General features: G+C 55.5%; 1 protein-coding gene, 1 non-coding gene and 3 gene segments (V, D, J or C); 1 reads left to right on the top strand and 4 right to left on the bottom strand.

Annotated features, from left to right (window-relative positions):
* Positions 1–6,284: 6,284 nt before the first annotated feature.
* On the bottom strand, positions 6,285–7,238 carry LOC142821107 (olfactory receptor 1E16-like). The gene has a single exon (XM_075911912.1). It carries the CDS (start codon positions 7,236–7,238, stop codon positions 6,285–6,287), a length of 954 nt encoding a protein of 317 aa, XP_075768027.1.
* A 10,116-nt stretch (positions 7,239–17,354) lies between these two features.
* Positions 17,355–17,495, top strand: LOC142821410 (U4 spliceosomal RNA). The gene has a single exon (XR_012898184.1). It is a non-coding gene; the product is annotated as a U4 spliceosomal RNA (small nuclear RNA).
* Positions 17,496–21,014: 3,519 nt separating this feature from the next.
* On the bottom strand, positions 21,015–21,583 carry LOC142821108 (immunoglobulin heavy variable 4-38-2-like). The segment is given in 2 exon segments: positions 21,015–21,448; positions 21,538–21,583. Coding segments are annotated over 2 exon segments (480 nt in total).
* Positions 21,584–34,792: 13,209 nt separating this feature from the next.
* LOC142821179 (immunoglobulin heavy variable 4-59-like) lies at positions 34,793–35,713 on the bottom strand. The segment is given in 2 exon segments: positions 34,793–35,405; positions 35,520–35,713. Coding segments are annotated over 2 exon segments (471 nt in total).
* A 28,984-nt stretch (positions 35,714–64,697) lies between these two features.
* On the bottom strand, positions 64,698–65,448 carry LOC142821109 (Ig heavy chain V region 3-like). The segment is given in 2 exon segments: positions 64,698–65,239; positions 65,333–65,448. Coding segments are annotated over 2 exon segments (588 nt in total).
* Positions 65,449–69,714: the final 4,266 nt, after the last annotated feature.

The raw sequence follows: 69,714 nt of genomic DNA on the forward strand, positions 1-69,714 counted from the left end.
GAAAAACTTGCCAGCTGTCTACACTGGCCGCTTGAATTTCCGGAAAAGCACTGACGATCTCATGTAAAATCATCAGTGCTTTTCTGGAAAAACTATGCTGCTCCCGTTCGGGCAAAAGTCTTTTTCCGGAAAACTGTTCTGCAAAAGGGCCAGTGTAGATAGCACAGTACTGTTTTCCACAAAAAAGCCCCGATCACAAAAATGACGATTGGGGCTTTTTTGCAGAAAAGCGCGTCTAGATTGGCCACAGACAAAAAGTGCTTTTGCGTAAAAGCATCCTGCCAATCTAGACGCACTTTTCCAAAAATGCTTTTAACGGAAAACTTTTCCGTTAAAAGCATTTCCGGAAAATCATGCCAGTGTAGACGTAGCCACAGGTTTAAACAGAAGTCACAGATATTTGTTCTTATGGCAAAGGTTTCAGAGTCTGAAGTCTCTTCCTTTCTTTTCCTCTCCGCATTTCATGGCATATCCGACCTTCTGTTCTCTTCACCCCCTGACTTATGATGTGCCCATTAAAAATTTTATCTGCCCTGAGAGTAGCAGTGGGACACTGAACTCAGTGAAACATAAAGGTAAGAAAGAAAAAGCCAGAAAACACACACATGCAGAGAAGAGGGGCTGCTTATTTGTTTCAAACATTGTACAAGGAATAAAACTCACATGGTGAAACATAACGTGCGTACACAAGGAGCCAATAAACTCAGTAAATACATGGAGCACAGGACCACCAATCGATAATGGCCAAAATGGGCAGGAATGGTGTCCCTGCCTCTGTTTGTCGAAGTTGGGAATGGGGGACAGGAGATGGATCACTTGATGATTCCTTGGCACTGGCCGCTGTCGCAAGGCACGACAGTGACCTAGCTGGACCTCTGGTCCAATATGGCCCTTATTAAGTTCTTACATTCTACATCAGAGAGCCCTTCATTGCCCTGCCGTAAGCATATTTCGCTCTAACCCATCTACTTTTATTTACTCTCCCTGTCCATTGAACGAGCAATTCTACCCATTCTAACATGGCGGATGACAAGGCAGGTCTTTTTCTGTTCTACGTCAGAGTCTTTCATTTTAACTCTGCTGCTTTACCTTTCCCTGGAATCATCTATTAACAGCTACACCCTGACACTCCCTGGGTGAGAAGATGCATTAGAATCTTTGCATCACGTTTTGCATTCTCTTCTACGACTGACAAGGTTCCGTTATCTCAGGGAACTGAGCTTCGGGTTCCTACCTCGGGGTCTCGATCCTGCGGAGCTGGGTGCTACATCTGCCTGATGTTGCCTTTCACGGCGATGAATGTCCCTCACGACTGGCAATTTCTTGATCGAATTTCCCTGGGTATTTCTGCCGGTGGGAATTTCTGGTTATTACACAGAGAGTAAAGATCAATAATAGTAAAGAAAAACAACAGTGCTATGATGAATCTCAAAGGCAAAGTCATGGAAAATAATGGATTGCAAAGGGGGTGAGAAATGAGCAATGTACAAGCTTCATTTCCATCATGTTGGTTTCAATGAAGGAGAGAGGCCGGAAGGAGGCTCGGGGGAGCAGAGGCAGGGGTGGGTGCCTCAGGGCAGGGAGAGGAAGAGGTCTCATGGAGAAGAAGGGGGCTGCAAAGTCAAGGCAGGTGGGAGGGGCAGGACAAGGGGCTGGGTGTGGGGGGCTCACTGGGGCAGTTGTGGCTGCGAGGACGGCGCTGCTACTGCAGTGGTGCCTCCTGAGGGGCCAGGGCTGTGCTTCCCGGGAGGGGGGCTCTGGATCTGTGTGCTTCTTGGGTGGGAGCTGGGTCTCTGGGGGCTGGCTGCCCGCCCCCACCCTGCAGCCTGTCTGGGGGGTAGCCCCTGGTCTGATGATGCCACCCCGGCCTACAGCAGCTCCAGGTGGGGCTTGTTCGGGTCAGTGCCTCCCTCCTTCCTGCTGCCTGTTGGGTGGCAGCACTCTGCAGGCTGGCCCTGACCTCCAGTTGCCCCTCACCCTGCAGCTGATCTGGGGGATGGCACTTCAGGGACTACCTCAGCCTCCGGCGGCCCATCCCACCATAGAGTGTGTTTGGTGGGGCAGTCCGGGGGTGGGATGTCCAGGCTCTGTGGTCTGCTCCTTGCTTTAGGGCCCCCCCCCCCCACATCCTTCAGGGTGTTGAGGGGAAGGATGCAACCTTTCTTCTGTGCCCCCTGCAGGCTGGGGGGGGGGAAGCTCTGAAGATGGCTGCCCTCTCCAGATCCCCACCAGCACCTGCAGGCTGTCTGTAGGGCCCAGGCTCCAGGGGTGCCCCCTCCTGCAGTGGCCTGCAGGCTCTCCATATGGAGAGGGGGCGGGTTCCAGGTGTGGGGCAGGGAAGCTACTCCCCCAGTCTGGGGGCAGGCCGGACGGAGGCCGGTATTGCTGGAGTGCCCCAGTGCAGAGGCTGTGATACCAATATCCCGATGGTAGGTTGTTACTGATCAGGGGCAATAGAGGACGCCAGCGTGAGGCACAGGCCGATTTCTTTCCTTGATACACCCGGTGCTCCCTGCAACACAGAACCCTGGTATTGACCCCCGAGGAACCAGGAGAGCAAAGTGCTCTCAGGGAATCAATGGGAATGAAAATGGTCCCTCCGGCAACGTCTGTGGGACAACTCTGTTCTGTGTTGTGCTTGGGGGGGCGGGGAGCAATGGTGCATCTCCAGTCTTGTCTGGAAAAATAGAGTATTTTTTTCTCCCAACTGTTCTCCTCTCAGCCAGGCCCAAATCACGGGTGGACTATTTCTCCTGACATGCCTGGTTGTGCACGTGTCAAACACTGGTGAGACCATCCCTAGAATTGTGTGCCTCATCGGCATGAACAAGCAAGTGGAGTCACTAGAACAGTGTCAGGGAAAGGCCGGAAGTTCGAGTCGTGGTCTGGAGAACGATCTCCGGGCTGGCACTGAAGGAGTTAGGTGTGTTTTGCTGAGTGAGCAATGATTGGATCACAGACTGGAACTACGGCACCGTATTCAACAGAGAGAGAAACCAACGCTCCAGTAACTGGCATCACACTGGGCCCAGGCCTCGAGCAGCAGCCACAACTTTGACGTGTGTCCACTAGGAAACGGGCCAAAGGTTCCAAACTGTCAGCAGGTTTCACCAATATTTGGCCAGCAAAAAAATCATCTGGACTCACCTAAGTGAAAAGCCCGGCACACTATCCCAGACTCCTGGGGCACAGCTGTTTGCAACCCCTGGGGAATTTGGGATTTAAATAACTGATGTATAAACACATCACATGAATTGCCCAATGATTCTAACCTGTATCTTCTCTAATGTATCCCACCGGGGATGAAGGGTTTGTAATGAAGACCTTTGGGAATTAATTAACAGCACCCTGATGGTGTCATATCCCTCTGAAATACTGCTAGTAAGTTGCAGGGAGTTTTCATTCACATGGTCCAATTGTTCACTGGTGTAACCACTTGCCTTCTGTTATGTTTACATCAGGCTCCTCACTCATACGTGCCTAAATCCCAGAATCTTACCCCAGTGAGATTCTCTAAACCTCGGCTCAGCTGCCCCCAAACTCTGTAGGCACCAGTTGTTGTTCTGACACTTTCATTTCAATCTCATTCGATTGGAGACGTCTATGGCAGCTAGTTTGCCATCGGCTGTTAACATTCCTCCTCCCTCCCCATTTTGTGTAAAAATCTTGTTATTTTTCAGACACCATTCAGCTAATCCTAAAGTGAAATTTTCAAAACGCCAAGGGGTTTAGGAGCCCAGCTCCCAAGGAAGGTCATTGCGATTTGAAGCCCTATTTCCTGCATCCTTAGAGAAACTCTAACCACTAATTCCAAGCACAAGGGCGGATTCCATAGGCTAGTGACCCCCCATCAGGCAGGATGATCTTAAATGTGGGTTTTCCACCCAACGTCCCACAAGACTGCTCAGAGCACCAGGTTAAATATTACAACAGGGGTAGGTCACTGCTCAGCATCGAAGTCTTGAAAGAGTTGGATAGATTTTTGCTGACAATGTTCAGGTCATTTGAGATAAATTCGTGACTATCAACTGTTCTCCAAAAACACCTGATGCACGAGGCCACAAAATTAATGCAGCTCACACGACCCATAATCAGGGGACAGTAGGATGGTGGGAAGAGGAGTAATGGGCCCCTAATAAGTTAAAAACAGAGCCAGGGAATATGGATATTTGCAGCCTTCAGCTACATGAAGGGGGGGGTCCAAAAAGTGTGGGTAGAGGCTATTCTCAGTAGTGACAGATGGCGGAACAAGGAGCAATGGTCTCAAGTTGCAGTGGGGTAGGTCTAGGTTGGATATTAGGAAAAACTATTTCCCTAGGAGGATTATGAACCACTAGAATGGGTTCCCTAGGGAGGGGGTGGAATCTCCATCCCTAGAGGTTTGTAAGCCCCAGCTTGACAAAGCCCTGGCTGGGATGATTGAGTTGGGTTGGTCCTGCTTTAGGCAGGGGGCTGGACTCGATGACTCCTGAGGTCTCTCAGCCCCAGGATTTATGATTCTATTATTCTATTTTTGACAAGACAGAAAAAGAAAAGAGAACAGAAAATTTGGAAGAAGATCACAAATACGAGGAGACTCAGACTTTATTCCTTAATTATTGTTCAATATTGTGATTTCTACAGCACATTTCTATCTGGAGCAACAAAGACTGGTGCAGCAAGATCTAGGCTGAGATTTTCAAAGCTGCTTCCTGCTTTCCTATTCATTTTAATTCATTCGTTTATTTTTATTTGAGCAAGTGAGGGAAATGAGGTCTTCCGAGCTCTGAAAATGTTGACCGTACATATTCTCCTTCAATATTATAGACCTGCATCAATATCTAGATTGATAGCAACATCAACAGAGATATTTTAATGTTGTGTTCACCTGAAAAATGTCTGAATAGGCGTAAACACCCAGAAGCAGATTTGAACCTGGGATCTCTGGAGTTTAGCGTAAGAGATACAACAGCCTGAACTATATAGTAAGCTGTTTCTCAATTTAGGCTGTAGAGCTCACTTGTTCTTATCTTTTTCTGTAAGTGGTCTAAGTGCTACTATATGCGACACTGAACCACAGTAGAGGTGCATCTAGACTACAAAGGTTTTTTTGGAAAAACGGCCTTATGTCCATACTGCTATTGTATTCTTTCAAAAGCCAATCGAAAGAACACAAGGGTTTTTCCAACACTGGTAAACCTCATTCTATGAGAAAGAATGCCTTTTCTGAAAGAGCTCTTTCGGAAAACGGCGTGTGTGGATGCAGAAAAGAGAGCTTTTTCGAAAGAAGAGGCCTCCAGGAAAAAGCACAGGTGCCCTGGTGGCCACTGTGTCCATAGTAATCGCAGGTGACATGTGAGAGAGTGTCCAATGAGTGTGGATGCTCTTTCAAAAAAGCAGATGGTTTTTTCGGTGCACTTTTGAAGTGTGGACGCTCTCTTTCAAAAGACTTTTTTTGAAAGATCTCTTCCAAAAAAGCTTCTTTCCAAAGAAGCTTGCAGTCTAGACGGACCCTTGGTGTGTGGGTTACATAGGCAGGAGATCTCCCATGGCAGGACACTGAGGCTACGTCTAGACTGGCATGATTTTCTGCAAATGCTTTTAACGGAAAAGTTTTCTGTTAAAAGCATTTGCAGAAAAGTGTCTGTGCGAATCTAGACGTGTTTTTGCGCAAAAAATCCGCAATCATCATTTTCGCGATCGGGGCTTTTTTGCGCAAAACAAATCTGAGCTGTCTACCCTGGCCCTTTTGAGCGAAAGAAAGAAAGAAAGAAAGAAAGAAAGAAAGAAAGAAAGAAAGAAAGAAAGAAAGAAAGAAAGAAAGAAAGAAAGAAAGAAAGAAAGAAAGAAAGAAAGAAAGAAAGAAAGAAAGAAAGAAAGAACTCTTTTCTTAGGCTGTGTCCAGACTCAGGGGTTTTTTCGGGAAAAGTAGCCTTTTTCCGAAAAAACTTCCCCTGCGTCCAGACTCAAGCCGCGTTCTTTCGAAATTAAATCGAAAGAACGCGGCTTTTCTTTCGATGGCGGTAAACCTCATTTCACGAGGAAGAACGCCTTCTTTCGAAAGTTCCTCTTTCGAAAGAAGGCGTTCTTCAATGTAAATAGGGCTTCTTCGAAAGAGAGCATCCAGACTCACTGGATGCTTTCTTTCGAAAAAGCAAGCCGCTTTTTCGAAAGTTCAATGTGCAGTCTAGACGCTCTCTTTCGAAAGAGGCTTGCAGTCTAGACATAGCCTTATAGACTCAATTGGGCCATGTTTAAGGAACTGTACCTCGTGTTCTGCATTGTACTACAGAGAATGTGACTTTTCAGGTTCTCTGCCTGTGTCTGACAGCAACCTGTTTCTGAAGCGTTTTTCTCAAGGACTCTTTGACGTCCTTGTTTCGCAGGCAGTAGATGATGGGGTTGATCATGTGTGTTAGGACCGTGCAGAAGAAGGAGATGACTTTTTTTGGTACCTCAGCACTGTTGATGATGGGAACCAAGTAGACAGTGATCTGAGTCCCATAGAAAAGTGTCACCACAATGAGGTGGGAGGAGCAGGTGGAAAAGGTCTTTTGCCTCCCGGTGTGGGAGGGGATTCTCAGGATGGTGCTGATGATACAAATGTAGGACGCCAGAGTGAGCAGAAGGGGTACAAGTGTCCAGAGAGCAGCGACAATAAACGCCACCAGTTGCAGAATCTGGGTGTCATCACAGGCCAGCTTGAGCATGGGGGTGAAGTCACAGAAGAAATGGTCGATTTCATTGGAATTGCAGAACGTTAATGTCCACAAGAAAATATTGACTGTGGCAGAGCCCAGAAAGCTACTGAGCCAGGACCCTGCCACTATCTGGCAGCACACCCGGCCGTTCATCAGAGCTGCGTAGCGGAGGGGGTGGCAGATCGCCAAGTACCGGTCATAGCACATGGCTGTGAGCAGCAGGTTTTCTTCACATGACAGGACAGCAAAGACATACAACTGGACAATGCAACCCTTCACGGGAACGGTCCTGTGCCTGGTAAGGAGACTGGCCAGCAGCCGGGGCAGGATGGTAGAAGAGAAGCAAGTCTCCAAGCAGGCCAGGTTCCCCAGGAAGAAGTACATAGGGGTGTGAAGGTGCGGGTCAGTCACAACCAGCACAATGATGAGGAGGTTCCCAGCCAGCGTGACAAGGTAGATCATTAGGAAGGTGAAGAAGAAAAGGGGCTGCAGTTCAGGGTCATCTCCAAATCCCAAGAGGACAAATTCCACGATGGGCGTTTTATTTAGTTTTTCCATGGCACATTTCTAGAAAGAGAAATGACAGACACAGAGACACACACAGAGGCTACGTCAACACTGGCATGATTTTCCGGAAATGCTTTTAACGGAAAAGTTTTCCGTTAAAAGCATTTTTGAAAAAGCACATTTAGGTTGGCAGGATGCTTTTCCTTGGCCAATCTAGACGCTGTTTTCTGCAAAAAAGCCCTGATCACCATTTTTGCGATCGGGGCTTTTTTGTGGAAAACACTACTGTGCTATCTACACTGGTCCTTTTGCACAAAAGTCTTTCGGAAAAAGACTTTTGCCCAAACGGGAGCAGCATAGTATTTCCACAAGAACACTAATGATCTTACAGGAGATCGTCAGTGTTCTTGCGGAAATTCAAGCGGCCAGTATAGACAGCTGGCAAGTTTTTCCACAAAATCATATGATTTTGCGGAAAAACTTGCCAGTCTAGACACAACCAGAGAGAACAGAGGGAACATTGCTTTGTTCTGAAAATGGCATGAGCCACAACAGTCACATGAAGGGAAATAAAACACACACACAGCACAGTCAATAAACGAGACACTTTGATGAGGGACAGGTCCATCAATGGCTGTTAGCCAAGGTGGGCAGAGAGGGAATGGCTTCCTTGGTTTGTCAGAGAATGGGAAGGGGTACTTTGACTGTAGATAATGGGAAATCAACTTCGCACCTGGGTTCTCCAAGCAATGTGAAATTTACATCCTTTGGCCTGTTCTATACTGAAGGGGAAAGTTGATTTCAGATATGCAGCTCTGGCTGCAATAATTACGTAGCTGGAGTCAAATATCTGAATTCATGTTTTGGCAACATCCATGCAGCGGGAGGTTGACTGGAACACATGCACCTGTCAACTTCCCTTACTCCTCATGAGGAGTTTGGTTACCAACACCAACGGGGATGCCCATTCACTTCAAATGAGCAGTTCTACAATAGACCCGCTCATTTGAACCCCGGAATATCGACTGTGTCAATGTCGATCTTCTCTGTGGTGTAGACAAGCCCTTACACACAGGCGCTGTGTCTAGACTGGCCAGTTTTTCCGGAAAATCAGCCGCTTTTCCCGAAAAACTTGCCAGCTGTCTACACTGGCTGCTTGATTTTCCGCAAAAGCACTGACGATCTACTGTCCGAAATCAGTGCTTTTTACGGAAAAGCTTTGACGCTCCAGTTTGGGCAAAAGTCCCTTTTGCGCAAAACTTTTGTGCAAAAGGCCCAGTGTAGACAGCTCAGATTTGATTTCAGCAAAAAAGCCCCGATCGCGAAAATGGCGGAAAAAGCACATCTAGATTTTTTGCGGAAAAGCGCATCTAGATTGGCACGGACGCTTTACCGCAAAAAGTGCTTTTGTGGAAAAGTGTCAGTGCCAATCTAGACACTCTGTTCCGAAAATGCTTTTAACGGAAAACTTTTCCGTTAAAAGCATTTCCGGAAAATCATGCCAGTCTAGACGTAGCCAGGCTGACACTGATGTTTTTTCTTTGCTAAAGCAGATTTCATTTTAACTGGGATGCTTCTCCTGTCACACTGATCATATCCAACCAGCTGCACCCTGATCCTCACCCTCCCTCCGGGTGATCTGAGGTAAGATTAGTCTTTGCGGTACATTTTCCAGTCTCTTCTACAATGGCAAGTTTTTCAATTATCTCAGTAAAGGGAACTTTGAGTTCCTGCCAGGAAGCGTGGATTCTACAGGGCTTCTTGGTGTATTGACTATTCTTCCCATTCACAGAAAAGAATTTATTTCCTGGCTGGAAATTTCTCCTTCTCCTGAGATGACGCAAACCCCCTTGATGTTCCTGCTGGCGGGAATTTGAAATTATAGTATGAGTGAGTGTTACTGTGTGTTTGTAGAAAGGAAAAACAGCTGAATAAGGTCAGTCTCATGGCGAACTTCAAGGGGGAAATCATGGAAAACAATGAATTCCAAAGGGAAAATAGTGGAACATGCAGAACGGTTGGCCCAAAAGACAAGCAAAATTTAAGAAAAAGAATGTCTGACTACAAAGGAAAATAATGGAGACAGAACATCTGATCTCAATGCATATTGGGGTGCATTAGGAGGACCATTGACAGCAGACCTAGAGAAGTGATTATTCCCCTTTATTCGGCACTGGGGAGGCCACATCTGGAGAATTGTTTCTAATTCTGGGGCCCCCATTACAGAAAGGATGTGGACTCATTGGAGAGGGTCCAGTGGAGGGCAACCAAAATTATTAGGGGGTTGTAGCACATGACCTACAAAGAGGGGCTGATGGATTCTGGCTTGTTTAGTCTACAGAAGACAAGAGTGAGGGGAAATTTGATAGCAGCCTTCAACTAACTGAAGGGGGGTTCCAAAGAGTATGGAGCGAGGCTGTTCTCTGTGGTGGTAGATGGCAGAATGAGGAACAATGGTCTCAGGTGGCAGTGTGGGGGGTCTGGTCAACCTGTGGAACTCCTTGCTAGAGGAAGGCTAGCACTTTAGCAGGGTTCAAAAAAGAGCTAGATAGATTCATGGAGGTTAGGTCAATCAATGGCTTAATAGGGTTGGATGTTGGCCAGGATGGGTAGGAATGGTGTCCCTAGCCTCTGTTTCTCTGGAGGTGGGTGACAGGGGAGGGATCACATGAAGATTACCTGTTGCGATTCCTCCCTCTGGGGCATCTGGTATTGGCCACTGTCTGCAGACAGGATACTGCACTAGATGGACCTTTGGTCTGACCTAGTCTGTCCGTTCTTATGTTCTTACATTCTAGGTTGCATATGAGGAAAAACGATTTCCCTAGAAGGGTGGGGAAGCACTAGAATGGGTTACCTGGGGAGGTGGTGGAAGTTCCATCCTTAGAGGTTTTGACATCCCAGCTTGACAAAGCCCTAGCTGGGATGATTAACTTGGAGTTGGTCCTGCTTTGGGTAGGGGGCTGGATGTGATGACCTGAGGTCTCTTCCAGCCCTAGGATTCATGAAAAGGAACGTCTCATTTTAAAGGAAAATAATGGAGACAGCACTTCTGCTCTCAATGCAAATCTTTGTTTTTCTGATATATTATGTGGTAGCAGAATGGCAAAATGGAACCAGCGTCAATTCTGTTTTCTAGTAACTAAGATCCCAAGTGAAGGAACTCTTGGCTAACACCCCCGGGTCAGTTGGAGAAGGACCAGAGAAGAGCAACACGAATGATGAAAGGTCTAGAGAACATAACTTATGAAGGAAGACTGAAAGAACTGGGTGGCTACGTCTACACTGGCATGATTTTCCGGAAATGCTTTTAACGGAAAAGTTTTCCGTTAAAAGCATTTTTGGAAAAGCACGTCTAGATTGGCAGGACACTTTTCCAGAAAAGCACTTTTTGCGGAAAAGCGTCCGTGGCCAATCTAGACACTCTTTTCCTCAAAAAAGCCCCGATCACCATTTTCGCGATTGGGGCTTTTTTGCAGAAAACAATACTGTGCTGTCTACACTGGCCCTTTTGTGCAAAAATCTTTCGGAAAAAGACTTTTGCCCAAACGGGAGCAGCATAGTTTTTCTGGAAAAGCACTGATGATTTTACAGTAGATCGTCAGTGCTTTTCCGGAAATTCAAGCGGCCAGTGTAGACAGCTGGCAAGTTTTTCCGGAAAAGCAGCTGATTTTCCAGAAAAACTTGCCAGTCTAGACACAGCCGGCTTGTTTAGTTTGGAAAAGAGAAGATTAAGAGGGGACATGACTGTGGTTTTTAGGTATCTAAAAGGGTGTCACAAGGAGGAGGGAGAAACTTTGTTCTTCCTGGCCTCTGAGGATAGAACAAGAAGCAAAGGGCTTAAACTGCAGCAAGGGAGGTTTAGGTTGGACATCAGGAAAAACTTCCTACCTATCAGGGTGGTTAAGCACTGGAATAAACTGCCTAGGGAGGTTGTGGAATCTCCATCCCTGGAGATATTTCAGAGCAGGTTGGACAGACACCTGTCAGGGATGGTCTAGATGTTACTGGGTCCAGCTGTGAGGGTAGGGAACTGGACTCGATGACCTCTCGAGGTCCCTTCCAGTCCCAGTATTCTATGGTTCTATGATCTCTGAACCTGCAACTCCAAACACCGGCCAAGAAGATTATAAAGCCACCATGTGAATCCCCATGTTGGCACTGGCTGGGATTCTTAAGGAAACTTCTGGGAACGAGATTCCCAACAGCTTTTGAATATCAGCTGCATTTGACAGCCCAGCCTTCGAGCATCCTCCTGCTTGCTGTGCAGAATGGGAGGGCGGGGGCGTTGATGTCAGGGCATCCCCTTGCTTCTCTCCTCCCTGCCCGTCTGTGCCACCTCTGCAGAGCAGGGTGGGGAATGACAAAGCTCAGGAGCTAAAGAGCTCAGCCCCATGGCCTGAGCCTTCTGGTGTGAGTCCCTTCTGAAGAGACAGCGCACAGCGTCTCATAGACTTCCCCAGCAGTAGGTGCACACACAGTCTCTGTCACACACACATCCACGCACACACTCACACATAGTCTGTAACTCCAGCTCCATCTCTGGCTGACACCCATACTGCCCCTTTCACACTCACCTCCCAACACACTGGTGTTGGTGTTGTGGTTACTTCCTGCGCTGTACAGAGACTCTCAATCAGTTTGTTGTTCCCAAGTTCTGCGACTGTAGGTGCCTGGGTGGCTGTCGCATTTCATTTAGGTCATGCTCCAAACAAGCGCCTGACCCACAAAAGGTGGATGGTGCAAACAGCAAACAGAGCAGAGCGGATGAGCAGGAAATGCGCAGACGCACACTGAGCACAGCACGCAGCTTAGACTGACAACACACGGGCAGTGTCTCACCCCGGAACACTGACACCAGCAAACTGGCGGGTTCTCAAGGCACAAGCTGCATTTGCTGCGCCGGTTGGGTTTCTCGGATTTCCAGTCACAGGCTAGAAATCGCTCTAGCCTGGGTCCAGCCCTTCCCCCCGGCTCTGCCTTTGTTCCTCAGGTCTTTGCCGGAGCCCTCGGGTGCGGGGAGTGAAGAAGAACGGCCAAGATCATCCCCAGCCTTTTATAGCTTGGCCACAGGGCTGGCGCCGCTTGTCTCAAGCCTTGGGTCCCAGTCCAGTGTGTGGAAAAAAACAGACACGGCAAGAAGGTGTCTAGGGACACGGGGCCTGGTCGCCTGCCCTCAGAGAGTCACAACAACCATTAGTGACGGGCTCTCTGGAGTGTTCTCGGGAGCCTCACCAGATGGAAGATGTTTTTCTCCAAGGCCTGTATTTCCCCTAATGCTCATTCATTAGCCTGAATAGACCCTTCGCAAACAACTTACCGAATTCCTGGAATGTCCCCCCATCAACAATTATTGCCCACCCCTGCCCCAGCCGTTATCTCCAACTGTTCTGCAACTCCTTGGCTACGTCTAGACTGGCATGATTTTCCGGAAATGCTTTTAACGAAAAAGTTTTCCGTTATAAGTTTTTCCGGAAAAAGCGCATCTAGATTGGCAGGATGCTTTTCCGCAAAAGCACTTTTTGTGGAAAAGCGTCCGTGGCCAATCTAGACGCGCTTTTGCGCAAAAAAGCCCCGATCGCCATTTTCACCATCGGGGCTTTTTGGCGGAAAACAAATCTCTGCTGTCTACACTGGCCCTTTTGTGCAAACGTTTTTCGGAAAAAGACTTTTGCCCAAACGGGAGCAGCATAGTATTTCCGCAAAAGCACTGACAATCTTACATGAGAGCGTCAGTGCTTTTGCGGAAATTCAAGCAGCCAGTGTAGACAGCTGGCAAGTTTTTCCGGAAAAGCAGCTGCTTTTCCGGAAAAAGTGGCCAGTCTAGACACAGCCCTTGTGACTACACTGCTCCCTGCTAATGGTCAAGGCATGTAGAGATCAGGATGCATCTGTACAGAGGTATTATTGCAGGAACCCCCATCCTGACTTTTTTCACTGTCAAGTCTCTTGCCATCCAGATCCTGGCTCCAGTCGCTGACTCACTGAAAGCTTCATTATTGAGATGTAGCCACAGCCACTCCTCCAGCTGCGGCTTCACATGAAAGGACAAAATTCCTTGAGCCTGTCAGGAAACTCTCAGGATCAAGTAGGAAAGGGGGAAGAACAGGAACCCACACTCAGGTGTGTCTTCACATTCTGTGTGTGGAATATGATTGTTTCCTGACAGCCACACTTCTTGTCATTGAAAACTGTTGTGACACAAGTACAGCGATTGTGTTATTTACACCTTGGATAAATTGGTGTTACCTCCTGAGAGGCGGTGTCCCAGGCAGAGAACACGGGTGTTATGTTCAAATCCCGATCACTGGTCTCCCAGGTGACTGAGGACAAGTTCCATCATCTCTCCGTCATACCAGGCAAACTTTCCAACTATCTGGGCAGATAACTCCCACCAATGTTCTGATGCCCAACTCCTGCCTGGGCCTTGGAAACCCCTCTTCCAGTCTCTGCGACAAGGATAGTGTTGGGAAATAATATTTTCTTGAGAAAAATGAAAAAAAAAAACCTAATATAGAAAAAACCCAACAACATCCATAAGAACTTAAGAACAGCCCCACCAGGTCGGACCAAAGGTCCACCCAACTCAGTAGCCTGTCCGCTGACAGAAGCCAATGCCGGGAGCTCCAGAGGGAATGAAACGAACAGATAATGATCACGCGATCTCTCTCCTGCCATCCATCTCCACCCTCTGACAGAGACTAGGGACACCATTTCTTACCCGTCCTGGCTAATAGCCAGGGGTCAACAAATATACTAGCTCGCTCGCCCGTGGCGAGTAGATTTTGCCAGCTGGCGAGAGCAGGGGTGGACTGGCCCGGTGGGCCATTGTGACAGGCTGGCCGAAGCCCGCACTACAGGCGGCACGGCCCCATCCGATCCGCCGGCCGGGTGGAGGAGCAGAGCACTGCTGGGAAGGGGAAAGTGTGGCAATTCTCAGTGCCAGGCTGCCCGCGTGCAGCTGCGGTGTGAGGAGGCGGGGTGCTGGCAGACGATTTTAAAGGGCCACATGTCCCCGGCAGCTGGCTGCAGCCAGCCAGGCCCCGCCCCGCCGAATCCAGTCCTGCCACAGCCCCAGCCCCCTCGCCGGCGAGAGACCGTTCCCGGCTGACCACCCGGCTTGCTACACCCACCCCATGCCCCATCTGGCTCCTGCTGCCCATTCCCCATGCCGCCCCTCCACCCTGGATCCCCTGCTCTTGCACCCCGCACCCTGCACCCCCTGATCCCTGCCCCCCCCCCAGCTCTGTGCTGCCCATTCCCTGCACTGCCCCAGACCCCAATCCCTCTGCCGCTCCCATTCCGCTTGAATTTCAGCAAGAGCACTGACTTTCTAATGTACAAAATCAGTGCTTCTTGCGCAAATACTATGCTGCTTGGCTCTGTCTAGACTGGCAAGTATTTCTGCAAATTCATCTGCTTTTGTGGAAAAAGTTGCCAGCTGTCTACACTGGCCGCTTGAATTTCCGGAAAAGCCCTGACGATCTCATGTAAAATCATCAGTGCTTTTCCGGAAATACTATGCTGCTCCCGTTCGGGCAAAAGTCTTTTTCCGAAAGACTTTTGCGCAAAAGGGCCAGTGTAGACAGCATGGCTACGTCTACACTGGCATGAATTTCCGGAAATGCATTTAACGGAAAAGTTTTCCATTAAAAGCATTTTCGGAAAAGAATGTCTAGCTTGGCAGGATGCTTTTCCGCAAAAGCACTTTTTGTGGAAAAGCATCTGTGGCCAATCTAGACGCGTTTTTCTGCAAAAAAGCCCCGATTGCCATTTTCGCCATCGGGGCTTTTTGGCGGAAAACAATACTATGCTGTCTACACTGGCTTTTTTGTGCAAAAGTCTTTTGGAAAAAGACTTTTGCCCGAACGGGAGCAGCATAGTATTTCCGGAAAAGTACTGACGATCTTACAGGAGATCGTCAGTGCTTTTGCGGAAATTCAAGCGGCCAGTGTAGACAGCTGGCAAGTTTTTCCGCACAATCAGATGATTTTGCGGAAAAACTTGCCAATCTAGACACAGCCTGGGAGTGCCTTCAGGTTATCCTTCTGCCAGGCCAATGTCATCAACCCATTCTTCTGTGAAGTCCCCCTGTTCCTCAAGTTGGCTTGCTCCGAGAACTACGTCTAGACTGGCATGATTTTCCGCAAATGCTTTTAACGGAAAAGTTTTCTGTTAAAATCATTTGCGGAAAAGAGTGTCTAGATTGCGCAAAAAAAGGCTCGATCGTGAAAATTGGGGCTTTTTTGCTCAAAAAAAGGGCCAGTGTAGACAGCAGAGATTTCTTTTCCGCAAAAAAGCCCCCATCGCGAAAACACGATCAGGGCTTTTTCGCGGAAAAGCGCGTCTAGATTGGCCACAGACGCTTTTCCGCAAAAAGTGCTTTTGCAAAAAAGCATCCTGCCAATCTAGACGTGCTTTTCTGAAAATGCTTTTAACAGAAAACTTTTCCATTAAAAGCATTTCCGGAAAATCATGCCAGTGTAGACATAGCCCCAGTGTGCATGGCGGAGTAGAGGAAGCCTGCGCTCAAGGCTCTGGTGGCCAATTGGACACAAGGTCCTTTGTTCGTCACTTGCTCCTGGGAGAGTGGCTGGCAGATCGCGACCTGTCGGTCATAGGCCACGATAGGGAGGAAGAAATGATCCATTGCTCGGAAGATGAAATAAAGGAAGACCCAGGTGACACCCAGGATAGGAAATCACCCGGGGGGGGGGGAGGGCAGGAGGCAGCTGGCCATGGATCTGGGGAGGGTGACGGAGATGGAGCCCAGGTCCATAATGAGCAGATCCACCAGATAGAAGTACATGCCAAGCCAGGAAGTGGCTGATCCTTACTCCGGCCCCCTCCCACTTTCTCCCTAGTCTCCCTACCGGCCACCCCACCTCATGCTGAAGTAGGCTCAGCCCATCCACCTGGGGCAGGCTCTGGCCTGGTGACGTAATCCCACATTTGCATAGTGTCAAGTATCAGAGGGGTAGCCGTGTTAGTCTGAATCTGCAAAAGCGCCGAGGAGTCCTGTGGCACCTTATAGACTAACTGAAGTGTAGGAGCATAAGCTTTCGTGGGCAAAGACCCACTTCGTCAGATGCATGTAGTGGAAATTTCCAGAGGCAGGAATAAATAGTGATCTTCAGCCCATCCTGGACAATGATCCCTCGCTCTCACAGGCCTTGGGAGGTAGGCCGGTCCTTGCCCACAGACAACCCGCCAACCTGAAGCATATTCTCACCAGCAACTACACACCGCACCATAATAACTTGAACTCAGGAACCAATCCTTGCAACAAACCTCGGTGCCAACTCTGCCCACATATATACACCAGCAACACCATCACAGGACCTAACCAGATCAGCCATACTGTCACTGGTACATTCTCCTGCACATCCACCAATGTAATATATGCCATCATGTGCCAACAATGCCCCACTGCTATATACATCGGCCAAACAGGACAGTCCCTACGTAAAAGAATCAATGGACACAAATCTGATATTAGGAATGGCAACATACAAAAACCTGTAGGGGAACACTTCAATCTTCCTGGACACACAATTGCAGATCTAAAGGTAGCCATCCTGCAGCAAAAAAACTTCAGGACCAGACTTCAAAGAGAAACTGCTGAGCTACAGTTCATCTTTAAGTTTGACACAATCAACTCTGGCTTAAACAAAGACTGTGAATGGCTTGCTAACTACAAAAGCAGCTTCTGCTCTCTTGGAATTCACACCTCCAGATCAGCTGCTAGAAGTGGGCCTCATCCTCCTTGATTGGATCCACCTGGTCATCTCCAGCCTGATTCTGGCCTGCATATTTATTCCTGCCTCTGGAAATTTCCACTACATGCATCTGACGAAGTGGGTCTTTGCCCACGAAAGCTTATGCTCCTACACTTCAGTTAGTCTATAAGGTGCCACAGGACTCCTCGTCGCTTTTACATTTGCATAGGGATCCCAGAGGCCTCTGCGGGCAGCTGAGCCCCACAAAAGTGGGGAACCCCGCAAGCCCTCTGGGTCTGGCTGAGCTGCCAGGGGCGCCGGAGGTATCGCTGCTCGGGGCACTTCGCACCCGTCTCCCCCCTCCCCCCCCCCACACACGGTACCGGGCCTCGCCCTGAGCTGGGAGTCGGTGGCCGGGAAGAGGTGACGCGCCGGCGGCTCTTTAGGGATCTTTGCGCAGTGGCAATATCGTAGCCCGTGAGGTTCATCCGAGGCGCGATTATTGCTAGTTGAAAACTTTTCCCAATATCCCGCCATGCCGATTGGAAATCTAGTCGGCACCGGCAATTTTTGGGGGTCTCTACGGGGACCAGCCATTTGTGTTAATATAAGAGCGAGTTTTACGTTTCCGTGTTTGCCTGCAGTTATTGGTTCGGGTCTCAGCTGGGTTCTTCGTGTCCCGTTTTAAATTTTTGCCCGGATTTCGGCTTCCTGCTGATCGCCCGCGGGGCGCTGCGGAGTTCAGGACGGCTCCTGCTACTCTCCCCTTCGGGCCCCGCAGCGGGGAACCCGCCTCGTGTCCGCCGAACAGCGACTAGGAAAGCTCCGTTCCCGCCAGACCGGCTGCGAAAGGAGCGCAGCGCAAGAGGCTTCGCGCCGCATCTCGGCTCCCTCCTGCCCAGCGGAGCTTGGGGAACGGAGGGGCAGGGAGTGGGAGGGGCTTTCCCCGCGGGGGCAGGGGGAGGGAGTGGGAGGGGCTTTCCCCGCGGGGGCAGGGGGAGGGAGTGGGAGGGGCTTTCCCCGCGGGGGCAGGGGGAGGGAGTGGGAGGGGCTTTCCCCGCGGGGGCAGGGGGAGGGAGTGGGAGGGGCTTTCCCCGCCTGGGGGGGGGGCGGGGAGTGTGAAGGGCTTTCCCCGCGGGGGGAGGGGGAGGGAGTGGGAGGGGCTTTCCCCGCCTGGGGGGGGGCGGGGAGTGGGAGGGGCTTTCCCCGCGGGGGCAGGGGGAGGGAGTGGGAGGGGCTTTCCCCGCCTGGGGGGGGGGGGCGGGGAGTGGGAGGGGCTTTCCCCGCCTGGGGGGGGGGGGCGGGGAGTGTGAAGGGCTTTCCCCGCGGGGGCAGGGGGAGGGAGTGGGAGGGGCTTTCCCCGCCTGGGGGGGGGGGGGCGGGGAGTGCGAAGGGCTTTCCCCGCGGGGGGAGGGGCGGGGAGTGTGAGGGCTCTGGGCTCCCGTTGGGTGGGGGCGGTGTCTTATTGCGGGGGAGCCGCGCTCTGTCTCCTCCCGGGGCTGTGACCCCGCTCCCCGCACAACCCGCCTGGCAGCTTCCCGGGGCAGCCAGAGCCCGCGGTTGCATCACGCGGCATCTCTGTGCCGGGTCGGGTCCTCCCCCCTCCCCCCACAGGGGAGCCCCGGGCCGCGTCCCCCTCCCCGCTGCTGGGTCCTGGGGGCTGGGGTCAGAAAGTCCCTTCCCGCCTGTCTCCGGTGCCCGGCCGCGGGCCCCTCGTTACACCCTCTGGGCGCACGGGCCTGGCCAGGGCTGTTTGTCGGGGGAGGCAGAGACCTTCCCGGGGACACGCTGCGGGGACCAGACGCCTCGAGCCAGGGTTTTGTCGCTGTTCCTCCCGCGACTCGTTCCCGGCCCGCTCCGCCCGGCGTGGGAAGCGGGGGAAAGTCCTTCGAGAAACCAGCCAGTGGCGCGGGGTAAATCCTGCCCGAGTTTTAAATCCCCCCCACGGGTCGGTGCGTTTTCACAGCGCGCTCCGTGGGCGCGTGTCTGGTTCCCTGCGGGGCCCCGCGCTCCCTGGGCCCGCAGCCTCCCCGGCTCGTTAGACGCCGCTTCCCCTTTTTGCGCCAGGCCCCCGTTGCTCCGTGTCACTGTGAGTGTGAGGCTGCCGGGCGCAGTAATAGGTGCCGGTGTCCGCAGCTGTCAGCGAGCGGAGCTGCAGCGAGAACTGGTTCCTGGCGGAGTCAGGGGAGATGGCGATGCGGCCTTGGAGAGGCCGGGCGTAGGTTGCGCTCCCGCTATACGGATACACAAACCCCACCCACTCCAGCCCCTTCCCGGGGCGCTGCCGGTGCCACTGCCAGTTGTAATTCGGAGCGGAGATGGAGAACCCGGAGACGGCGCAGCTCAGGGTGAGGGTCTCCCCGGGCATCGCCGCCCCCGGGCCGGACTGGACCAGCCGCACCTGGGAGAGGACACCTGGGAAAAGGGAAAGAAAGCGAGGAAAGATGTAGCCACCGAGTGTGTCTCTGTGTGACCCTGATTCCCCCACGTGCCCCACGGACACTCACAGCCGGGGGCGGCGAGCAGGCCCAGGAAAAGCAGCAGAGGCTCCATTCCCGTTCCCAGGCACTGAGGGAAACTCCCCCGCGGGCCGGGCCGGGCTGTGTCTGGGCGGACTGAGGATCCTAGAATCCTGGGTTTGTATTTACACAGGCAGCCCCGGGGAGGGATTTGCATGCGGGCTCCGCCAGGAGGTTTAAAGGGAGGGAGCCAGGACTGGCCGGCCTCAGAGTCACACACCCGCTGCGTGTCTCAGCCTGTGGCCCAAAGTCACTTCACGGGGGCTGGAGTCCTTCATCGGGAATCGATGTCCCGAGGATCGGGTCCCGGCCCTCGCTGGGTTTTTGAATCCCGCCCGACGCCCTGGGCCCGGCTGGGAAATACAGACGCCAGGAGGCGCTTTCCGGAGCCGCGAGACTCTCCCGGGAGGGTCTGGGGGGGAGGGAGCCGCAGCTGCGGGGAGCCAGAGGCGGGTTCCCGGCACCGGAGAGTGAGAAGCCGCCTCAGTGCAGGGCGAGCACTGGGCAGGGCGCGCGGGGCAGCTTGTGGCGCTGGGAGGACGCAGCCCGGGGCTGCAGGGACACAGGGACCGTCTGGAGCACTGGTTGGGGGAAATGCATCGCCTGGTGCCAGGGGCTTTCCATGGGGAGAGACGCAGAGACACTGGGTGACAAAGCCGGCTGGGCCTGCTGGGGGAGGGGCGCGTGCTCTGGGTACCAAAAAAAATGGGACTTACTCCGTGTGTGTGTGTGAAGGGCCGCTGCCCCCTACTGGGGGGAATGGGACTTGCTTTGTGTGTGTCTGTGAAAGGCCGCTGCCCCCTACTGGGGGGAATGGGACTTGCTCCGCTTGTGTCTGTGAAGGGCCGTTGCCCCCTACTGGGGGGAATGGGACTTGCTCCGTGTGTGTTTGTGAAGGGCCGCTGCCTCCTACTGGGGGGAATGGGACTTGCTCCGCTTGTGTCTGTGAAGGGCCGCTGCCCCCTACTGGGGGGAATGGGACTTGCTCCGTGTGTGTTTGTGAAGGGCCGCTGCCTCCTACTGGGGGGAATGGGACTTGCTCCGCTTGTGTCTGTGAAGGGCTGCTGCCCCCTATTGGAGAGAATGGGACTTGCTCCGTGTGTGTCTGTGAAGGGCTGCTGCCCCCTACTGGGGAGAATGGGACTTGCTCCGTGTGTGTCCGTGAGGGGCCGCTGCCCCCTACTGGGGGGAATGGGACTTGCTCCGTGTGTGTCCGTGAGGGGCCGCTGCCCCCTACTGGGGAGAATGGGACTTGCTCCGTGTGTGTCCGTGAGGGGCCGCTGCCCCCTACTGGGGAGAATGGGACTTGCTCCGTCTGTGTCCGTGCCCTTTACTCCCTTCCGAAGGCAAAGTGACCGTCCTAGTGCACATAACGCCCCTGGGACAGACCCAGGAACAGGCCCCGCGGGATGGTTTTTAGCTCTCAATTCCCGGTCTGCCAGCCACTGAAAAGGCAGGAAATGCCTCTGTTCTCCCAGTGAGCGTGACACCTTTTCTGTGGCAGCTGAAGGGGAGGCCGTGTCCATAAATTCTTCCTGGGATTTTCTTAAAGTCCCGATGTGCGTGCGGGTGTTTTGTTCGAAGTTAATTCAATGCGTCTGTGTCTCTTTCTCTGCAGGGGCCCAGCTATCGCTGGAGCCTCCCAGTGCGAGGTAGAAACTGCTTCCTCTTTTTCTGCCAAGCCCTGCGTTGCTCCGTGTCACTGTGTAGCGGGCGCAGTAATAGGTGCCGGTGTCCACAGCTGTCAGCGAGCGGAGCTGCAGCGAGACCTGGTTCTTGGCCGTATCCCCAGAGACGGTGACTCGGCTTTGGAGAGACGGGGCGTAGGCTGTCTCCCCGCTGTTATATGGGTACACAGACCCAACCCACTCCAGCCCATTCCCAGGGGGCTGCCGGATCCAGCTCCGGCTGTAATGCTGAGTAGAGATGGAGAATCCGGAGACAGCGCAGCTCAGGGTGAGGGTCTCTCCGGGCTTCGCTGTCCCCGGGCCAGACTGGACCAGCTGCACCTGAGCGAGGACACCTGGGGAAAGGAAGCAAATCCAGGAAGGAATTAGCCGCTGAATGTGGGTGCGGCTCCCTAATTCCCCCACGTGCCCCACGGACACTCACAGCTGGGGGCGGTGAGCAGGGCGAGGAAAAGCAGCAGAGGTTCCATTCTCGTTCCCAGGCACTGAGGGAAACTCCCCAGCGGGCAGGGCTGTGTCTGGGCGGAGACTGAGGCTCCTAGACCTGGGGCTGGTATTTAACCCGACAGCCCCTGAGCAGAGATTTGCATGCGGGTTCCCCTGGCCAGGTATAAGGGACGCCAGGGGATGGGCGCTCAGCACGTGGCGATGTCCCCTCGAGGACAGGTGTCCCCATGACACCAGGCAGACCCTGCGCTCAGCTAAGCGCCCGCAACGTGACAGGAGGGGGTTGGGGGAGGGCGGATTGCAGGGTGCAGGGGACCGGGCCCTACACGGTTTGCATGGGGGTGTGGCCCAGCGGAGGTGAACAGCCGGGGGAAGGATCCGCTGCTGGCGGAGCATTGGAGACTCAGACATCTCCCAGGTGCGAGGGTGAAATCCTCCGGAAACCCTTGGCCCGCGGGCTCCTCTAGAATGTGCCGGGGCCTGCACAGGACACAGACAAGGCCGGGAGATGCCCAGAGGGGGAGTCTCTCCCGGGAGGGGCAGATGGAGCAGGAACCGCAGCTGCAGGGGGAGAATCTGGTTTCCGCCCCACAGACTGACGGGGCAGCAGCAGAGCATCGTAGGACTGGAGGGGCCTGGAGGCGCCTTTTAATCCAGTGCCCGGCGCTGCTGGCGGGGCTGAGTTTTATCGAGACTGTTCCGTGTTGTCTGGGCTGCGTCGGAACAAGGGCTGTGGCCGCAGGGACAGATCCCCACAGGGGAACGGACCAGCTTATCTCTCTCTCGGTTAGAGACGGGCCATTCGCAGCAGGGGGCGGGGCTGCAGATGAGGAATCTCTAGGGAAATCACGTCACGTCCCCCCCCCCCCCATAGCCCCATCTCCGCGCTGACACCCCAGTTCTGAGACTCCCCTCACGCCGCGTGGCGATGGGCGCCTGGATTTATGATTCCGCCCCAGATAGCTCCCTGGGGCGGTCTCCCCGGGGAAGCCGGCGGAGGGGTCCGGCAGTTTTGGCTCCATCTTGCCGACTTTCCTCAATCCAAACAGGAGCCGGTTTCCATCTGCTGCCCAAACCCTCCTGCCACGTGTCCTTGCGCTTGTCACTAACCCCGCCCCCTGTCGCTAACCCCGCCCTTAGCTCCACCCCTGTAGCTAACCCCGACCTTAGCCCCACCCCTGTCGTTAACCCCGCTCTTAGCCCCGCCCCTGTCACTAACCCCGCCCCTAGCCCTAATCCTGTCGTTAACCCCGCCCCCTGCAGCTAACCTCGTCCTTAGCCCCACCCGCTGCAGCTAACCCCGCCCTTAGACCCGCCCCCTGCAGCTAACCCCGCCCTTAGCCCCACCCCTGCCGCTAACCCCACTCTTAGCCCCGCCCCTGTCGCTAACCCCGCCCTTAGACCCGCCCCCTGCCACTAACCCCGCCCTTAGCCCCACCAGGAATCCCCTCAGCGGGAAGCGCCTGGACACAAACCCCAGGGAGCAGGGACCAGGCGGCAGAGCGCGGCGCGGGCAGGAGCTGCTGAAGCGGGTCAGTAGATTGTGACTTTCGGGCAGCGCCTCCTTCCCATGCCCAGGCGCATCCCCGAGAGAGCTGCAGCTACTGGCCCCAGCGCCGCGCCGCTCACAGCCGGTCCGGGGCAATGGGCCGACCGGCAGGTCCGCTCTGTCCGGGCCTGGAGTCACTGACACGCGCGGCTCGTTCCTGCCGGACCCGCGCAGAACAGGCCCGTCTGCAGGGCCCGAGTGTGGCCCCTGCTGTACAGACATTTCATGGTGGGTGGCTGCAGATTGTCCAGTCCCATCTCGCAAGCATCGCCCCGCCCTGGGGCACCAGGGTCACGGTCCTGCGTGGGGTCCTAGACTGAGCCAGAGGCTCCGAGCCTCACTCCCTGGGATCCCCGTTAGCTTCTCTGAGAGGAGCCGTGTCCCATCCCGACCGGCCTGCGCTCCCCTGCGCCCCCGGCAGGGCTGTTCGGCGCGTGTCTCTGCTGCCCCCGTGCGGCGGACGCGGGAAGTTCCGCAGCTCTGGTTTGTGAACGAGCAGCCGCAGGGCTCGTGTCGCTGTGTCTCTCGCACAGTAATAGCGGGCGGTGTCCTCGGGCTTCAGGCCGGTCATTTGCAGGTGCAGCAGGTTGTTGGGATTGTCCCTGGAGATGGTGAATCGGCCTCTGACCGCATCAGCGTAGTACGTGCTGCTCCCAGCACCGCTGCTGATACCGGCCACCCACTCCAGCCCCTTCCCGGGAGCCTGCCGGAACCAGTGCATCCAGTGATCGCTGAGGGTGAAGCCGGAGGCTTTAGCTGAGAGGCGCAGAGAGTCTCCGGGCTTCTTCACATCCCCTCCGGACTCCACCAGCTCCTGGGACCGGGCACCTGGGGATAAAGTCAGGTTATAAATACCGTACAGATGCAGCGATCACACAATATCCTTCTAACTCTGTGAATTTTCATAGGAAGAAAATACCTTCCAACGCTGCTAGAGCGAAACTGGCAAGGAGTAAGAATCTCATTCTGCTGGTGCCGGACGAGAAAGTTCTCAGGGGACTGGCTGGTGACTGCACAGACCCGGGGGCTGACGATTGTGTTTCCGGGTGCAGTCTGGGCAGAGGGAGGGACAGATTTGAGCAGGACACTGGCTCCCTCATTTGCATACTTCCCCTTATAAGAGACACACGCTGCTCTTGCCAGGGACCTGACTGACTCGCCCAGGGCTCCGGGTGCAGGAGTCAGACTGCCCGGGGCTGGGTGTCTGTGCAACACCGGGACTCTCCTCACACCTTGGAGGAAGAAGCAGCTCCCTGCAGTGACTGTGTTTCCTACGCAGGGCCTGACGGGCTGGGTGTTGTCAGGAGATATTGGGGGAAGCACTCGGCTCTGAAGTCCCATGCGCAGAGTGGCCACGCACGGTCCTGGCAGCAGGGTCCATACCTGGTTTGGGAGGGGCCCTGTCCCAGGCAGCCGGACTCTTTCGGCATCCTGTACAATAGTGGAACAACTTCAAGAGTGGGTCTATGGAGGTGACTCCCCCCAGAAACCCGGGTACTCGCCTGGGAGGCACAAGATCCCCCTGCGGCCCGTCTCTGCCTGGGGAGAGGCTGAGGCCGGGCGGCGAATTCGGGGTGTAAGTCCCATTGGGAGCCCGGCGTTCCACTAAGCAGTTCACATGGGTGGGAGGTTTGTGTGACATTCACCAGACACAGGTGCCAGGTCTCCTGTCCCAGCCCAGCCCGCACTGAATCAGGATTGTTCCACTCCCTGGGAGATAACTCGTCAGACAGGTTCAGAAGCCCCCTTGCATAATGACTCATCCCCTGCCCTGCTGGGCTGTGCTGCAGCCAGCAGCCAGTGGAGGTCACCCACAACCCACTGCCCAGCATATGTGTGCGCGCGTGCAAGTGCGTGTATGTGTTCGCGTGGGCGCGTGCATGTCCGTGTGCATGTATGTGTGCGGGTGCACATATGCACATCTGTGCGTACGTGTGTGTGCATATGTGTGTGCGTACACGTGTGTGCGCACGTGCATGTGTGCGTGCGCATGTGTGTGCATATGTGCTCGCGTTTGTGCATGTGTATGTGAGTGTGCGTGGAGGGCACTGGGCATGCGCAGCATGTGAGTGGCGTGTGTAGTGTGTGGCTGTAGAAGGGGGCAATTTATGGGGCTGCCTGGGGATTGAATTATAGGGGAGCGGCAGGGGCCTGTGGTCCCTCCCTGGCTGGCGCTCTGGGCGTGTGTCGTGCCGCAGCCGGGAGCAGGTCTCCTGGACCCAGGAAACCAGCCGATCCAGGAGCCTCGTCCCCTCGCTGGTCGCTAAAACCGGCTGCATGAGGCCAGCTGCCAGCAAGGTACCCCCCCCCTCAAGTCACACCCTGCAAGTGTCTTTCTGTCTGCCATGAGGACTTTTTCCTTCAGGCTGCCATGAGATTCTATCCTTAAGTAGAGGAGAGAGGTCTCTTTGAGCCGCTCTTCCAAATTTCACACAAGCCATTCAACTGAAGCCACAGATCTCAAGATTCAAGGCCAACTTCGCCTTGAGCAGTCTGCCTCTCCAGGTATTCACAATCACAACATCCAAACATGTGGAAGACTTTTAGTTGAGAAAGCCACCTTAATCCCAAGTCTCTGCAATGGGAGATGGAATATCGGCAACAAAACGTGGGGTGTTCTATCACTTCTGTAATGCCAGCTCCTTTAGAGTTGAGGCGCTGATTATCCAGCACCAGCTGAGGTACAGTGGGCACTGAGTGTATGTCTGCTATATTATTACAAAAACTCCTGCCTGCCCAACTCACCAAAGGAGAAAGGAAACAGGGAGGCAAACGTAATGGAACAGTATAGAAACTTTTTTATAAGCTTCAGAGGGGTAGCTGAGTGAGTCTGTAACAAGAAAAACTTAAAAAACAACAAAACAGTCTCGTAGTACTTTAAAGACTAACAAAACATGTAGATGAAAGGTAGGCAAAAGGGTGTCCATGGGTCGGATCTAGTCTGGGAGGCCCTGCTTCTCCCCCGCCCCCAGGCCAATTAGGGCTTGGGGTGGGAGAGCATGTGAAGCTTTCTCTGCTCTGCCCCCACCCAGCAAGTAGCACAGGGCACTTTCAAGCACCAGGCACTCCTTGCAAGGCAGGAGGAGGCTTCCTGCACTCCCCTGCACTCAAGCCTTGATTGGCCTGGGGGTGGGGGAGCACACGAAGCCTCCTCCTGCCCTACCAGAGACATGGATGCCTAGTGGGACGGAGGAGACAAAGGTCTGGGTAGCCTCACCTGTTCCTGTTTAGTCCCCGCCCCTTCCGTCCAGCTCAGGCTGGGGATCAGTGAGAGATGCGAGTGTTGAGTATCTAGGAATCGGACCCAGTGTTCAAAGCCTGAGCTACCCCAACCCCTCCCCCATGCTCCGGTGACTCCCTGGGGGCACATTTCAGGGCACAGCCCAAGGAAGTGGAGGGTTGGGAATTCCTTGCTGGAGGGGCCGAGAGGAGGGGAGATACAGGGGAGAACCAGAGGTGGCAACTCCCTTTACATCCCAGGGCACAGACCGAGAGCTGGAGCTGTTTGGCTGTTTAGAAACCCGCTTCCCCTGTTTTGTGCCAGGCCCTGCATTGCTCCGTGTCGCCGTGGCTCTGGCGCAGTAATAGGTGGCGGTGTCTGCAGCAGACAGTGCGCGGAGCTGCAGCGAGAACTGGTTCCTGGCGGTGTCCGCAAAGATGGTGATTCGGCCCTGGAGAGACGGAGCGTAGACTGTGAGCCCAGCACCAGCCGGATACACGTACCCCATCCACTCCAGCCCTTTCCCGGGGGGCTGCCGAAGCCAATCACAGCTGTAAGTGCTAGCGATGGAATAACCCGACACAGCGCAGCTCAGGGCGAGGGTCTCTCCGGGCTTCACCGCCCCTGGGCCGGACTCGACCAGCTGCACCTGAGCGAGGACACCTGGGAGCAGGGAAACAGCCAGGAATTAATTAATCACTAAATGAACACAGGGGTCAGTCCATGATTCCCCCACATGCCCCACAGACACTCACAGCGGGGGGCGGCGAGCAGGGCGAGGAAAAGCAGCAGCGGTTCCATTCTCGGTCCCAGGCACTGAGGGAAACTCCCCAGCGGGCAGGTCTGTGTCTGGCAAAGACTGAGGCTCCTAGAGCCAGGCTCTGGTATTTAACCCGGCAGCCCCGAGCAGGGATTTGCATTCGGGTTCCCTAGCGGATGTAAAGTGCCTCTTGGACACGGAGCGCTCCAGGGAGACTGGCAGCTGTCACTCACCGAGCGCCATGTCACCTGGCTAGGGGGACCCCCTGTGAGAATCTGACCTGAACCTCTCTGCAGCTGAACCCCAGACTCGGTCCTGTTTCAGCCAGAACAGCCCTTCAGAAAACCACCAAGCCTGGATTTTCTCACTGCCCGTGACGCCGAACCCAGCCCCTGGACCCAGGGCGCGTCGGGCCTGGTTATTGGAATTAGATGTCTCTCCTCCCGGCTTCAAATCCCAGCCACGGGGAGCCGCTGTAAGTAGAATAAGGGCCCTACCATCAATCAAATGTTAGCCCCGCCCCTGACCCCGGAAGTCCCGCCCCTGGCACCGGAAGTCCCATCTCCCCTGTCACCGGAAGTCCAGCCCCTGGAGGGTAGTACATCCGGGTCAATAGGGGCAGGTGACCGGAAGTAAGGGGTGTCATGTGACCCCTCTAAGGACTCGCCCCGCCTCCCTCCACCTATAAGGAAGGGTTTTTCCCCTGTAGGACTGCCCCACAACCCGCTTTGACCAATCGTGGGCAGTTCCAGGACCAGATGACCCGCCCAGAAGTGGGTCATGTGACCCCTCTAAGAACTCGTCCCACCTCTCTCTACCAATCAGGAAGGGTTTTTCCCCTGTAGGACCGCCCCGCGAACCGCTTTGAGCTATCGGGGGGCAGTTCTGGGACCGGATGACCCGCCCGGAAGCGGGTCGTGTGACCCCTCTAAGAGCTTCCCATGACACCCTCTGCCAATCAGAGCATAGCACTTCCCCATAAGTTCTAGCACCACACAAAAGAGGCCATCTTGTTCCAAGAGCGCGTGTTTCCAAGAGCGTGCAAACGCTGAGTGGAAACATGGCTTCTTTCACCAACTTTGTTTTGGTGCTGAGAAGAAAGCACTACATCAGCAACAGTTCCAAGGAGGAAGGAGAAGTTGAAGGGAACCCTTTGGCCCAGCCACTGATGGATACACCAGTATCTGACGCCGAAACCCAACCGCTCACGAGGCAGCCTGATGAGCTAGATGGCCTGGAGGAGGAAGGTGCCCACGGCTCCCAGGAGTCGGACAAGACACATGGAAAAGAAGCCAAACAGGTAAGTGAAAGATCGAAGTTGGGGCATCATGGGGTTAGGAAACCGGGATTTTGTAAACTTAAAAAAAAATGACCAGAGCGTCTTACATTATTTCTTTCTGGCAATCTTTTGACAGCTTGACGATGCCTTTCTAGCTGACCCTCAGACCCAGAACAGCATTGCATCGGACAAGGCAGACGAACCGGGCCCACCTTGTTTTTGCTCAACACCGATACAAAGCATTGAAGAGAACGCCAAGGATGACGGCCATGAAGAATTCAGGCGGTGGCTTGGCATTGACCTAGTTGAGCCAGTGCCACATCATAAGTGTAAAAAAGTCGTGTGCTCCATTGTACGCATTGGTGTTTATACCGTCCTTAGTCACTGTCTTAGGGAAAAGCTTTTTGAGGACTGTGAGGGTTGCGTCTTAGATGCGCCAGCCCAGCGGCACCATGACTGTGTGATTTGGACTCTGGAGGATATAAACTGCAAGCTCTGGGGCCTATGTGCTGAACTGTGCTTGGAAAGCTTATTAAATACTGTTATTGCCGTCGGTTATGCTATGCAAAGTCTGTGCTTAACTCAAGAACACTTAGCACAAGGGGTGACTTTGGTAAATGCAGTGCAATTCAGTCAAGATCCTCACAGTGCTTTAAAGACCATGACCAAGCCAAAAGACGCCTGCTTAGAGCGTTATATTGAATGTTTGGTGCGTACAAAAAGTTACAGAACCCTGCTTAAGAAAAAGACTATTTGTAAGATGTCTAAAAGGATGAAGTTAGAGAATGGTGAGGGGACACACATGAGATATAAAACTTGGTAGCTGTAAAAATCTATTGAAAAGGGGCTTTTGTGACAATCTTCTCTCAGAAGGTTTGTGTGATCCTTACATGAGTAAAAGTTTTGGTGGAACACATGGTCTGTATGTCTTTTAAATAAAATCATTTAAAAAAATAAAGTTTGTGAGAATCCATTTTGTATAAAGGGGCCCATTTACTGAAAACCCCCTGAAAGATGTATGGTAGAAACTCGAGGGAAGGAAAAACCCCTCAAATATTTTGTTTTTTAAATAAAAGGAAAAAATTACCACCACCACCCCAGTTAGGATTTATTAGACATGAACTCAATGGTTTAACCGCACCTCGCTGAATAGCCAGGGGCTCCAGTCAATGATTAGGTTTAGGTGTGACCACTTACCCTTGTTGAGGTTAATGTTCAGTAATTAAATATGATGGGTTGGATGGGTGGGCTCTGATGAATATCTAATTAAATAACACCTCAGGAGTTTGCAGATGGTATTGGACAGTTTAAATATAACCCCTGGGGCTGGTAGAGCACTATTGGACAGTTTAAAGGACACAGGCGTTGGTAGAAACGCTATTGGACAGTTTAAATATGACCCAGGAGTTGGTTAAATGCTATGGGCTACTTTTTCTAGCCATTAAAAGTTAAAAAAAAAATTAAGGATCTAACCCAAAACTGAAATGTTTCCAACTTTTACCCATACTTTAGAACAAGCATTTTCTCTAAAGACAATCAAACATTTAAAAGCATTTTATTTAAACCCCAAGCCTTAAGCATGAAAGAAGCATGTTTAAAAAAAAACAAACCCCAAGACATTTATTGATATCTGCAAAGGGTCTCCACATGGAAATGGGTACAGCTGCATTAAGGATTGGTGCTTTTACTGTTAATACTGTAAGAAAGCCCTACAAAAAATATATTTTAACTAAAAGAAAAAAAATGTAGCCAAAAGCAACTCAGGTGTGGAGACAGCTTAATTCTTCTACCCCCAGATCAGAAAAGGCAATGCTAGGGAGGGGTGCCTATGTCTTTAAGGATCTATTATTTCAGAGCTGCAGTGATCAAATTCACCTGCTAGCTACTACATTGAAGTTGTTTGAAACAATGGGCTAGGAGGGTATAAAAAACCTAGGTATGGGGGTGACTGTCCTTTTCAACAGAAACTTTCTTGAAGGGCTGCTGGACTGCAACAGGAGAAGGTATGTTCCCGGTTTGTAACTTTGAAAATATATATTCTATAATGCCACTCTTTGGCCATGCTCTCTCAGTAAAATAATGGTGGCTATCTTTATTGCAGTGTGATCTGTTTAACATGGAACCAGTAATTTTAAGCTGCAGTTCCCCACCAGGCCAAGGTAAAAACCATTTTTAACTGTAGTTGTGCTTAATACTGTTGAAAAAAAAACCTGGGTAATACTAACTAATTTTTGTGCTTATTCTTTAACCTTAAGGCCCAAGCACACATGGGGGGGAACAGAACAAGCATGTGCCTGCAACACTGTCCCATAGTGAAAGGTAACTTTTGCAATTGGCTTTTAAATGTATGTGGGGTTGGTGTGTGTGTGTGTGTGTGTGTGAGATGAGGTCTGTGCAAGACCTAGGTGTGTTTTTAAAATGGGGTTTGAAGCATTTGGGGGTAATCCTAACTCACATTTTTTTTGCTTGTTTTTTATTCCGTAGTCCCAAATATACATAAGGGAAAACAGAATAGCCCTGTGCCAGCATGCCTTTACCCTGTGGTAGAAAGTAACTATCCATAATCATTTTTAAAGCGTGTGGGTTATTTTTTTTCTTTTAACTAATTGTAATGTTTAAATTGTGAGTTGGTTTTTTTTCAAAACTTAATTGTGGGGGAGCTTATTGCTGTTTTTAAACTATATGTTGGCAAACTGCTGGTATAGAGTGGGCTGCTCTTTCTGTGCCAAATGTATTTTGAAAATAAATGTTCAATTCTGAGTTGGGGGAGGAAGCGGTGGAGTTAGGCTAAAAGTATCTGGGATGGTTACAAAAATGTGTGTTTTTACCTGGGGTTTTTATTTTAAAAAAAGCTGGCTGGGGTTAAGTTGTGGGTGATTCAGGGGCTTATGCTAGAGATAAGTGGTTTTTAAAAAACAGTTTGTTGCATACCCCTGCTTTTAAAAAATATAGTTGCAAATGGTTTTAAAACAGCTGTGGGGAGTTTTTGAAGGTGTGTGTGTGATGGAGTTTGTAACAGACACAGGTGTGTTTTTAAAATATATGTTGTCAAACTGCTGGTAAGGTGTGTTTGGTGGGTTGCTTTTTCTGTGCAAAATGTGCTGTGTTAAATGCATGTGGGTTTTGAAAAGTCTATGGCTGCAAACTTGGTTTGGTGTGTTTTTTAAAGCTGCTGTTTAGTGTATGTGTGTGGAGGGAGGGGAGAGGGGCTGTACAAGGCATAGGTAAAGGGTTTTTTTAAGTACTTGGTTTGTTTAAACTAACAAGGGGTTTTAAAAGCAGTCTTGGCTTTTATTCTGCAAAATGAGATGTATTTAAAAAATTGTGTGGTTTTTTGTTGCTTGTTTTTTTAAGTGGTAGAAACAAACTCAAAACTCATGTTGGTTGTACAGCCTGAAATGGATTATTTTGTTTTTAAAGCTATAACTTTTTAAATTTTACAAGAGGGTTTCATGTGTTTTATAATAATGTTGTTTGCTCCACAGTAGAGTAAAAACATGAGAGGTCCTTAGACTAGAGGGAAAACAAGCTCAAAAGAAAAAGGAAAGAGACAGCTGAAAAAGAAAATTCACCAGCATCAGTGACTGATGGATCGATGAAGCCCAGTAAATATATTTTGCTTATTGGTTTGGTTGCTCTATGAGGTTTTAAGTAAATACACAGGTGTGGGTGAGAGAGATGGTAAAGTATACGTGTGGTTTTTTTTGTAAAATGTTTTTCCCCCACCTCACAGGCATGGACAACTTTTCTGACAATGCTGTAGACAGAGCTACAAGGACACCTCCTCCAGAACGGCCAAAGAACCAGGAATCTGCTTTGAGACCCTTAACAACGCAAAACAGCACGAGTGCAGATGAAGCGTCCGGGCGGTCGGAACCTCACATACGTCGAACCCAAGGACAAAACAAAAGACTCTGGTAAGAAACAACCATGCAACCACAACTCCAGTTCCTCAGCGGCCACTGCCACACCATGCCCTGAGAACTGTGAGCAAAAACGCCCACATTCACAAACCCGGAGCAGGCGCTCTAGGGGTTCTGAACGTGCGCAAAACCACACACATTCACAAACCCGGAGCACGCGCTCTAGGGGTTGTGAATAAAACACCAAGGACTGAAAACTCCTGCAATGCCGAGGTGCTGCAGCCACACAAACACAACTCCAGTTCCTCAGCGGCCACAGCCACACCAAGCCCTGAGAACTGTGAGCAAAAACGCCCACATTCACAAACCCGGAGCAGGCGCTCTAGGGGTTCTGAACGTGCGCAAAACCCCACACATTCACAAACCCGGAGCACGCGCTCTAGGGGTTGTGAATAAAAAACCAAGGACTGACAAACTCTCACACAAACACAACTCCAGTTCCTCAGCGGCCACTGCCACACCAAGCCCTGAGAAAACTGAGAGCAAAAATGCCCACATTCACAAACCCGGAGCACGCGCTCTAGGGGTTGTGAATAAAAAACCAAGGACTGAAAACTCCTGCAATGCCGAGCTGTTGCAGCCACACAAACACCACTCCAGTTCCTCAGCGGCCACTGCCACACCAAGCCCTGAGAACTGTGAGCAAAAACGCCCACATTCACAAACCCGGAGCAGGCGCTCTAGGGGTTCTGAACGTGCGCAAAACCACACACATTCACAAACCCGGAGCACGCGCTCTAGGGGTTGTGAATAAAAAACCAAGGACTGACAAACTCTCACACAAACACAACTCCAGTTCCTCAGCGGCCACTGCCACACCAAGCCCTGAGAACTGTGAGCAAAAACGCCCACATTCACAAACCCGGAGCAGGCGCTCTAGGGGTTCTGAACGTGCTCAAAACCACACACATTCACAAACCCGGAGCACGCGCTCTAGGGGTTGTGAATAAAAAACCAAGGACTGAAAACTCCTGCAATTCCGAGGTGTTGCAGCCACACAAACACAACTCCAGTTCCTCAGCGGCCACAGCCACACCAAGCCCTGAACTGTGAGTGAAAACGCCCACATTCACAAACCCGGAGCACCCGCTCTAGGGGTTGTGAATAAAAAACCAAGGACTGACAAACCATTCTCCCAAAACCATAAGCTCATCACAGCTCCCCCATATTCTAGTATGGGGGAAGAGTTTGATGCTTCATTCAGAAAACTGGTGCACTCTGTATCCTCGGGGCCTGAAAGAAAGGGGCCTGGGCAAAGGGGTCATCCTCAGGGGTTCCCATCAGATAAGGGGGGGACAGCATTTGGCGGATAAACGGGTGGCTACCAAAAAGTTCCAGGCCAAGATCACTGCAAAATTTTGAAAAAAGGCTAAAGGGGTGATGAGGAAAAAATACCAAAAAAGGATGCCCCCTACTGGAGGCTCACAAAATGGCTTATCTGACCTGCGGGGTGGTGATGAGCAGTGGCTTTAAAAAGCCAGAGCAGTGCAACCAGGGGAGTGAAGCGGACAGGGGACTGCAGACAGAGGAGTTGAAGAGGGAGAGCAAAGCGACCCCACCGCTGAAGAGGCTACCCGGTGAGTACAAGCTGTAGTGTGTGTGTGTGTGTGTGTGTGTGTGTGTGTGTGTGTGTGTGTGTGTGTGTGTGAATTTTACAGTTTGAAGTGTGAATTGAGTCTGATTCCATGTGAGTGCTAGCAGTTTCAGCTTCTGTGGCACTTGGGACAGACACGTGCATCCTGGAGGTGAATGCCTGGCTGCGAAGATGGTGTTGCCAGGAGGGATTCGGCTTCCTTGACCACGGGGTGCTCTTCCAGGAAGGACTGCTTGGCGGAGATGGAGTTCCCACTCCTGGAAAGGTGAAGGCCTTGTTTGGACACAGACTGGCTAACCTTGTGAGGAGGGCTTTAAACTAGGTTAGACGGGGACAGGTGAGCAAAGCCCACAGGTAAGTGCTGAATGTGTGAGACTGGGAGATGGGTTGGAAATGGGGGGGGATGGGACTACAGCCTATAAGGGCAAGGAGAAAGGAGGGTCAGGGCACAACAGGGAGGCAAGATCAAATCAGTATCTTAGATGCCTATATACAAATGCAAGAAGTATGGGTAATAAGCTTTCTCGGCAAAAAAATATACAAATGAGATCGCGACTTTTGTGCTGAGCTCTCATGTTGCTGAGAAAACTCTTCGTAGTGTAGGATGGTGAATCGACTGATCCCCTTAAGAACCGCGTTCTCCGAGTGGCTCGGAGCCATGTCCCGCTGGGTTCACTCCCCACAGGGGGGGCCAGACCTACACAAGTCTGCGCTCCCATATCTCCACCTGACCGAGGGCCGGAGCGTAGCCATGTCCCAACACGGAGCAGCTCCTCTTGTCACCGTCAGGTCAGATTTGCCCAGCCCCGACAAACCAGTTCTGTGTGACTCTCTGCCAAATCTGACCCATATTAAGAGTTTTCCTAGTTCCAGCCCAAATGCGGCAAAGGGCACCTGACATGGACAGTCTAGATAACGCGGATCCCTTCCCGGCGTGCGTGGAGATGGCCTGGATGGCCTCACTAAACCCCTGTCCCGTGAGCTTATGTCCTGAGGAACAGGGAGTTTAATGCCGGGTGTTCCCGTCCCAGTATCTCCTGCGCGCCGGTGGGTGGGGGTGCTCGTGCCGCTCCCTGTAGGAGGGACCCAGCTCTGTCAGTGTCCGTGTGGGGAGGGGAAGGGCTCTGGGCTCAGCTCTTCCTGCTGCTCTGGCTTCACTGCCCTGCTCAGAATCCGCTTCCCCTTTTTGTGCCGGTCCCTGCTTCGCTCCGTGTCACTGTGTCTGGCACAGAAATACGTGGCGGTGTCTGCAGCTGTCAGCGCGCTGAGCCGCAGATAATACTTGGTGCTGGAGGAATCCACGGTGATGGTGATGCGGCCTTGCAGGGACGGGTTGTAGCTTGTGCTGCCGGTCCAGTATCCCATCCACTCCAGTCCCTGGCCCGGAGCCTGCCGTATCCAGTTCCACACGTAGCTGCTGGTGACGGTGCCCCCGGTGACAGAGCAGGTGAGTGTGAGGGTCTCTCCGGGCTTCACCGCGCCCGGGCCGGACTCCTGGAGCCGGAGCTGGGACCGGGCACCTGGGAAAAGCAGAAATCAGTCAGACTCCAACCTACCTTTACCCCCTCCTACCCCCCGCGCTCCCCGCCCCCCGCTCCCCCGCCCATTCCGCACAGCCTCCTTCAGAGACTCACCCGGGGCCAGGGCCAGGAGGAGCATCGGGAGGAGCGGGGAGTTCATGGTGCGCGAGGAGGGGACAGCGAAGGGCTCTCAAGAAGCAGATCAGGTCCGGGGGAAACAGCGGCTGTGGGCGCCCCGGAGGCCGCTACTTTAGCCCAGAGAGGTGATTTGCATAAGGAGGCAGCGCCCACGGGAGGAGCTAGAAGGAACCGATCAAAAGGCCCCTCTGCCTCCCTGTCACCTTCCTGGACAGACATGGTGTGTCTCACACACACACACACACACACACACACACACACACACACACTTTGCTCGTTGCTGCAGAAGAGAAAAACGCAAAAGCCCAAGTGAAGTAACTTGTCCCACCCCGCTGCTGTCTGTCTCCGTGGTGTCTGGTGTCTGTTAATTCATGTGAAAAATTCCGAACAAATGGAATTCTGGGCCCTGGGACTCCAGTTATTCCGAACCCTTCCCTGTTCCAACCGCCTAACACTTATGCCTGATGCGTCCCGAACTCAACCGTTATTGATTATTGACGTCTGCTTATTGATTATGGATTGGGGGCAGAGGTAGGTAGCTAGGTAGGCGGTTAGGTGTCCCTATTGCCTTATTAAGGGGGGGGGGGTCTTGACGCCCAGATCCCCTAGAGATCTTAGCAAATCTCAGCCTGATATTCCCAAGGACAAGGCGCTCCGTTTCTGGAGGGGTTTTGGTCGCTGCTCTTTCTCTCCCCCCCCCCATAACCACACGCTGGCACAATGGTTTGTGACACTGTAAATGTGCTCCGAGTGCTTTGATTGCATTCACTGGAGGGAGGTGGGTCACGTTGGGTGGGCGGAGCAGGGGAGTAACCTGGAACTGGCACCAGAATCTCGGATCCTGACACCCCGTTTTGAAGGTGAATAAATGGGGATTTTAACCGCGGATTCCAGCTTCGTGCTCAATGTGACACTTTGCTGCCGTCATGTGGCTCTGTCCCATTGGTGCGCGTGTGAACTATTTCGCTCTTCTGATCTTAAATTGCATGTGACACACAAGCAGAACAGACACATGCGATTACTTAGTCGTTCTTAATTCCCGGAATCTCTCCTTGTCAGATCCCACAGGAATGTGAAGGGGCGGAAAGGCCTTTGTTTAACCAGCGAGTGTGCCAGCGAGTGTGGCAGCCTGGGACAGGCGGGGAGAGCTGGGCATGGAGCGAAGCTGCGGCTTTCGGGCTCACTCCGAACCAGGCCGGCTACTGGAGCTGGAGCAACTGCGGAGGAGACGGACACCGGAGAAACCAGCCCTTAATGCGGGGGCTTTTCAAATAGTCTGGGGGGGGAGGGGTGCGATGCGATGCTCCTCTGGCCAATAAGTCTCTCTCCAAATCATTCTTTAGTGCTGCTAACTACAAAGTGCCCCGAGAACCACGAACATAGTTCTCAAGGGAAACCCGCGCCTGGCCAGTGAGAGATGCGAGTGTTGACTATCTAGGGATCGGACCCCAAATGTCTCGGGTAAGTGTCCAAAGCCTGTGTTACCTCAAACGCTCCCCCTGCCCCGTTGACTCCCTGGAGGCACATTTCTGGGCGCAGCACGAGCAAGCGGAGGGTTTGGAATTCCTTGGGAGGGGGGTCCGAAAGGCGCGCGGGAGTGGGGTGGGATACAGGGGAGAACCGGAGCTGGCAGCGCCGCGTCTGTCCGACGAACCAGGGCACAGACCGAGCGCTGCAGCTGTTTGGCTGTTCAGAAACCCGCTTCCCCTTTTTGTGCCAGGCCGGGTGTTGCTCCGTGTCACTGTGTGCGCGTGTCCGGCGCAGTAATAGGTGCCGGCGTCTGCAGCTGTCAGCGAGCGGAGCTGCAGCAACAACTGATTCTTGGCGGTGTCTGCAGAGATGGTGATTCGGCCTTGGAGAGACGGGGCGTAGGCTGTGCTCCCCGCGCCAGCTGGATACAACCGCCCCATCCACTCCAGTCCTTTCCCGGGAGGCTGCCGGATCCATTCCCAGCTGTAACCGCTAGCGATGGAATAACCCGACACAGCGCAGCTCAGAGTGAAGGTCTCTCCCGGCTTCACTACGCCTGGGCCGGACTCGACCAGCTGCACCTCAGCGAGGACACCTGGGAGCAGGGAAACAGATCCGGGAATTAATTAATCACTAAATTAACCCAGGGGTCCGTCCCTGAGTCCCCCACGTACCCCACGGACACTCACAGCTGGGGGCGGCGAGCAGGGCGAGGAAAAGCAGCAGCGGTTCCATTCTCGGTCTCAGGAACTGAGAATAACTTCCCAGCGGGCAGGGCCGGGCAGGTCTGTGTCTGGGCAGAGACGGGAGGTTCCTAGAACCAGGGGCTGGTATTTCACCAGGCAGGAGTTGCAGGCTGGTTTCCAGGCGGGTATAAAGGGAGCGACACCCCCAGGCAGGGAGCGGTGCATGGTGGGAAGCAGGTTCACACATCCCCTGCCTGTCCCGGCGTGTGGCTCGGTGTCAATTGAAGCTCGGAAGGCAATTGTCAGAGGGCAGCTCTGGTCTGTGGCTCCAGCCTCCCAGCCGCCCCTGCTGCTTAGCGCCCGGTCTGCCAGCAGTGAGGCGATGGCCCGAGAGGTGGCTGCAGTTTGAGAAAGGAGAGAAAGAAAGGAGAGAGAGAATCTTCACTACCTCGCAGAGGTTCGTGGCTTTGAGGCTAAATGAGCCCTCGAGGTGCTGCGGTGCCGGCGATGGGTTTGGGCGATTCTCCAGCTAAAAAACTGAATTGAGTATTTGACAGACCAAACCAAAAGTCCGCAGCCCCGTTGTGCTCGGCGCTGCACAGACCCAGAGTCAAAGAGAGATCGGCCTTTAGGAAGGGGCCACATCCCCACGCTGAGGTGTCTGCTAGGGGCCTGCGTATATGGGTGAGCCTCGGGTGGGGAGTGTGTGGGGGGGGGGGGACACAATTTATTACAATTTAATTGTTTATTCATTGCGACCAGAAATCTCTGCTGGGATCCTCCAGTTTGGCCTGCAGACCCGCTCGCGCCACGCCTGCACTGCTGCGTACGGAGCCGGCTGGTCTGTGAGGACAAAGCACCAAGCGGGGCGCAGGAGATGTGGATGCGGTTCCTGGCTTTGCCCCTGGCTCACTGCGGGGAAGTCTCTTGTGCTCTCTATACCTCAGTTTCCCCATCTGTGAAAAGGGTATAAAGCACTAAGTGCTCCTTAGAAAGAGCTTCCGAGTCTGATGAGATGTGATGACACATTGGGGTTCCCCGACTCCTGGACCCCCTTAGTGGCATGAACAGACTCCAACAGCCAGTAGGATTGAGGGAGTTTATTGCTTCTCCAAAGATGCAGCACAGCACAGATGTAATCTGGTTACAGGGCAGGCCTAGGATGCCTCAGCCCCCCCTTGAGGTGGGGGAGACTGGGACCCTAAATCCCAGGACCCCTTGCTTAGGCTGCTTCCTCCATGATTCCAGACAGGAAACTGTCCAACTTCCAGCCCTGCCCCCCAGCTAGGGCTGCACTTCGCCTTCCTCCCTTTTTTCCTCTCCCTGGGAGGCGACCGGTCAGACAGGTTGGGAGACCCTTGCCTAGTGACTAATCTTCTGTCCTGCTGGGCCCAGCTGCCAGTGGAGGTCACCCACAGCCCGCTGCCCAAGCCCAGCAACCAGCAAGGCCCCCACACTACACCACACCAGAGCTCCTAGGGATAGACATGTAAATGGGACTGGTCCATGGACACATGAGGGAGGTAAATACCTCACCTGACCTGCTTGTGATGGGGGGAGGATGGAAAAGAAAGGTAGGAAGAAGTAGGAAAGACATGAACCCCAGCCAAGCAAGCCTGGTTCGTGCCCAGAAGCAGGCTCCCAAAGCCCTTTGGGGAGAGCATGGGTTCACTTTTTTCAGTTTAGAAAAACAAAGTAAGGGGGGATATGATAGAGATCTATAAAATCATGACTGGTGTGGAAAGTATGATTAAGGAAAAGTTATGTACTTATTCCCACAATATAAGAACTAAGGAATCAACAAATGAAATTAATAGGCAGCAGTTTCAAAGCAAACAAAAGGAAGCTTATCCTCACCCAGCACACAGTCAACCTGTGGAACTCCTTGCCACGGGAAGTGGTGAAGGCTAGGACTTTAACAGCTTTCAAATAAGAGCTAGATAGATTAATGGAGGATAGGTCCCTCAATGGCTATGAGCCAGGCTGGGTAGCAATGATGTCCCTAGCTGCTGTTTTTCCAGAAATGGATGACAGAAGAGGGATCACATGAGCATTGTGTGTTGTGTTCCCTGCCTTTGGGGCAGCTAGTATTGGCCACAGTGGGCAGACAGGATACTGGGCTAGATGGACCTTGATCTGACCCCGTCTGGCAGTTCTTATTCTGTTCTTATGTTCTCTCTGGCTGCACTTTGCACTTCTGCTCGCAACAGTGTCACTGGCTGTAGGAGTCCCAAAGAAATATGTGTCGTGTCCCTAGAACACAGAGAGGTCCCGAAATATTCACCCGCTGCTCTGGCACCGACCTGCCCTTTCACACGGATCCCTGCGCTGACCGGACAGAACAGCCTGGAACTGCGAGTCGCTGCTGCCCCCTGCCGGGCGCTGGCAGAGCGGCTCCCGCTGCAGCTCGGTTTGTGTTCGGGGCTGGGCAGCTTTCTGCTCACTGTGCGCCTGGCGCAGTAATAGCGGGCGGTGTCCTCAGGCTTCAGGCCGGTCATTTGCAGGTGCAGCAGGTTGCTGGGGTTGTCCCTGGAGATGGTGAATCGCCCTTTGACTGAGTCTGCGTAAACTTGGTGGCTCCCATCAGAGTAAATATGTGAGACCCACTCCAGCCCCTTCCCAGGAACCTGCCGGAACCAGCTCATCTCGTAGCTGCTGAAGGTGAAGCCGGAGGCTTTGCAGGAGAGGCGCAGAGATTCTCCGGGCTTCTTCACATCCCCCCCGGACTCCACCAGCACCTGGGACCGGGCACCTTGGGAATAAAGACCGGGTGTTAATAGGGGGATTAAAGCTGCGATAACACAATATTATCCCGACTCTTCCCGTTATTCGGAGGAAGAAAATACCTCGCAAAGGTGCTACGGCGAAAAGCAAAAGCAGAAACTTTTTCATTTTTCTGCTGTTCAAGGACCTACAGGGAACTGACTGGTTCCAGCCTAGACCCCTGCGGATTGTCCCTGCGGGTGCAGCCTGAGCAGAGACAGGGACAGATATAAGCAGGACACTGAATCCCTCATTTGCATACACCCCCTTATAAAAGATACGCTCCTTCCCCAGTACGTCCCCATATCCCCTCACTTGGGGCAAAACTTGGAAAGGTCTCAATTCTGCCTTCTTCCTGTTCTACTCCTGTCATGGTACTGCTCTGCTACCTATATATGCACCAGCAGCAGACACAATTTTCTACACTCTGGGTCCTAGTGGTGCCCCCCACCCCCTCAGTCTGGCACCTGAGGTGGCTGCCTCAGTTCGCCTCATGGTAAGACCAGCCATGAGACCGGGAGGGAGAGAGCAAGGGCAAGTGAGGGCAATCCATCTGCCTCCCACCGCCACTTACCTGTTGCCAGCTGACTGATGCTGGGACTTTGCTGCTCACACCTAATTTGTAACAGTAGGGAGTAGGGAGGGGACGGGTGGCTGGCATCACCCACAGAGACAGGCTCTGCCGGTTCTTTGGGGCGGGTATATAGGATGCCAGCAGTGAGCGCTCAGTACACTGCCATGCGTCCTCAGCAAAAGGTGTCTCCTTTACCCCCCAGACACCATGCGCTGAGCTCGGCGCACTTGTACTGACAGGAGGTGGCTGTGAGACGGTGGGAAGGAAGGTCCAGGGGGTAGGGCCCTCGCTTGGACCAAGGAGAACTCCACGGGCTAGAGACTGACACTGGGTTCCCCAAGGTGCGAGAAACAGGCCGGTCTGAGGGAGATTCAAATACCCCCTTTCGTGTCTTTTTAGCGAGGGGCCCGCTGAACTCAATACCTGACTCGCAAATGCAAAAGTGGCTGTTGCAAAACGTGCTGGGACTGGGAAAAGGCCCGGGAATGAGATTCCCCTGGGACTGCATCATCATCAGGAGAAGGAGATGGAGCTGCAGAGCAGGGATGGTGTTAGGTATCAGAGCCTGATGCGGCCCTTTAGTGAACGAGTAGAGGACGGGAGAGGCCAAGGCAGCCTGTGACTGCAGGGACACATAGAAAGCGACACCAGAGGGACACGAGATGCTTGGATTTGTTAGAAGCCAAGTAGCACAGAGCAGCCGCTGGCTCCCGCCCCTTTGGGAGCTATTAAGCTTTGAGGGGCGAGTTGAGGGGTAAAGGTGCAGGCTGATCCCCTCTCCTTCAAGGAGACCTTTGTGCAGAGAGCCAAGCGCCTGCTCCCTGTGTGACTGCACATCGGGTTTTTCCGTCTCCTGCGCCCCCGTGATGGCACGGACAGACTCCACCAGCCAGTAGAATAGAGGGAGTTTATTGCTTCTCCAGGATACAGCTCAGCACAGATGCAATCTGGCTACAGGAACTGGGGCTAGGAGGCCTCAATGCCCCCCTTGAGATGGGGGGTGGCTGGGCCCTACAATCCCAGCCCCCTCCCTAGCTCCTTCTCCCCTGCTTCCCAGACCGCAACTAAAGACCGTCCCTTCCAGCCCTGCCCCCCCAGCCAGGGGCAGCTTTCCACCTTCCTTTGTTCCTCTCCCTGGGGGTAACCGGTAGGACAGGTTACCTTCCTGTCCCATCAGCTACTCGGCTGGGCCGTGGTACAGACAGTAACCAGTGAGGGTCACCCACAGCCCAAGCCTAGCAACCAGCAAGGTACCCACACTACGTCACACCCTGCACTCATCCTGAGCTGCTTGGTTTCCTGGATTAACTCTGTGTTTCCCTGGGTCGGGTCCTAACGCCCGCTGGCTGCGAGCAGAGAGATTTATTTCCCGGCTCGGTTCCCTCCAGCCCGGCACGGTAAACGCCGTGAGGGAAACTGGCAGCTGCCGGATGCATTTTGAAAAGGGCTGTGATTTTGCTCGGGTTCCCCGTTCGGCTCCCTGCTCGCTTGCCTCTGTGTCGGAGCGATCCCTGCTCATCTTGCCCCGCCAGGCGACATCGGAGCATCCCCTTGTTGTACCTGTCCCGCCGCCGTTCCCTGTCACTGTGTATCTTTGGAGCGGCAGTAAGGGGCGGTGTCCGCAGCTGCCAGCGAGCGGACCAGACTGGACCGCCCGTGGGTCTGGAGATAGTCTGGAGGCCCTGGACTGGAAATACCGAGCGGAACCTGTGCCCCCACCCGCCCCTTTGTCTGCGCTGCGTGTGGGGGCGAGGGAACTGGGCAGTTGGAGACGCTGCAGGTTTTGGGAAGCAGGGGAGTCTGGACCAAGTCCTGGAAAGAAACGGGTGTGTATGTGTGTCTGTGTAAATCTGGCAGAGACATTCCCAGACCAACAGACACGTGTGTGTGTGTGTGTGTGTGTGTGTGTGTGTGTGTGTGTGTGTGTGTGCGCGCGCGCTGGGAAAGGCCGCTGGGACAGGCCGCAGACTGCAGCTTGAGGTTTGGGGCTTTAATTGTCTTTCTCGTTCTAGTCTCCCTTTGCTCTTCATCTTCCCATCCGCTTCCCCGTTTTGTGCCGGTTCCTGCTTTGCTCTGTAGCACCGTGGGCCTGCCGGGCGCAGTAATAGGTGGCGGTGTCCTCAGCTGTCAGCGAGCGGAGCTGCAGCGAGACCTGGTTCCTGGCGGTGTCTGCGGAGATGATGACTCGGCCCTGGAGAGAAGGGGCGAAGTCTGTGCTCCCGCCGAATGAATACACATGCCCCATCCACTCCAGCCCTTCCCCGGGAACCTGCCGGATCCAGTGCCAGTCACCGCTATCGACGGAGTAACCGGACACAGCGCAGCTCAGGGTGAGGGTCTCTCCAACCTTCCCCTTCCCCGGGCCGGACTGCACCAGCTGCACCTGAGCGAGGACACCTGAGTACAGGGAAACAGAGCAAGGAAATAATTAATCTCTGAATGAACTCAGGGGTCTGACTCTGATTCCCCCACGTGCCCCACGGACACTCACAGCCGGGGGCGGCGAGCAGGGCCAGGAAAAGCAGCGGAGGTTCCATTCTCGTTCCCAGGCACTGATGGAAACTCCCCAGCGGGCAGGGCCGGGCAGGGCTGTGTCTGGGCGGAGACTGAGGATCCTAGAACCAGGTACTGGAATTTAACAGGAACTCCCCGGGCAGGGATTTGCATGATGGTTTCACCCAGAGGGTATAAGCGAAGCAGACCTTTAGCAGGGAGCGGTGCGTGGTGGAAATCTGAGTCACAGTCCCCTGCAGCGTGCGACTCAGAACCAATTCGGGTGGATTGGAGCTCCTCAAAGGGAATCATTTTTCTTAGTGTCTGTTCCTAGGCGAGTTGGGTTTCGAATCCCAGAGACCATCTGCACCTGTTACATAGAGCAGAGATGTTCAGAAACCGCTCACGGGACTAGTCTGGGAGTGTGAGATGGAGAAGGAGCCACAACGATCCATGTCCAACGGGAGTCGCAATCTCTAGGGAGAAGGATCATTCTCCCATTGGCCGGAAACAGCAATCCAGGGTAGACAGGAGCTGTAATCCCCCTACCTGCAGAGGTAAAGTTAAGGTCACCTACACTGCACCCTACACTGGGAATATTGCAAAGATTTTTCATTTTATTTTGAAATTTGAAATGTGATGCATCTACATGGTGCCAAATGTTGAAATAAATCACTATTTTGAGCCATCCCTATCCCTCGTGCAACGAAGTTCACTGGGCTGGCCAAAAAGCACACCTGTTATTTCAAAAACTGCTTCAAAATAATGAGTAGGTGCAGAGTAGCATGTCTCAGTCACCCCAAGAGAAGGTGACAGAAAAATCCCCTTCAGGCCAGGCAGTGGGTCCTGGGGAAACCTTGTCCCTCTGCAGTCCCTGCCAGCCTGGCCCTAGGGTGCCCCTCTGTGATGTAGTGGGGGTACTTGCTGGGCTGTGGTGACCCCTGCTGTCTGGAGCAAGACCCAGCAGGGAAAACCTCACTATGCAAAGGTAGTGCCAAACTTGTTGAATCAGTGGCCAGACACCCCCCATGGAGAGGAACAAAGGAAGGTGGAATGCTGCCCTGACTGGGGGGCAGGGCTGGAAGGGAATTGAGTTAGTGGGTTGCTGGCTGTCTGTGAGGATGGAGGAGACAGCCTAGGGAGAGGAGCTGGAGTTTAGGGGCCCAGTCTCCCCCCAACTCAAGGGGGCCTGAGGCATCCTAGCCCAGCTCTGTGACCAGACTACATCTGTGCTGTGCTGTGTCCTGGAGAGGCAATAAACTTCCTCTATTCCACCGGCTGGTGCGGTCTGTTTGTGCCATTTCGGGGTGCAGGAGACGGGGGACCCCAACGCGCCGTCACACCCTCACACCCAACTTGCAGTTCACTATTGCCTGCTCAGATACCTCCCAGCTTTACCATGCTCCCCACTCTCAACCTGCAGCCCCTGCTGCCTTCTTAGGTACTCCCCAGCTCCATAGTGCCCATCACTCCTGACCTGCAGCCCCCTTCCCTGCAGCCCACTTCCCAACCCTCAGCCACCTGCTGCGTGACCCATGGCTCCCCTGCTCCACCTTGTTCCACTCTCTTGACCCACGGTCTGCTGCCTATTCGGCTACTGTGGTGCCCGTCACTCCTGACCCAGGGGGGCCAAGAAGCTCTTTCAGGAAAACGTCCTGGGAGCTGACAGTATTTATAGGGTAGAAACTAGGGGTGTAAGAGTACAGTCGATTCACGGATAAGCAAGAGCTTACAGGCTAATATTATAGACTACACGCATTCCCCCTCCCCCAACCTTGCCAACACATGTTTAGCGGGCTGACCAGCAGCCTGTATCAATCTTAGCTCTCCATTTAAATTTTATTAACAGCCCGGCGCATGCAGGCTCACCCCCCCCCCCCCCCACCTCGGACAGGGGCTGCTGCCACCCTGCACTGCTGCTTTTGTATGAGAGGCCTCAGCACAGGACAACAGGCAGCTGGTCCACTCACTGCCCCAGACCCAGGGTGCTGCGGTTTGACCCTGCGGGTGCATCCTGGGCAGATACAGGAACAGATTTAAACAGGAAAGTGACACTTCTATTTGCCTGTCCCGCTCCTTGTAAGAGCTACTCCCGCCTTCTCACACTCTGAAATCCTTCCGCCAGGCTCCAGACAGTTGTGCTCGCCCCGCCCTTCCCGTGGGACCCTGCAACACAGCGCGGGGGGATACCGAGTGCGTGTTTCGCTCCAGGGAGCAAGAAACAGCTGCCTTGAATGGGTGAAGGTCCGGGACAGGTGTTAATGGTACCGGGTCCAGCAAATACCGGAGTCAAGGCAAAGACATCCCAGTCTTCGGGATCAGACCCCCAGACAACGATTTGCTGCTAGAACCTGGGAGTTATGGGAAAGAAAGTCCCGCAACTTTCTCTGAGTATTAGGCTGGTGAGTGGGTGAAAATTGCCGCTCGCTGTCGCTATTGGGTTAGAAATGTGGCTGCGAAATGTTTCTTCCTAGACGCCCAAGGCCTGTGGATACACAGCACCCAGCACATCCGCTCTGATTGTAGCCCCTCTGGTAGCTGCCCCTGGACTGACTGTATCTGTCCGTTTCTCTCCCCGGCGTCCTCCGCCTCACGGGCACTAGCACAGAGCCAGGGGCAGAAGGAACCGCTGTCACCACGCCTGACTTCCTGCAGAGCGCAGGCCACCGGACATCTCAGTCCCGGGCAGGGCCGGGTGCGAAGAAGCTGGGGTCGGGTTCCTGCGGGGGAAGGGTCCCATGAACCACGTTCTATATCAGCGCAAGTGCCCGATCTGCAAGCCGAGCCGGGCCGTGGGAACAGGGCTCCCGCCTCAACGGGACTGGCTGAAGCAGCCGGCGATGTCTGCCCCACAGGCCCAGGGAACCTCCTGCAGCAAAGGGGGATGTTACTAAGCAGTGAAAGGGTTAAAACTTTGAGGCGGGTTTGTATTTCATCCACCGCAGCGTGTTCTCAGGTCTGTGTCCAGCGCCCCGTTGTGTGTCTCTCTGCTGCCCCCATGCGACGGCAGCGGGGTCTGCAGGCTGGATTTTTGCAGGAGCGTCAATAGGTTTCGTGTCGCTGTGCATCTCGCACAGTAATAGCGGGCGGTGTCCTCGGGCTTCAGGCCGGTCATTTGCAGGAACAGCAGGTTGTTGGGGATGTCCCTGGAGATGGTGAATCGGCCTTTCACGGCATCAAGGTAGAATGTAGTATCCCCATAGAAATAAGAGACCCACTCCAGCCCCTTCCCGGAAGCCTGTCGGACCCAGCACATCCGGTAATCAGCGAAGGTGAAGCCGGAGGCTTTGCAGGAGAGGCGCAGAGAGTCTCCGGGCTTCTTCACGTCCCCTCCGGATTCTACCAAGATGATCTGGGGCCGGACCCCTGGGAACCAAGACGCGATAGGAACATTAGTATCAAAATATAAAATACAAAATCTCCTTCTGCTTCTCCAGCGTGTTTAGCTAGAAAATACCTGGCAAAGCTCCCACCACGAAAACTAAATAGACCCAATAATCCATTTTCCCCGTTGCTGGGGGGCGGAGCTGGCTGGTACCTGCACAGACACCGAAGCTGCGGGGTGTCTCTCCGGGTGCAGCCTAGGCAGAGAGACACCGATTTAAACAGGCACCGGTCACTGCCATTTGCATATTCCCCTCCTTATCAGAGACACAAACGCCTTCCCTTAATGAACCGAGTCACTACCATGGAGTCTGCGGGAACTGCAGAAAGAATCTCCTTCCCCCTCCCTGTGTGTTTGTGCAGCGTCTGGCACAGCGCGGGGGGACCCGATTGGGCTCTCACAGCGCTGGGGAGATAAGGAGAAATGACGTCACTTAGCTCGCCATTGACGTCTAAGGATTGCCGGGGAAGGGAAATATTTATATTGGCGTTAGTGGCGGCGGCTCATGGTGCGAAGGGGAATCCGTGTTTCTTGTGAGCCCGGAGGTGCTAACATGTTTCGGTGGAAATTGTAGCTCCAGGCCTGGGGGCCAAAAGTGATGCAATGCAATTCGGTGCCTGGATCCGACAGATGCTCAATGAGATTCTTGCTCCTTCATGTCCCTTGGGCCACTCGAACCCCAGTTCGCACCGTGTCTGTAACTTTCCCCCGATCCCTTCCCGCTGCGCTCGGTGAGTTCGATGCGGTGAGTGTCCGAGGCCGCTGGCCCATTTCTGGCCGCTCACCCAGACCGGGATGCTTCCCAGCTTCGCGAGGCCCCTCAGTCCCGATCTGCAGCCCCCTGTTGCCCTAACCCCTTTGTGCCCCTCACTCCTGAGCCGCAGGAGTCAAGAGGCCTTCGCAGGGGGAACCCTTGGAGCCGGTAGAATTTCTAAGGTACAAACTGGGAGATCAGTTTTGATCTCTCCTGATTGGCTGTGGACAGACTGGAGCGGGGCTCTTGGCTTTAGCGGCCTTCCAGCCCGGCTGCTCTATTCTTAATTCCCTGCCCTAGGGAAGCGACCAAAGCTCCCACCTCTGCTCAGGACGAAACCCTGAGACTAAGAGCCCCGCACCCTGGATGATCCGTGTTTGCTGCGCTTCTCCCTCCCCCCGCACCTGCCATACCCCAGGCAAGGCCAAATTTCTCCTGGGAAACGAGCCAGAATGTACCTGTCCGGATGCCCCGAACTCACATTCCTAAGCGCGTGTTCTTGGAATGACAGGAGGGACATGGAAATCAAATTACTTCTCCATACAGCAAGCAAAGGCAGTGACCGGAGCGGGCTTTGAACCCCCGGCTCGGTTTGGAGACCAGAACACCCAATGAGGGGACAGATAGGCCCTGGAGTGGCCGCTTTGTTAGACCATTCGGCTGCACTGACAGCGCCCGCGGGCAGTTTCTTTCTAGCTCCGTTTTCTTAAATGTTTGCGCGGCTCGGGAGTGGCCAACGTCCAAGGCAGGGGCGGCTCTAGGCACCAGCAAACCAAGCCCGTGCTTGGGGCGGCACATTGCCAGGGGCGGTGTTCCGCCCCCGAGAGACGCTGGTCGGAGAACTCCTCAACTCCTGACTCTTACGGCCCGACGCGGGCCTGCCTGTAGCCATTGGGGGGGGGGGGGGTGACGTAGTGGGGGTACTTGCTGGGCTGTGGTGACCCCTGCTGTCTGGAGCAAGACCCAGCAGGGAAAACCTCACTATGCAAAGCTAATGCCAAACTTGTTGAACCAGTGACCAGACACCCCCCATGGAGAGGAACAAAGGAAGGTGGAATGCTGCCCTGGCTGGGGGGCAGGGCTGGAAGTTAGTTAGTTGGTGGCTGTCTGTGAGCATGGAGGAGACAGCCTAGGGAGAGGAGCTGGAGTTTAGGGGCCCAGTCTCCCCCCAACTCAAGGGGGCCTGAGGCATCCTAGCCCAGCTCTGTGACCAGATTACATCTGTGCTGTGCTGTATCCTGGAGAGGCAATAAACTTCCTCTATTCCACCGGCTGGTGCAGTCTGTTTGTGCCATTTCGGGGTGCAGGAGACAGGGGACCCCCAACGCGCCGTCACAGGGGGGGCGGAGCGCGATGGGCCAGCAGCGAACCACCCTCCGCAGGCGGGGTGCGCGGGCAAGTCGCGCTCGCAGCCCCGCCGTGATTGGTGGAGGCGCCATGACATCACGGTTCCGGGGCTGCCTCGCTGCCTTCCCTCGCACCAGGGAGAAAAGTGCGCCCTCTGGTGAGTGCGAGAGGGCGTCGCAGCGGGGCCGGCGAGGAGTTGCGGGAGGGGCGGCCCCAGCAGGAGTGCTGGCCACGCGCCCATCCAGTCACCTTCCCGGCGCAGCTGCAGCTGCCCAGCACCCAGCGGCCGCGGGGCGGGGAATGCCCGAGGGAGCCTCCCATGAAGCAGACTCTGGCGCCCGGGGATCGTTCGCGCTCCTCTGACTGGCACCAGCCAGCGCGGCCCGACGTGCAGGGGGCGCACCCTGGGCTCTGAGAACAGCAGCGGCGCCCGAGAGCTACGGCCCTGGTGGGGAACCGCTCTCCCCGGGCTGTGTGGGGCAGGCTGCACAGAGCGATCCGGGGCCGCGCAAGGGGCAGCCCAGGTCACTGCAGCCAGGGTCCGCCCTGCGAGTCAGGTGCCTTCAGTCATTGCTCCGCCTGCCTTGCGCTTACTAGTGACCCCTCCGGCCGGAGCGGGCACCCTTGGCCAAAGCGTATGCGGGAGTGTGTGTGGGGGGGGGGAGGAGGGGGAGGAGGTAGCGCGCATTGGCAAATGGGGAGCGACTCTCTCCCCCTTTTCTCTGCCTCAGTGCTGGGCGCGGGGGGAGGGGAAAGCTGTAGCCTTGGTGGGGACGGGCAGAAGGAAAGCCCTGCCCGGGCCAGAATGATTCAAGCAGAGGTGCGTAGGCTGCGGGGAGGGGAGAGCTACTTTGCAGCCAGATCTGGTTGGTCTGGCGGTGAGGAGCCGCTGGAGGGGGCCGCGACTCAGAGATTGAGGGGGAGAAGGTGTCCCTGGCCTTGCCCGTTATGTTTCCCAGCTGTGTCCCTACGCATCCCCTGGGAGACCCTTGCCACTTTCTCCCCTCCCCTAGGGCGCTCCGACGTTTCCGCGCGTGCTGTGGGGAGGGGACATGAGGGTTTGGCGGGGAGAGAGAAAGGAGACAAGACGGAGTTCGGTCAGTGGGGGGGAGGTGGGAGAGGGGAGCGGACTGGATCTGGTCAGGGGCTGGAATCGGATTTGTCTGGGAGGGAACAGAGGACGCAGGGTGGATTAGATGGGGGACAGAACGGGGGGGGGGGACAGACTGCATCCAGTTACTGCGTCCGGTCTGGAACGGGAGGGGGGATGGAAGGGGTACCTTAGTGCCAGGAGCTCTGCTGTAGCAGAGACACGACTCCAGACAGCCTCCTTCCCTTTTTTTACCAGGGAGGAAGAGGATGGGGTGCTCATGTCAGGGTGTCCCCTCCTACCCTGTATCCTAACTCCACAGAATGGAAGGGGGCACAAGAGAGTTTGGGATGGAGTTTTCTGGTTGCTTTTGAGAGTGGTCCAGGGCTAGGCCAGGGTTGAGCCTTCCTTAGCCCCACTGCACCACCTCCCCGGAGCCACCTGTGGTAACCAGTGTCCAGCTGGAGCCAGCTCTGAACACCTGTCTCAGTCATGAATCCCCTCCTGCACACCAGCTCCCTGCCCCAGGCTTAGCTCAGAGCTCATCTCACACTCTAAATCCCTTGGCCCAAAACTAGATCTTGTGCCCCAACCTTCTTCCCCTGTCGGGTGAAAAGGAGGAAGGATGGCAGGGAGGGGGAGAGGGAGGATGGAGTGAGGAAGGATGGGGCTTTGGAGAAGGGGCAGAAAGGAGGTGGGGCCGGGGTATCTGGCTTTGAAGTAGAGCCTGGATTACATATAAATTTGAAAAGCGATCTTGTGCTTAAAAAGGTTGGAGACTCCCTGATTTAGGGGAATGAAACCTACAGCAACTGTGCTTCCTCAAAAAGGGACTGGGAGACTTGCTGGGTGAGAGAGAAAGAAAATCCTTTGTGGTGACTATGACTTAGTGGGGGGTACTTTGCTGGTTGCTATGCTGGGTAGTGGGTTGTGAGTGACCTCCACTGGCTGCTGGCTGCAGCACTGCCCAGCAGGGCTGGGGATGAGTCATTATTCAAGGGGGCTTCAAACCTGTCTGACCGGTTAGCTCTGCCGAGTGGAAAAATGGGAAGAAGGGGAGTGGAGCCCTGGCTGGGGGCAGGGCTGGAAGTGAGGGAGTTAGTTTCTGTCTGGGAGCATGGAGGAGACCGCCTAGGGAAAGGGGCTGGAATTTAGGGGCCCAGTCTCCCCCATCTCAAGGGGGGCTGAGGCATCCTAGTCCTGCCCTGTAACCTGATTACATCTGTGCTGTGCTGTATCCTGGAGAAGCAATAAACTCCCTCTGCTCTACTGGATGGTGGAGTTTGTTCGTGCCATTACGGGGTGCAGGAGACGGAAAACCCCAACGCGCCGTCACAGTGACACCCCTGAAACATAAGAAGGAAAGAAAGACCCTTTACTTGTGGGGCACGGCCTCGAGGTGGCACCCCCGGAAACCCTCACAGCCCCGGAGCTGGGCACTCACCCGGGTGCTCTGGACCTCCCTGGCAGTCCCTCCTCTAGCTGCCGGGTGAGGAGAGAGTCCGGGCGGTGGGTTCGAGGCTGTAAGTTCCATGGGGAGCCCCCCGTTCTAAGAAGGAGCCTCAGCCCCTTGTGAAACTGGAGGCCCAGCGCGCTCCCGGGCACTGGCATAACCAGGGCTGCCCCCGGGCCCGTTTGTGTCTCTAGCACAGTAACGCAGGGCGGGGTCCGCCGCTCTCAGGCTGAGCTCTTTGTGGATCTGCTGCCCCCTTGTGGCGAACGGGGAAACGCAGATGCAGTAGCCCGGGTTTTTGTCTGATCACCAGTCGGTTTTGTGTCACTGTGTCGCTCACACAGTAATAGCGGGCGGTGTCCTCGGGCCTCAGGCGGGTCATTTGCACATAGAGCAGATTGTTGGAATTGTCCCTGGAGACTGTGAATCGGCCTTTAACCGAGTCTGCATAGCGCTTGGTGCCCCCATCCGTACTAATGTCAGAGACCCACTCCGGCCCCTTCCCGGGAGCCTGCCTCACCCAGCTCATCCAGTAGCTGCTGAAGGAGAAGCCGGAGGCTTTGCAGGAGAGGCGCAGAGAGTCTCCGGGCTTCTTCACATCCCCTCCGGACTCCACCAGCTGCACCTGGCACCGGGCACCTGGGAACAAACACGCGACACAAATATTAATATCAAATAGGAAACACAAAATCTCCGTCCGCCTCTCCAGCGTTTTTAGTTACAAAATACCTGGCAAAGCTGCCACCACGAAGATTAAATAGACCCAGAATTTCATTTTCCCCGTTGCTAGGGTGAAGAGCTGGCTGGTAACTGTACAGACACCGGGGCTGCGGGGTGTCTCTCCGGGTGCAGCCTAGGGAAGAGAGAGAGACACCAATTTAAACAGGCACCGGTCACCGTCATTTGCATGTTCCCCTCCTTATCAGAGACACAACCGCCTTCCCTGAACGAGCCGAGTCACTGCCATGGAGTCTCCGGCAGAAGGAGTCTCCTCCCCCCTCCCTGTGTGTTTGTGCAGCGCCTGGCACAACGCGGGTCCCGGGGCTCTCACAGCGCTGGGCACTTAGGGAGAAATGACGTCACTGAGCTCGTCATAAATGTCTAGGGGTTCCTGGGGATCGGTTGTGATGAAGGGAAAGATTTTCACTGGTGTTCGTGGGTTTCGGTTCACTGGGGGCAGGATCCGCGTTTGTTGGGAGCCCGGAGGTGCGAACATGTCTCTGCTCTGGTCAGGTTCGGTGGGAATTGCAGCTCTAGGCCCGGGGGCTCAGGGCGCTTTAATTCGATTCGGTTCCCGGATTCCACAGATGCTCAATGCGATTCCTTTACGCCGCTTGGAACACGCGAGCCCCAGTTCGCACTGTGTCTGTGTGATGGCGCGTTGGGGGTCCCCCGTCTCCTGCACCCCGAAATGGCACAAACAGACTCCACCAGCCAGTGGAATTGAGGGTGGTTTATTGCTCCTCCAGGATACAGCATAGCACAGATGTAATCTGGTTACAGGAACTGGGGCTAAGAGGTCTCAGTGCCCCCCTTGAGATAGGGGAGTCCCAGCCCCCCTCCCCAGCTCCTTCTCCCCTGCCTTCCAGACAGGAACTCACTCCCCCTCTTCCAGCCCTGCCCCCCAGCGAGGGCAGCATTCCACCTTCCTTTGTTCCTCCCCATGGGGGGTGTCTGGCCATACTCATTTGCATAGTGACTCATCCTGTTTTGCTGGGTCGTGGTACCCACAGCAGCCAGTGGGGGTTACCCCAGAGCCAGCAGCATAGAAACCAGCCAGGTACCCCCACTACGTCACAGTCTGTAACTCCCCCTCCCCCCATGCCATCCCTTTCCCGCTGCGCTCGGTGAGTGGCCAAGGCCGCTGGCCCATTTTTGGCCGCTCACCCGGACGGGGATGCGCAGCCGGAGGGAAGCTTCCTGCCGGCAGCCAGGCTATCCGTAGGCAGAGAGGCAGGTTACCGGGGCTGGCTCAGGGCGTCCCTCCCCCCCCCCCCCCAGCCCCACCCCACCTCACTCCCCGTGTCCCGGCAATCGTTGGGCGGGGGAGTTGCAGCTGCCCGTTCCGAGCCCTGGGGGGGTTGTTTCCGTGTTCTCTGAGCCTAGGGAGCGAGGGGAAAGTGCTGCGGAGCCTGTTGCGTCCCTCTGCCCCTGGGCATCCATTTGCCCTCGGTCCCTAGTCACAGCCCCAGGGAGACACCCACGAGGGCCAGGTGAGAGCATCTGCAACCGCCCAATAGTGCCCCGCTCCGGTCAGGGCGTGGGGCGGTAACAGGCCATCGCGGAGGGGCCGGACAGTTCCGACGGGAGGCGCATGCGCGGTGACAAATGCATGCCCTGTGCGGACCCTGACTCGTCAGCGCCCCCTGGCGGAGAATTTCTTCCTCCCGTCCCCTCCCCCCAACCTCAGGTGGGATTTGTGCAGGCGGAGGGCCCAAAGACTAGGAGTAAGAGGTCAGTCTTCAGGAGTAAGGCCTCCGCTAGTGTCTGGGACTGTCCCTGCTCCCCTCCCCTTCTATCCTCAGCCAGTGTCTGCTCTGCCAGCAATGGCCCCGCTTGATTTGCATGTTCCTGGACCCGCGCCATTTTTTTTAAATTTACAAGCTCAGGACTAACTGCCGGCATCTCCACCTAGCAGGGAAACAGGGCGTTTGAACTAAAGCCCTAGTTCGAACGACCTGTTATTCCTCCTGCAATGAAGTTTAACAGGTAGTTCGAAACAGGGCTTTATTTCCAACTCCCATTTCCCTGCCACATGTTGACTTGGGCAATTAGTCCGGGCTTGTAAATTTTGAAAATGGCGCTGGGCTGGGAACATGCAAATCAAGTGTGGGATATTTAAATCCCAGGCTTGATTTGCAATTCTGAATTCCTACATTTGCAGCCCTAGTTCGAATCAGTCTGCAGGTGTAGACATACCCACAGGGTATTTAGAAATAATGTTGCTGTGTAAAGATTGCCTCTTCTCTGCTCCTGCCTCTCTCTGAGAGAGAGGAAAAGAGGCGTTAAATGTCCTGAATGGCTCCAGGGAAAGCCATTTTTGTATGGGCCCTGCTGCGCTCTGTGTCACTGTGTGTCTGGCGCAGTAACAGGCGGCGGTGTCTACAGCTGTCAGCGAACGCAGCTGCAGGGAAACCTGGTTCTTGGCCGTGTCTGTAGCGATGATGATTCGGCCCTGGAAAGCAGGCGCATAGTTGGTGCCCCCATTGGGTCCATAGATATTCCCCATGTATTCTAATCCTTTCTCAGGAGCCTGACGGTTCCAGGCCCAATGGTAGCCAGAAGAGATGGTGTAACCAGACACGGAGCAAGTGAGAGTGACGGTCTCTCCAGGCTTCACCTCCCCCAGACCAGACTTGAACAGCTGCAGCTGAGTGAAGACACCTGGGAAAATCAAAGCTGAGGAAAGCAAGAAATAGCCACACAACTAATGTCTGGTTCTGCTCTGAATTATCTTACGTGCCCCCACGGACACTCACAGCGGGGGGAGGCGAGTAGGGCCAGGAATTCTAGTTCTCAGGCACTGAGGGAAACTCCCCAGCGGGCTGGGCCCGGCGAGTCTGTGTCTGGCCAGAGACTGAGGCTCCTATTACCAGTGGCTAGAATTTAACAGGAACCCCCAGCAGAGATTTGCATGCGGGTTCCCCCAGCGGGTATAAGGGACGGCAGAGGAGTGAGTGTTGGGGGGGGGGGGTTAATGAGAGCTCAGTACATCGCGATGTCCCCGTGGCATCCTAGAGAGGCCTGTCGCTAGGCTCAGCGCACAGGGAATGGCAGGAGCGGGCTGTGAGATGCAGTTCGGAGGGGGCAGAGGACTGGGTCCCGCCGTGGGTCCCAGGATACGCCTGTGATCAGGTATTTGCTGGCGGGGACTCCTGTAACCCCCTTCATCTGTGGGGGGAACACTTGTTACCAGGCGGTGTCTCTGTCTCGGCGCATTGGCTGCTCCAAAACGTGCCGGGCACCTGCCATGCTACAGACGATGCCCAGTTGGTGCCCAGAGGCGGGAGTCTGTCCTGGGAGGGGCAGTTGGGGAAGGAACCGCAGCTGCAGGGAGAGAGGCTGGTTTCCGCCCCAGAGAGGGACAAACCGCTTTCTCGAAGGGGAGTCGGGGGGATTAAGTTGTGTCTCATGGAAGCTGCGGCAGAGAGTCGTAGGAGTGGAAGGGAACCGAAGGTGTCCCCTAGGGCAGCGCCCTCTGCTCCTGGAGTGTGACCAATTATCTGGTGTTCTGCGATTTCAGGGGCAGAGCCACTAGGGGGAGATGGACCTGCTCCCGCTCTCTCGGAGGAAGTCAGAGCTGGGTCATTAGCAGTAGGGGCCGGGGTGCACATAGGGAATGTCTTGGTGAAATAACCTCACATTGGCCCCGCAATCTCTGCTCCCTCCTCGGCACTGACGTGTCCGTTTGGAATCTCCTCTGAGCGGGAGGGTCACATCCGGGAGCAGCTCAAACATGCAAAGGGTCTGGCCAGCGGTAGGGCATGTGCCCTGCAAGGCAAAGGTGGAGCGACAGTGACATCACAACGGCCTTTGGCTGATTGGCTAATGCCATGTCAGGAGATAGTGACCTCACAGGGAGACTATGGCAACAGCCAGGTGGGACAGAAGCAATCTGAGACCTTCGTGGCTTTGCAACAGGAAAGAGATGGTCCCAGATGTGGGCACAAGCGAAGAGGTGCCTCTATGGAGATTTCTCCCCCCTTTTCCCAGACGAGTGTGATGAAGCGCTGTTCTGTCTCCTGGCAAGGGGGTTCCAGAGTCGGTTGGACACAAAATGTCCCGCTGCTGTTTGCTCCGCCCACTGGCCAAAGGGCAGATGCAGTAACTGAATGGAGAGTGCCCGTCTGTCTATCTTTGTCGGCCTGTCAGTCTGTGTCTGTCTGTTACATATCCTATGACACAAACACATGGGAACAGATATGCGGTGCTAGTGTAGGATTTCGCGAGTCTTTCCCTGACCGGATTAACAACCAGGGCCGGATTAAGAAGGGTGAATTATCTCCCCACCGTGGCTGTAGTGTGCAGAGGAGGGGTGGAGGTCTTTTTCCTTCTCAGTCAGGACCCACATCACTGAGGATTTGTTTCTTTCTTTCTTTTTTTTTTTTTTTTGCTTCTCACTTGTGTGCCCCTCCCCCAGCTGATTTTTTGTGGGTCAGCAACCCCTGGCCCCCAAAAAGGTTTCCCAACCATATTGTAGGCCTATAGTCTTCTCTGCTCATGTTTTCCTGTGGCCCTCTGGGAAACAGCAAAGATCTGCGTTCCAAGCCGTTGCTAGTTCAGACCTGATCGCACAAAGACACAGGGAGCTGGACCCAGATGACTTTGTTTTTACTGCGCTTGCAAACCCCGTTGCTGGGCGCGGGATTCCCTGTGGAAGTGCTGCCCCCGCGCGGCGCAGGGGAGAACGATTCTGTCGCTGGAGTTTTTGTATCAGCTTCTCTCGATTCCCCTCACTGTGCGTCTCTAACATACAGTAATAGCGGGCGGTGTCCTCGGGCTTCAGGCCGGCCATTTGCAGGTGCAGCAGGTTGTTGGGGTCATCTCTGGAGACGGTGAATCGCCCTTTTACCGAATCACTGTAGTATGGGCTAGACCCGTGAATCCGGGCGAGCCACTCCAGCCCCTGCCCGGGAGCCTGCCGGACCCAGCCTATCCAGAAGCTACTGAAGGTGAAGCCGGAGGCTTTGCAGGAGAGGCGCAGAGAGTCTCCGGGCTTCTTCACATCCCCTCCGGACTCCACCAGCTGCACCTGGGAGCGGGCACCTGGGAACAAAGAAGCGATACGAACATTAGTATCAAAATGCAAATGCAAAACCTTTGTCCTCCTCTGCGACGTGTTGAGCTGTAAGATACCTGGCAAAGCTGCCAAAACGAAAACTAAATCGATCCAAAACTTCATTTCTTTCGTTACTGTGCGGGGCAGAGCTGACTGGTGACTGCACAGACCTCGGGGGCTGCGGGTTGCTTCACCGATGTAAATAGGAGCCGGTCACCGTCATTTGCATATTCCTGTCCTTATCAGAGACACAAACGCCTTCCCGTAATGAGCCGAGTCACTGCCATGGAGTCTCCTTCCCCCTCCCTGGCTGATTGTGCAGCGCCTGGTACAGTGAGGGGTCCCGATCCAACAGACGGTCAATAGGATTCTTGCTGCTTTATTCCCCTAGGGCAGTGGTCACCAACCAGGAGATGAGGGTCTACGAGTAGATCTTGGAGCCTTTCACAGGTGATCAGCACTGGTTGGCCAAAAGGCTCTCAAGCCCAGCACCACAGCTACCCCTCCCCTCACTGCTGTGCACCTCCTGCCCTTTCCCTTGGAGCCGCCTCTCCCGCCAACTCCCAGGAGCCTCCTGCTTGATCTTCAGAGCAGGGAAGGGAGAAGAGGGGGCACTGATGTCAGGGTGCCCCCTTTCTCACTCTTTATCTTCACAGAATGGAGAGGGGGCATAGCAGGGCTTGGGATGGGTGGAGTTTGCTGGCTGCTTTTGAGAGTGGGGTAGGAGCAGGGTAGTGATGAGCCTGCCTTAGCCCCACAGTGCCACCACTCAGGAGCCACCTGAAGTAAGCAGTGTCTGGCTGGAGCCAGCTCCGCACCCCTGCCCCAGTCATGAACCCCCTCCTGTACCCCAAATCCCTGTCCTAGCTCTGAGCCCCCTGGACCTAAACTCTTACAGATCCTGTACCCTGAACCCCCTCCTGCACTGCAAGTCCCTTCTCCAGGCTTAGCTCAGAGCCCCTCTCTCACTCCAAATCCCTTAGCTCCCCCTTCCAGAGACTGTGCCAAAAGCTTCTGCCTGGTGAAAGGGAGGGATGATGGAGTGAGCAGGGGCAGGGCCTTGGAGAAGAGGCACAGAGGAGACACGTGTGATGACGCTTCGGGATTTTCCCATCTCCTGCACCCCCGAAATGGCATGAACAGACTTCACCAGCCAGTAGAATGGAGGTTGTTTATTGTTCCTCCAGCACAGCGCAGCACAGATGTAATCTGGTTACAGGAACTGGGGCTAAGAGGCCTCAGTGCCCCCCTTGGGATAGGGGAGTCCCAGCCCCCTCCCCAGCTCCTTCTTCCCTGCCTTCCAGCCAAGAACCCACTAACTCTCTTCCAGCCCTGCCCCCCAGCCAGGGCAGCATTCCACCTTCCTTTGTTCCTCTCCATGGGGGGTGTCTGGCCACTGGTTTGCATAGTGACTCATCCTGTTTTGCTGGGTCGTGGTACCCACGGCAGCCAGCGGGGGTTACCTCAGAGCCAGCAGCATAGAAACCAGCCAGGCACCCCCACTACGTCACAGTGCAAGGGTATTTGGGTTTGAGGTAGATCCTGAGTTGCATTTAAATTCAAAAAGTGATCTTGTGTTTTAAAAGGTTGGAGACCACTGTCCTAGGGGCACATTACTCCCAGTTCGGTCTGTAATTTGAACTCCTATGTCTTTCACCCTGTTTTCTGGCTTCCCTGGGGCCGGCCACGAGTGGGCCGGGCTGTTTACCGCCCTCCTGCTTCTCCCAGAGTTGGCCCACCGGACGGGACCACGCCCCCTGCCGCAGGCTTATCCCTGCAGTAGGGGCAGCTCTCCCCATTGGTTTCTACGCAGGGGGCAAAAGGACTGTGTTTATTTTTCTTTTGGGACTGCGGACATAATTAGGTCACCTCGCAGGAAAGCAGCTAGTTTCTGTGCCTCTGTGTTTCGAACATACTGTTACTGATACTGTTTTAAGCGGAGGATTTCTCCTAATGAAGATGTCCCCGCAGCCCTGTGATGTAGTGGGGGTACCTGGCTGGTTTCTATGCTGCTGGCTCTGGGGGAACCCCCACTGGCTGCCGTGGGTACCACGACCCAGCAAAACAGGATGAGTCACTATGCAAACCAGTATGGCCAGACACCCCCGATGGAGAGGAACAAAGGAAGGTGGAATGCTGCCCTGGCTGGGGGGCAGGGCTGGAAGTTAGTTAGTTGGTTGGGGTGGCTGTCGGTGAGCATGGAGGAGGCAGCCTAGGGAGAGGAGCTGGAGTTTAGGGGCCCAGTCTCCCCCCAACTCAAGGGGGCCTGAGGCATCCTAGCCCAGCTCTGTGACCAGACTACATCTGTGCTGTGCTGTATCCTGGAGAGGCAATAAACTTCCTCTATTCCACCGGCTGATGCGGTCTGTTTGTGCCATTTCGGGGTGCAGGAGACAGGGGACCCCCAACGCGCCGTCACACTGGTGTCAGAAGTGGGATGCACTGCACCCCGTGGATGGAGCTTCCAGCGGCAAGTGACAAGGCGCAGTAGAAGCAAGAACCCTGGAGCCAGGCGTGCTGGAGACAGAGCGAAGCGGTTCCTGGGAAGCATGGGGCGCTGCAGCACTAGACTGGTGAGTCTGCACCGAGGGGCCCAGCGGGCAGATGGCCTACGCCCAACTCTTGAAGGCAGAGCTGGTGGGACTGTGCAGAGAGAGGGGCTTGCCTGTGCGGAAAGCAACCAAGGCCCAACTGATTACCCAGCTGGAAGATAATGACCAGCCACAGGGCCAGGATCTTGTCCCCAGGGGAAGCAGCCAGACCCCCCCTGAGAGTGTGTCAGACTCAGAGAGGGGGAGGAGTGCTGGAACCCAACGGAGAGATGAGACAGCGTCTCCCGGGAGGCCTGCAAGTCATAGCCCATCTAGGGCAGGGGCCAGCCCAGCGGAGCTACGGCGGCTGGAGATCCAGCTGCGGATCAAGGAATTGGAAGTACAGGACCGAGAGAAGGACCGCCAGGACCGAGAAAAGGAGCGCCAAGATCGAGAGAGGCAGCGGCAGCATGAGCTGGCCATGGCAGAGCGGAGAACCGGCGGGGCACTGGCTGCACCAAGTGTGGATGGGCCCCAGGGTCCCAGGACTGCCAGACGCTTGGAGAGGCTCGTGGTGGCCCAATTGAAGGACATGGGCGACATAGACGGGTTCCTCAGTGCCTTTGAGAGGGCCTGTGGACTGCAACGGGTTCCCCCAGCTGACTGGCTGCAGGAGCTCATCCCCGCACTGAGCCAGGAGGCGGCCGGAGTGCTCAGTCAGCTGGAGGACCTACAGCCAGGGGATTACAACCGAATCAAGGAGGCCCTGCTGCACAAGTTCGGGCTGACCCCCGAGATGTACAGGAAGAAGTTCCGGGGGGTACAGAAAGGGCCACGGGAGACCTATGTGGACCTGGCCTCCCGCCTGGCGCAATACTGCCGCAAGTGGGTGTCTGGAGTCGGAGCCCAGACTGCAGAGAAGCTGCTCAAGCTGGTCAAGATGGAGCAGTTCTATGAAGTGTGCCCACCCAAACTGAGGCTGTGGCTCAAGGACCGGAGACCAGAGAACCCCCAGGAGGCTGGGAGACTGGCGGATGAGTTCACGGAGAGCCGGTCCGGATGTGAACGGGAGTCCCGGAGAGAAAGGGAACCGCGCAGAGACCGGATCTCGGCTGAGCAACGGAGGGAGTCAACTACGGGGCGAGACCAAGGAACAGGTCGTCTGTGCCCCAGAGAACCAGCCAGGCCCTGGACAGAGACAGCCCAAAGCCTAACTTGCCAGCGCTGTGGGCAAAAAGGCCACAAGAGGGCTCAGTGCACCAGGTCCCAGGACCGGGGACTTTCCAGGGTTAACTGGCTGGGGCAGGAGGAAGGGCAGGCTGCCCCAGAGGCAGGGGCTGGCAAGCAAACCTCAGCTCAGAGAGAGGGGAAGGATGCTCAGTGCACCTCCCCTGGGAGGTCTGACCCTCAGGAGGCAGATTTCTCCGTGTACCGGGTGGGGGCAGGACGGCCCCTGCGGAGCGAGTGCCTCATACCCCTGGAGGTGGATGGTAGGAAGGTGACGGGCTTCTGGGACACGGGGGCGGAGGTGACTCTGGCCCGATCCGACATAGTGGCCCCAGAGCGGATACTACCCCACACGCAGCTGACCCTGAAGGGCATAGATGGGTCCCCGTTTAAGGTGCCTGTAGCCCGGGTGAATCTGAAATGGGGGGCGAAGGAAGGCTTCAAGGAAGTGGGGCTGCACCCGCACTTGCCCACCGAGGTGCTGATGGGGAATGACCTAGAGGAGTGGCCCCATGAATCCCAGCGGGCTCTAGTCACTACCCGGAGCCAGAGCCAGCGGGGGGCTGACAACGTGGGTCCAGGGAAGGACTCCTGGCAGCGTCCTCAGGGTCCCATCCCAGTGGACACGGGGTCCAGCCAGGCTGGGACTCCGGACCTAGGCAGAGGTGGGGGACAGGTCCCGATCCCTGACTCAGCAGCTGAATTCCAGGCTGAGGTACAGGCAGACCCCTCCTTGCAGAGGCTGAGGGACCAGGCTGGCCTCCGTGCAGCTCAGCCCCGTGGGAGAGGTGGCCAGGAGAGATTCCTGCGGGAGCGTGGACTCCTGTTCCGTGAGTGGCTTCCCCCCAGGAAGGCGAGGGCATGGAGGGTCCAGCGGCAGCTGGTCGTTCCCCGAAAGTATCGCCTCAAGCTGCTGTATTTGGCCCAAGATGTCCCCGTTGGGGGCCACCGGGGGATCCGGAGCACCCGGCTGAGGCTGCTCCAGCACTTCTATTGGCCGGGAATCTTTACAGCCGTGCAGCGGTACTGCCGGTCCTGTGACTCCTGCCAGAGGGGCGGGAAGGCCCAAGACAGGAGGAAAGCGGCTTGGGGGTCTCTACCCCAGATAGAGGACCCTCTGTGTTTGCTGAGAGAGTTATGGGAGCGGAAGTCCTCCCTGGATGGAGCATCGGGAATGGAAGCCGCCCTGGCTGTCCAGAGAAGGCTCGCTGGGCTCATGGCCCCGGCCCGAGAGACCCTGGCCAGAGATCAAGGCCAGCGGAAGGGTGGGTGTGACCCCTGAGGACAGGCCTGTGCCAGTCTCCCCGGAGCGGGGTGGCGAGTGGACAGAGGGAAGCCAATTCATGTGGGGCCTCACCACGGCCGGCCCAAGTCAAGGGGAGCACCCATGTCCCCAGGGCGGGTTCCCACGCAGAGGACCCGAACTTCCCTAGGTCACGAGCGGAGTGACCCTGCTCAGTTCGCTCTCGGAGGGGGGAGAACTGTGACTTAGTGGGGGTACCAGGCTGGTTTCTATGCTGCTGGCTCTGGGGGAACCCCCACTGGCTGCCGTGGGTACCACGACCCAGCAAAACAGGATGAGTCACTATGCAAACCAGTGGCCAGACACCCCCCATGGAGAGGAACAAAGGAAGGTGGATGCTGCTCTGGCTGGGGGGCAGGGCTGGAAGGGAATTTGGTTAGTTCTGTCTGAGAGCATGGAGGAGAGCCTAGGGAGAGGAGCTGGAGTTTAGGGGCCCAGTCTCCCCCCAACTCAAGGGGGCCTGAGGCATCCTAGCCCAGCTCTGTGACCAGACTACATCTGTGCTGTGCTGTATCCTGGAGAGGCAATAAACTTCCTCTATTCCACCGGCTGGTGCAGTCTGTTTGTGCCATTTCGGGGTGCAGGAGACGGGGGAGCCCTAATGCGCCGTCACAAGCCCAAAGAACGCCCCGGGCACAGAGTCACTGACTGACTGCTAGAGTCACTAACATGCCTCCCCTCCATGGCGCCTTGGGCAGGACACACACGGGTACCGGCAGGGGGGGAACAGGACCAGAGTCGCCCCCAGGTTCACAACTTGCTCTGAACCCAAAACCCCACCGCGCTGGGGCAAAACCGCTTCCCCTTTTCTATCATCCCGGAGTGGCGCTGTGTCCCTGTGTCTCTCGGAGCAGCACTAGGGGGCGGTGTCCGCAGCTGTCAGCGAGCGGAGCTGCAGCGAGACCTGGTTCCTGGCGATATCCGGTGAGACGGTCACTCGGCTCTGCAGCGCGCTCGGATACACAGTGAACCACCTACCAGACCGGTATCATGAGCACCCAGCCAATCCGGCCGCGGGCTGCCGGGCCCAGTCGCAGGCGACTCTGGTGCTGGAAACCGAGTCTCCGAGATGGTGCAAGTGAGTGTCAGGGACTCCCCGGGCTTCGCCGCTCCCGGCCCGTTTCCTTCAGCTGCACTTGGGAGAGGACACCTGGGAGGGAAACACGGAAATGACAGAGTGAGCCAGGCCCTGTCCTCTGGGAGCGGGGAACATGTGAAGATCAAACATCCTGACACTGCACCTAAGGGAGTGAGGCACCCAACAACCACAGAATTGCTTTCGAGTCCGGGCATCTCATTCCCTTAGGCTGCTTGAACAGCTTCTCTTCTGCAGTCAGTGCAGCAGGGATCACCCCGGATCCGCAATAGTCACGTAGCTGAAGAAGCCTCCAGCAAGAAGAGGAAAATCAGTAGCAGGTTCATCTCCAGTGAAGGTGCAAACGGTCCCCCAAAGTTAGGACCCGGCATTTTTCTGCCTAGGGGGAGACTGAGGCTCCACCCAGCAGAGGCCAAGGGCTCCGGGGAAAGGATTTGCATGCAGGTTTCCCAAAGTGACCATAAGGGATGACGGGGTGTGAACTGTGTCCACAGCTGGGGATCTGTGTCTCGGACGCGTTTTCCGCGGGGACAGGGAGCTCAGCTCAACAGCGGGTGTGTGAAAATGTTGAAATTGCCTCAGGTACCTGGGAATCCGAATTCAGGGTGTGTAAATGGAATTCTGTAGTTTCACACTAAAATTCTCAGCCGCAAAGGCAAGCGCAGGAAGGACCCTTGTGCTGCATGAAGGTATTTACGGTACATGCCACCTCACTTGTGATTTTCGCTCGTATTGGGAAGGAACACGGGGGAGTTAGGAACCCTGCGACACACAGTTAGAGTTCGGCCACCTAATGCACGTCTGTGGGCGCGGGGCGGGGAGAAGGATGAGGGGAGTGACAGAAATCAGGGGGGACATCACAAAACGGGTGACGTCACCGCAGCGACTCAGCGAGTCTCCTGCTTGTGCGGTGGATTTGCCGAGAAACCCCCCGCCCCTCTGCCGAGCCGCCGTGAGGAAAAGTCCCGAGGTCTCATTGTCCCTGCGGTGCGGGAGGGGAAAGTTCTGGTGGCTGCACAGAGCCAGGGGGCTGAGGGTTGTCCCTGCCGGTCCCTCGTGGGCAGGGAGCGAGAGCGATTCCGGCAGGAAACACGCACTGGCCAGGAGCACGCTTGGGAGCCGCCCTGGACCGGGCTCTAGCTGGCGGGTTAGTTTGCCGGGCTCACTAGCAGGTGTAGAATGGAGGCCGGGAGGGCCTTGCCGCTAGAATCGATCAGACATGGACAAGGACGGATCCGAGAACTGCCTGTGTCCCGCGCCGCGACAGCAGGCGAGGTCCTCGGGCTGCAGGACGGTCAGGGCCGGGCACGGAGGGGTTAACACGGGCGGGAGGTTTTTGTGATATTCACACCGGTGCCTGGTCCCCTGCCAGAGCTCGGAGCTGCGGTAATTCCGAAGCCTGAGTTTTTGCATGATCGCAGCCTGGTTTCGTGTCGCTGTGTCTCTCGAACAGTGATAGCGGGCGGTGTCCTCGGGCTTCAGGCCGGTCATTTGAAGTTGCACCGTGCTCTGGGAATTGTCCCTGGAGATGGTGAATCGGCCTTTCACGGAATCCGCGTATGCGGTACCTAAACTGGGGTTTATATGAGCGACCCATTCAAGCCCCTTCCCAGGAGCCTGCCGGATCCAGTCTATGTTGTAGCTAGTGAAGGTGAAGCCGGAGGCTTTGCAGGAGAGGCGCAGAGAGTCTCCGGGCTTCTTCACATCCCCTCCGGACTCCACCAGCTGCACCTGAGACCGGGCACCTGCAAACACAGACCGGATTTTAATGTTACTATAAAATCAGCCCTAACGCACCATTCCTCCAGCTGGGCCAGTGACTCAGAGGCAGAAAATACCTTCCAAAGCTGCTGCGACGAAACACAGAAGGAGCCAAAGTGCCATTGTCGCTAGTGCTGGAGGGGAAAGTTCTCAGCGTGGTAAACGCACAGACCCAGGGAGCTGCGGATTGTCCCCGCGGGTGCAGCCTGGGCAGAGGCGGGACAGATTTAAACAGGACGCCGACTCCCTCATTTGCATACCCCGCCTCATAAAAGACGCGCGCTGCTCCTGCCGGGGATCTGAGTGACTTGCCCAAGGGCCCGGGTGTAGGAGTCAGACCGCGCTGGCCTGGGTGTGTGTTCGTAGCGCAGGACACTGGGCGCTGGGACGCTCCTGACGCTTTCGGACCTGGAGGAGCGAGCAGCTCCCTGCAGTGACTGTGTCTCCTCACGCAAGGGAGGGAGGGGGCTGGCGATTCTCAGGTGATGGGGGGTGATCTCTGGAGCCCCCTCCCGTGCGCAGAGGGCCCGTGGAAGGCCGGGCGGTGGCTCTGTGTCCGGGGAGGAACCGTGCCCACGGAGCCACCGGGCCGAGACCCCGCTGGAGAGGGGAGATTTCCCGCCCCACGGAGAGGGATTTGGGGCGGAACGTGCCCTTAATGAGCCGGGCTTGTGCCTTGGAGCAGCTGCGTGGCCGCCGGTGGGTGCAGGTGGGAGAAGCTGCGAGGCGGGGGGACATCAAGGTCATTTCCTTAGCTCATGATTAGTGAGATGCAAAGTGCACAGAAACTTTCTCCGTGTCCTGTTCATAGATCCTGTGCGGCAGGAAAGCTGCGGTTTTCAGAGCCCATCCCCGTGGGGCACTATTGAGGGATTCCAATAGCGCTAGTGCTACTAAAGACTAATCAGAATAATTAACAATAAGACACTTCCATTGTCAGGCACTAGAACCATCTCTCTGAAGACTTATTACCATTCCCACGGCCACGCGTGTTCCATTCAACCCCCCCCCTCCCCGCTCTCCGCCGACCCATCCACACCCGGGCTGATGTTAACACTCCTGTTCCTGTTTATATTCCCTTTCCTGTTCCCCCGACCACTCCTAATCCCACTTCCCGTCCCACTCCTGTTCTTGTCCCCTTCCCACACCAGATCATACGGACACTTCCGCTCCCATTCCTGGCGCACCAACGCCGGCCGGAGCTTTCGGCCCGGGGATCATTCCCAGCGCTGGCAGCATCCGAGCGCGGAGTGCGAGTGTTCCCAGCCGGGTATCGGTCAGGGCAGAGATCACACAGGGCGCGGCACGGTCTGTAGGTGGCAGGGGAGAGGCCGCTGCCCTGGGACAGAACATCCCGGGACTGGTGGGTTTTCGCGGGGTAAGGGGGGGATGAGCGGGGCCATAGGGGGCTGGGGAGGCGGAACGGAGGGGGAAGGGTGGGGAGGGGGAGCAGACAGTACAAACCGGTCAGTGTCTGAGATTGAACAGCTGGATTCCTACGCTCCTTGTCACTCGCGGGCCTGGGGCGCCACCTGGCGCAGTAGCCTAGTGTCGCTGCCGAGTATGTTTTTGTCTCAGCTCCGGCTGATTTGCACTCGCTGTGGCGGCTACGCAGTGACACGGGAGGCGTCCTTGGGCTTCAGGCTGTTCAGACCCTCCATGGCGGGCAAGCGAGGGAGCTGGCTTTGGGGTGGGAACCAGTGTGAGAAAGGCCGGGCCGCCCTCGCTAGAGACAGAGGCCCGGGCCGGTCAACCCTAGGAGCGCTAAAGGAGAAAGAGCAGCAGCCAGCAGGCAAGACCCCTCCCCTGCCCGCTCCGCCCCAGTGACTCCTGACTCCTCACCAATAGGATCGGATCCCACCTGCGCAGGCGTCTCTGCCTGAGCTTTTCCAACACGCTCCACGGGTCTTTGCCTCTAGGTCCCATGACCGGCCCCGGGGCCAGCCCTGGAGAGAGTCAAGTGAGGCGGAGCGCAGCTGGTCTGTTTATCCTTGTGCAAAGAATTTCGCATTGTTGGCTGTGGGCCTCGCGCTGTCCCTACCCCTCCCCCCATCTGAGGGGCTGGGTGTGGATCTCCACAAGGTGCGGGGCGCCTTCATTGGTGGATCTGCTCGGAAACCCCTGACCCATCTCTCCAACTGTCGCTGACGGGGGTTGCTCGGGACCGGGGCCGTGTCTGCGCGGGGCCCAGCCCGCAGCGGGAGGTGACGCTGCCCGGGGGTCGCGGGGCTCCAGGCCCAGGGCAGAGGTTCCAGTCACAGAAGGTCCCGTGTCAAGGTTCCAAGAGCGTCTAGCACCGACCCCAGGGGCCTGTTGGAGGGGGGGGGGGTGGAAACAGAAACCTCGCGCTGCCCCTTCACTCCCACCTAGTAAAAATGCGGCGCGTGTTTCGCTCTCCCTGGACAAGTAAATTAGAGGCTGAGAGAGGCCCGAGAATCCGCCTCCCCTTTTTGGCTGGGTCCCCGCTGCGCTGTGTGGATGTGTGTCTTTCCGGGCGCAGGAATAGGGGGCGGTGCTCGCAGCTATCAGACAGTGGAGAAGCAGGGAGACTTGGTTCCAGGAGAGGGCTGAGAGCGACAGTGAAAGGGGTTTGCTGGTCCCAGCCTCTCTCTGAACTCGGTTTCGTTTCCATGCACGGAGCTTGGGCGCCCCCAGCGCCAAACGGCTTCGCTGCTCACTGCAGGGGGAGGTTTGTGTCTGGGCTCAGACCGGCTTCTCCTCACTGTGTCTCTCGCACAGTAATAGCGGGCGGTGTCCTCGGGCTTCAGGCCGGTCATTTGCAGGTGCAGCAGGTTGTTGGGATTGACCCTGGAGATGGTGAATCGGCCTTTCACGGCATCAAGGTAGAGTATAGTATCCCCATCGTACTCGATAGTAGCGACCCACTCCAGCCCCTTCCCGGGAGCCTGCCGGACCCAGAGCATCCAGTAATCGCTGAAGGTGAAGCCGGAAGCTTTGCAGGAGAGACGCAGAGAGTCTCCGGGCTTCTTCACATCCCCTCCAGACTCCACCAACTGCACCTGGGACCGGGCACCAGGGGAATAAAGCCCGGGAGTTAATAGGGGGATCAAAGCAGCGATAACACAATATTATCCCGACTCTTCCCGTTATTCAGAGGAATAAAATACCTCGCAAAGCGGCTACAGCGAAAAGCAAAAGTAGAAACTTTTTAATTTTCCTGCTGTCAAGGATTTTCGAGGGGACTGGCTGCTCCCTGCCGAGACCCGGGGGCTGCGGATTGTCTCTGCGGGTGCAGCCTGGGCAGAGACGGGGACGAATTTAAAAAGGACACTGACGCCCTCATTTGCATATCCCGCCTTATAAGAGACACGCTCCTTCCCCGGGTGAGGTGGGGGATGTTCTCTGCTCTTGGAGAGGCGGACTCGGTGCGCTCTCGCTATGGGCGCGCAGCGCCTGGGCGGGGGATCCGGAAGATACTTTCCCCCAAGGGAAGAGCGAAGGCTTGGCCCATCCCCCCAACACCGTCCCCTGGCCTGACACAACGATCCAACCCCGCCATGTGCAATTCAGGTGATGCCTAACTTAGGACGGAGATTTCACAGGAAGCCCAAAGAAGCATCGGGCCCGGTCTTGGGGGAGCCCTTCGGTGTCCTTCGTGCCCCGATTCCTCTGCAGCCCTGAGACCCTGTGACGTAGTGGGGGTACTTGCTGGGCTGTGGTGACCCCTGCTGTCTGGAGCAAGACCCAGCAGGGAAAACCTCACTAGGCAGAGGTAATGCCAAACTTGTTGAACCAGTGGCCAGACACCCCCCATGGAGAGGAACAAAGGAAGGTGGATGCTGCCCTGGCTGGGGGGCAGGGCTGGAAGTTAGCGAGTTGGTGGCTGGCTGTCGGAGGGCATGGAGGAGAGCCTAGGGGAAGGGGCTGGAGTTTAGGGGCCCAGTCTCCCCCATCTCAAGGGGGCCTGAGGCATCCTAGCCCAGTCCCTGTAACCAGATTACATCTGTGCTGCGCTGTGCTGGAGGAGCAATAAACCACCCTCAATTCCACTGGCTGGTGCAGTCTGTTTGTGCCATTTCGGGGTGCAGGAGACGGGGAACCCCCAACGCGCCGTCACACTGGTGTCAGGAGTGGGATGCACTGCACCCCGTGGATGGAGCTTCCAGTGGCAAGCGACAAGGCGCTGTAGAAGCAAGAGCCCTGGAGCCAGGCGTGCTGGAGACAGAGCGAAGCGGTTCCTGGGAATCGTGCGGCGCTGCAGCACTAGACTGGTGAGTCTGCACCGAGGGGACCAGCGGGCAGATGGCCTACGCCCGACTCTTGAAGGCAGAGCTGGTGGGGCTGTGCAGAGAGAGGGGCTTGCCTGTGCAGAAAGCAACCAAGGCCCAGCTGATTGCTCAGCTAGAAGAGAACGACCAGCCACAGGGCCAGGATCTTGTCCCCAGGGGAAGCAGCCAGACCCCCCCTGAGAGTGTGTCAGGCTCAGAGAGGGGGAGGA

Source organism: Pelodiscus sinensis, chromosome 30 (genome assembly GCF_049634645.1).
Source record: "Pelodiscus sinensis isolate JC-2024 chromosome 30, ASM4963464v1, whole genome shotgun sequence".
Classification (NCBI taxonomy): Eukaryota; Metazoa; Chordata; order Testudines; family Trionychidae; genus Pelodiscus; species Pelodiscus sinensis.

Coding starts and splice junctions, on each gene's coding strand:
- LOC142821107 (XM_075911912.1), bottom strand. CDS start 7,238: ATGGAAAAACTAAATAAAACGCCCATCGTGGAATTTGTCCTCTTGGGA.